A 60,982-nucleotide genomic window follows, 5' to 3' on the forward strand; every position below is an offset into this window, starting at 1 on the left:
TTGTCTGACGTTACTGTTTCAAAATGGCTGGCAGTTTTGGAAACGAGTGCCTGGGATCATGTATAGTGATAAAATGTATACCATGAATGGATTGTAAATTGTTTTTGATAAAGCCATCGGCCAAATGTTACAACACTGCCACTAAAATAAACTAGCAATCCAGTCCAGAAGGGTCTTGTTCCAGCCACTTATAATCATTGGAAAGGAAACCCTTGTCTGGGAAATTTCATACTCATTAATTTTTAAATGCTTGGGTGGAGAAGAGACCCAAGGGATGACTGAAAGGGATGGCCTTGCCATATAGCATGTAGCTAACTCAGCTGGCACCTTCTCTTGGCGTGTTGGGACAGTGAGTCCGTTAGATCCTGATAGACCATGATGGGCATCTCCTTCTGGTCTCTACCCCACAGCTGTCCAACACTGTGACAGTCACATGTCAACAACTCTTTAACAGACTCCAGGCCTGAGATCAGCATCTCAGTGTCACTACAAAAACATAGCACACTGCTTTCAGAAGGTTTGCAGCAATGGCGTCAACCATTCCTACCCATATTGATAATTACTGCATGGTTAATTACTCAGTTGCAGTAACGGCCACCTTCTTTCCTGCCAATGGACACGAGTGTAAATAGAGCATGCAGATTGGGAAAAGCCAGTTGCTACAAGTTTGGTAAATACATAATTGATGTTGAATTTAGGCACTTACCACACAGCCTAGTTCACAAACACAGTGCATTGGAATAGCAAAAAAAGTTGTTGGGATTGTGAAGGCATTGATGGGTGTGTCTTTGAAGACACTGGTAGGTTTAGTGATGGAATGCCACACATGCAGCAGTGTACACACATGCTGTGATGACTAAGGCTCAGACACTCTCAAACCATTGCACATGGCCCCGCAGGTCAATCGCCCACAGGCCCCAGACAGAAAAGGCCTCTATCCTTTGTTCAAAGCAACCCCTTGTTTTGATATGCACTGGAATAATGAGAAATTCCAGATAGTTCAGGTCAAAGATAAAAGTGTGGATTTGAGCTTCTTGGTCAAACCTCCAATTTTGGCTTTCACCTATTCCCAGAAGACAGATTTCTAAAGCATCTTGTTTTTCCCAGTCTAACTTATGGATGCTTTTCACTAGCACTTTTTGGTGCGCGCCCGGCTTCGATTGATGTTAAAGTTTGGTTTGCATGTGCTGATGCTTTGAAAACAAAATCAAAGATTCAAAAACCAAAATATAAGAGTGTGGTGAGCAACACTTTGCATTTTGCTGCCTTCTCTTGCATTGTCGTTTCCATGCAACAGGAGTAAACAGCTGCTCCTTTGATGATGCAAACCACACTGCGGTTCAGACCAAAATTATACAAACTGTGAACACAATTCAGCAGGGGGAAGGGAAACAATCAAACTTGATCTGAGTTCAGACCATGCAATCTAAATGTGAAAGTGCCCTAAAACTGGTGGGTCACAAGGCCGTTTTGAGTGAGTCACAGAGTATGTAGTATGTAGAAACAACAACAGCAAACAACGTAATTGTAAATGTTTTTCTGATACAACTTTTTTTTTTGACGTGTCAGACACAGTTTAAGTAAATAGTGCCTAAGAAAAACACGTAGTCCAAACTTTCCTATCCTGTCAGATGCAAATGTGGAGGTCCACACTGTAAATCATTATATATAAAGAGCGAATGAAATCATGCGCATGCAACGTCATAGTTAGTTATGAAATTACCAAGCAGTATAAATTATGTAAATGTTACGCAGTGCTAGGAAATAGATTACTTACAAATTGTAGTCAGTTTATTCGACAGTGTTGGTGATATTCTTACAATTTATGTGTATGTTAAGAGGCAGTACTTGTGTACCTTCTGTCCATTTTTGAGAAATAAATTTGCATGATTCAAATTCCTACAAATTTGGGTCACGACGTCATGAACATGGGAAAATGTGGGTTCCATGGCCAAACCCGTTGAGAACCACTTTCCTAAAACGTATGCTGTAGTAGAGGGTTTTGTGTGTGTGTGTGTGTGTGTGTGTGCCCTAGATCAGTATACACCACAATAGAGATGCCACATCATTTTAAGTCAATATTTCAAACATATTTCACTCAACCAAGCTTCAGTTAATCAAATAAGACATAATATGGTATTTGATGCTGCTCTTAAGTAAATTCTACAGATACAGACACCACACCAATTCAGTTATTTTATTTGTAATATTTTTTATTTTTAGTATATATTTTAATTCTTAAAATATTATTTATATGATTATGTTCCCCTTTCACTATGCTTTTTTACAATGACGATACATAGCAAAAGAAATGTTTTTAGTAATATATAATTCTACACATTTAAATAATACTTATGTTGCACACAGGTAGTATGTTACAGTTTATTTTGGCATTCTTTCCCTATTCCTTATATATTTAAAAAATATGTTTTTAAAATACTTATTTGGGATAAATATGGCATTAGCCTGCTCAAATTGTTTGTCACCTTTGCACCTTTGTGTTTGTGTAAGATTTCTTTTCAACTTTCACCTGTGCAATCATCCTTGTCTTTTCATCTAACCAACATGGCAAGCGTAAGCACTATGCACGGTCAGGCGCCGGCAATGGAAAAAGGAATCATGTGACAAGCATGCACGTGTTTGCTCGGGAAAGCATGTCTCTAATGCAGCCTGCTTTACTCTACTCACTCCTTCTCCTACTATGCACAGAGACAGGAAAAGCTCCAGCCAATCAAAGCACGTTCTGCCTTGCATGCTTTGCATATCTGTAGTGTCCCGGGCATTTCCTCCAATCATGGCTCGGCTTTTTTTGAACTATGCCTTGTAGTTCAAATTGCTTGTAACTGCTGCATACACAGTGGCATGTCGTGATTCAGTCGTTCTGCGAGTTAGACTTCAACCTTCAGGATATAATGAAGTCACATATTTCTGGAGTTAAATGCTTCAGTAGGTCTGAAACAGGATCAGCTTGCTCTTCTGAGGGGCTGATAGCATAATTCTCTGCTCAAGGTTAGAGTGAACATTCACCATCAACCATCAAAAGAAAAGAGAACATGCATAATTAATATACAAAATATCAACTATTTAATGTAATTTTGGGACATTTTATATATATATATATATAATATGTGTGTGTGTGTGTGTGTGTGTGTGTGTGTGTGTGTGTGTGTGTGTGTGTGTGTGTGTGTGTGTGTGTGTGTGTGTGTGTGTGTGTGTGTAAAAAAAATATATATATATATATGATTAAGTCATTTCAGTTCTTACTTCACTGGAAAATATGTAAGGTATAATCCAAGGTTAGCTGTGCATTACATTATTTTAATGCACAACATGGAGGCAAAGAACCACTCGTTCTTCAAAGCTTTAATAAATACAGCGCATTAATATAGAACGATATTTAAACTGACTGGAACTACTTGTGCATTAAATGGTTTTAATGCACACCTTCCAGCCAATCTGAATCAAGTATTCAGATTGACCATGATATAATTTGAATATATGTAATACAAATAAATGGATCTTCTGTAGCTGATAGTATTACTGATTAATGGATTCTATTGACAAGACTGAATAAACACTGCATTTTTTGTCTCTAACACTCTTGTTTGAAGTACAACATCATTTCAGCAGGATGTTTGTTGTGACATGTCTGTCCAGCTGATGACCGTTCTCCACATATAAGGTGCGAGTGGTCCATTTGTTTATGTGGACACAACTGTTAAGATACTAAAATAGCTCAGTCTGAACTGAATTGAGAGTGTTTGATGTTGTCTTCAGAAATGACATGCTGTCAGGAAACACGCTGACTCTAGTTGCCAGCATTTTCTTTTATTTGGATGAAAAAAAAAAAAAAAAGATTTCTTCTTTTGTAGTTAGATTTGTATTCAAGTAAACATTAATGAGATTGGGCATAAGAAGGCCACTAAACACTGATGCAAGATGCAGTTAAAATTGAGTGTACAAAATATACTACACAATGAACATCTAGTGCCTGTATGAATTTCCCAACAGGGCATTTCACAATTTCAGGACTCTGAAAGTGTCATTCTGAAATTGAACCCAAAGTTCCAACGTAACAATCTTTATAAATTTGATGCAACAGCCCTTGGTGAATAAGCAAGTGTGCTCTTTGATTTGTCTCCTCTCAGTGCCCTGTCCATTCACACGGAAGCCCCCATTAAATCACCTTCCAGTCATAAAACACTGAGAGAGATGTCTGCAGTATGCATAAACTGTAACACCAGCACCTGCAACATGCTGTCTCATTGATCACGGCAAACAAAAACATGAAAAAACGTCATGCATGCCTCAGTGTCGGAAAACAATGTGTGAATTCTATTGATTGCTGTCCTTGGACAACTGCAGCTGAAGGCACAATGTTGTTGACCTCCATACATCAGGGCATAATCAATGAAATGATATGACTAATGAAACTGACTCTTCTCTTGACTGATAACTCCAAGTGAGAACAAACTCCTCCAGTCTGACAGCTGTCAGAGACACCTACCAGACGCTCAGGGCTGTCAAATCCCTCCAGTGACCTTTCACACTCTTATGGAAGTTGGATTAAGTCTTGAAGTCCCCCTCTAAGCCAAGAATGTCACTGAATGTTTGCTTTTCATTGCATCTGTTGTCTCATTTGTTTTTGCTCTAAGAATTAGCACAACCTACGGTTTATCGATCAAGCGTCTAAGAGCATAGGGTTTTTTTATATACAGTGTGTTTTCAAAGAGGCATGGTTGGAATCAAACTTTTGCTTTGACCTCAAAAATTTGAAGAGCATGTGTTTGGTCGATAGCTGGCTATATAGTCAGCACACAGTTCAATAGACGGATGGGGCCTTGGGGTCATTTCTGATTTGATTGAGAATTATAATAGTCCTTCGAGGGCTTGTCAATTCAGATTTATTGGTTTACATGCCTTGTAAACAGTTTATCTTAATATCTACAAGATTTATGAGTTAGATGTGAACACTGTCTGGACACTGGACCAGTTATATAATGATAATGTGTATATAATGATTAATTCAATTTAATGATGGCTAATGTGATGTACACCATTGTTAGTCAAACAAGCACTCTAAATTCACCCAAAAATAAAAACCCTCTAAAAAATGGTGGGTTAAAAACAACCTCAGTTGGGTTGAAAATGGACAAACCCAGCGATTGGCTCGTTTTATCCCAGCCATTTGGCTTGTTTTAACCCAGCAATTGGCTTGTTTTAACCCAGCGATTGGCTTGTTTTAACCCAGCGATTGGCTTGTTTTAATCCAGCGATTGGCTTGTTTTAACCCAGCGATTGGCTTGTTTTATCCAAGCCATTTGGCTTGTTTTAACCCAGCAATTGGCTTGTTTTAACTCAGCGATTGGCTTGTTTTAACCCAGCGATTGGCTTGTTTTAACCCAGCAATTGGCTTGTTTTAACCCAGCGATTGGCTTGTTTTAACCCAGCGATTGGCTTGTTTTAACCCAGCAATTGGCTTGTTTTAACCCAGCGATTGGCTTGTTTTAACCCAGCGATTGGCTTGTTTTAACCCAGCGTTTGGCTTGTTTTAACCCAGCGATTGGCTTGTTTTAACCCAGCCGTTTGGCTTGTTTTAACCCAGCCGTTTGGCTTGTTTTAACCCAGCCGTTTGGCTTGTTTTAACCCAGCCGTTTGGCTTGTTTTAACCCAGCCGTTTGGCTTGTTTTAACCCAGCCGTTTGGCTTGTTTTAACCAAGCAATTGGCTTGTTTTAACCCAGCGACTGGCTTGTTTTAACCCAGCCGTTTGGCTTGTTTTAACCCAGTGACTGGCTTGTTTTAACCCAGCCGTTTGGCTTGTTTTAACCCAGCCATTTGGCTTGTTTTAACCCAGCAACTGGCTTGTTTTAACCCAGCGATTGGCTTGTTTTAACCCAGCCGATTGGCTTGTTTTAACCCAGCGATTGGCTTGTTTTAACCCAGCCATTTGGCTTGTTTTAACCCAGCCATTTGGCTTGTTTTAACCCAGCCATTTGGCTTGTTTTAACCCAGCCATTTGGCTTGTTTTAACCCAGCCATTTGGCTTGTTTTAACCCAGCCATTTGGCTTGTTTTAACCCAGCGTTTGGCTTGTTTTAACCAAGCAATTGGCTTGTTTTAACCCAGCCGTTTGGCTTGTTTTAACCCAGCGACTGGCTTGTTTTAACCCAGCCGTTTGGCTTGTTTTAACCTGATTACTGGGTAATTACCCTAATTGTTTATATAGATTTTAATGCATTACTCATATATCAAACTTTATCACTAGTTCACAGTAGGGAGATCATCATCATGTTACTTCATTATTTTATTTATTGTAGTACTAGGGTCAAAGATAAGCCTAACCCTAACCCTAGCCTCAACATTAAAAGTCCAAAGACTCACTAGTACAGTTAGATAATAATAAATAATATTTAATAAATAATACTTTTGCCAGTATTTACAGTGTGGACACTGTCTGGACACTGGACCAGTTATATAATGATAATGTGTATATAATGATTAATTCAATTTAATGATGGCTAATGTGATGTACACCATTGTTAGTCAAACAAGCACTCTAAATTCACCCAAAAATAAAAACCCTCTAAAAAATGGTGGGTTAAAAACAACCTCAGTTGGGTTGAAAATGGACAAACCCAGCGATTGGCTCGTTTTATCCCAGCCATTTGGCTTGTTTTAACCCAGCCGTTTGGCTTGTTTTAACCCAACAACTGGCTTGTTTTAACCCAGCGATTGGCTTGTTTTAACCCAGCCGATTGGCTTGTTTTAACCCAGCGTTTGGCTTGTTTTAACCAAGCAATTGGCTTGTTTTAACCCAGCGATTGGCTTGTTTTAACCCAGCGTTTGGCTTGTTTTAACCCAGCGACTGGCTTGTTTTAACCCAGCGTTTGGCTTGTTTTAACCCAGCGTTTGGCTTGTTTTAACCCAGCGACTGGCTTGTTTTAACCCAGCGTTTGGCTTGTTTTAACCCAGCGACTGGCTTGTTTTAACCCAGCCGTTTGGCTTGTTTTAACCCAGCCATTTGGCTTGTTTTAACCCAGCAACTGGCTTGTTTTAACCCAGCGATTGGCTTGTTTTAACCCAGCCGATTGGCTTGTTTTAACCCAGCGATTGGCTTGTTTTAACCCAGCCATTTGGCTTGTTTTAACCCAGCGTTTGGCTTGTTTTAACCAAGCAATTGGCTTGTTTTAACCCAGCGATTGGCTTGTTTTAACCCAGCGTTTGGCTTGTTTTAACCAAGCAATTGGCTTGTTTTAACCCAGCCGTTTGGCTTGTTTTAACCCAGCGACTGGCTTGTTTTAACCCAGCCGTTTGGCTTGTTTTAACCCAGCCGTTTGGCTTGTTTTAACCCAGCGACTGGCTTGTTTTAACCCAGCCGTTTGGCTTGTTTTAACCCAGCGATTGGCTTGTTTTAACCCAGCGATTGGCTTGTTTTAACCCAGCGACTGGCTTGTTTTAACCCAGCCGTTTGGCTTGTTTTAACCCAGCGACTGGCTTGTTTTAACCCAGCCGTTTGGCTTGTTTTAACCCAGCCGTTTGGCTTGTTTTAACCCAACAACTGGCTTGTTTTAACCCAGCGATTGGCTTGTTTTAACCCAGCCGATTGGCTTGTTTTAACCCAGCGATTGGCTTGTTTTAACCCAGCCATTTGGCTTGTTTTAACCCAGCGTTTGGCTTGTTTTAACCAAGCAATTGGCTTGTTTTAACCAAGCAATTGGCTTGTTTTAACCCAGCGATTGGCTTGTTTTAACCCAGCGTTTGGCTTGTTTTAACCCAGCGACTGGCTTGTTTTAACCCAGCGTTTGGCTTGTTTTAACCCAGCGACTGGCTTGTTTTAACCCAGCGTTTGGCTTGTTTTAACCCAGCGACTGGCTTGTTTTAACCCAGCCGTTTGGCTTGTTTTAACCCAGCCATTTGGCTTGTTTTAACCCAGCAACTGGCTTGTTTTAACCCAGCGATTGGCTTGTTTTAACCCAGCCGATTGGCTTGTTTTAACCCAGCGATTGGCTTGTTTTAACCCAGCCATTTGGCTTGTTTTAACCCAGCGTTTGGCTTGTTTTAACCAAGCAATTGGCTTGTTTTAACCCAGCGATTGGCTTGTTTTAACCCAGCGTTTGGCTTGTTTTAACCAAGCAATTGGCTTGTTTTAACCCAGCCGTTTGGCTTGTTTTAACCCAGCGACTGGCTTGTTTTAACCCAGCCGTTTGGCTTGTTTTAACCCAGCGACTGGCTTGTTTTAACCCAGCCGTTTGGCTTGTTTTAACCCAGCGATTGGCTTGTTTTAACCCAGCGACTGGCTTGTTTTAACCCAGCCGTTTGGCTTGTTTTAACCCAGCAACTGGCTTGTTTTAACCCAGCGATTGGCTTGTTTTAACCCAGCGACTGGCTTGTTTTAACCCAGCCGTTTGGCTTGTTTTAACCCAGCCGATTGGCTTGTTTTAACACAGCGTTTGGCTTGTTTTAACCCAGCGATTGGCTTGTTTTAACCTAGCGATTGGCTTGTTTTAACCCAGCCGTTTGGCTTGTTTTAACCCAGCGATTGGCTTGTTTTAACCCAGCGATTGGCTTGTTTTAACCCAGCCGATTGGCTTGTTTTAACCCAGCGACTGGCTTGTTTTAACCCAGCCGTTTGGCTTGTTTTAACCCAGCCGTTTGGCTTGTTTTAACCCAGCAACTGGCTTGTTTTAACCCAGCAACTGGCTTGTTTTAACCCAGCGATTGGCTTGTTTTAACCCAGCCGATTGGCTTGTTTTAACCCAGCGATTGGCTTGTTTTAACCCAGCCATTTGGCTTGTTTTAACCCAGCCATTTGGCTTGTTTTAACCCAGCGATTGGCTTGTTTTAACCCAGCCGATTGGCTTGTTTTAACCCAGCGATTGGCTTGTTTTAACCCAGCGATTGGCTTGTTTTAACCCAGCGATTGGCTTGTTTTAACCCAGCCGTTTGGCTTGTTTTAACCCAGCGACTGGCTTGTTTTAACCCAGCCGTTTGGCTTGTTTTAACCCAGCGATTGGCTTGTTTTAACCCAGCCGATTGGCTTGTTTTAACCCAGCCGATTGGCTTGTTTTAACCCAGCGATTGGCTTGTTTTAACCCAGCGTTTGGCTTGTTTTAACCCAGAGATTGGCTTGTTTTAACCCAGAGACTGGCTTGTTTTAACCCAGCCGATTGGCTTGTTTTAACACAGCGTTTGGCTTGTTTTAACCCAGAGATTGGCTTGTTTTAACCCAGAGACTGGCTTGTTTTAACCCAGAGATTGGCTTGTTTTAACCCAGAGACTGGCTTGTTTTAACCCAGCGATTGGCTTGTTTTAACCCAGCCGATTGGCTTGTTTTAACCCAGCGTTTGGCTTGTTTTAACCCAGAGACTGGCTTGTTTAACCCAGTGATTGGCTTGTTTTAACCCAGAGATTGGCTTGTTTTAACCCAGAGACTGGCTTGTTTTAACCCAGCCGATTGGCTTGTTTTAACCCAGCGTTTGGCTTGTTTTAACCCAGCGACTGGCTTGTTTTAACCCAGCAACTGGCTTGTTTTAACCCAGCCATTTGGCTTGTTTTAACCCAGCGATTGGCTTGTTTTAACCCAGCGATTGGCTTGTTTTAACCCAGAGATTGGCTTGTTTTAACCCAGAGACTGGCTTGTTTTAACCCAGCCGATTGGCTTGTTTTAACCCAGCGTTTGGCTTGTTTTAACCCAGAGATTGGCTTGTTTTAACCCAGCCGATTGGCTTGTTTCAACCCAGCGATTGGCTTGTTTTAACCCAGCGATTGGCTTGTTTTAACTTAGAGACTGGCTTGTTTTAACCCAGCAATTGGCTTGTTTTAACCCGGCCTTTGGCTTGTTTTAACCCAGCTGTTTTGGCTTGTTTTAACCCAGCATTTGGGTTACATGTTTGTCCAACCAGCTGGGTAGTTTTAAGTTTATTTAAACTTTGTTTAAAACACATAACATAATTACATAATTAATTTGCTTAGAATGGACCCAAAATATGTTGGAAATTAATATTTATTAATATGTTTAATAATTGAACTTTAATGTTTAATTAATAATAATTAAACAACATTTATTAAATTGCTTATTACTAAATGTTCACCTTTTGATTATTATTGTTTACTAGTAATTATGTGTCTGATTTTTAATTTTCAACCTATTTTGAGTTCATTTTAAACCAGCCATATTGTAAATTTTAAACAATAGTTAGGATAAATAAAACTGCCCAGCATATGGGGCAAACATTTAACCCAATCGCTGGGTTAGTACATTTTCAACCCAGCTTGGGTTGTTTTTAACCCAACATTTTTTAGAGTGTGATTAACAAAGCTGTCTTAAGAATTTGGAGCTGATACAAATAGTTTTTCTGTTAACAGACCATCCAAGCACAGTAATTGGCTGAGGTTTTTAAGCATGCTTAAGCCCAAAAATGGTATGTTGTGTATACTGCATTGCATGCATACAGTAAAGAATGCATACAACCACATACATCCTTTGGTGGGTTGTGGTTGCTATATATTATGTGCACAGAGCTGACATGGACTTCAAACATAACAAACTAGCATCATAAATGAGTCATATAGACACTCTAATGTAGGCAGCAAAAGCAGCTTCCGTTGCAGTTATCAACATGCATCCTGCTCCTAGTCCTGCCATTCTTCAACCACCAACCTGTGTTTATCCCACATGCACCTTGAAATAATTCAACTTTCTGCTGTTTTATTTAATCCAGCACTGATTGGGAAGCACTAAGGGACCTCAGCACACTGCCCTCGGTCGGTTAGAGATCCTCACTGCATGCGGGAAGACCCAGTATAGCTGCGCTCTCTGGCTCCTCTCATCTCATTCTCTAGAAGATGGCGGACTGCGCTTCACTGTTAGATGAGGAGCTCTCTTCATTCGTCTTCAATTACTTGACTGAAAACTCCGGAAGCCAGGTAAACCATGCACATTTTCTAATAGAACAGAATCGCAGCTGTTATTCCCCAGGTGTATTTTTGCATGTTACTGTCTGTGGCACGATATACTTCCATCATTTCATCGATGCTGTCAGAGCGTCTCAGCCGGCGTCTGGAGTCCCTGACGTCTGCGCTTCACGTGGAGTTCACAGGAAATAATGCATATTTGCGAAAAGTGACTTAGAAACGAATAACGTTCAAATAATCGTTCTTTTCGGTTCTGCTTTCGAGGATTAGCGATCAGGGAGCGATTCATGACTGTTTTAGAACAAGTTCAAAATGTGTTCGTCGGTTTGCACAAAATCATACCAATTTCCCGGTTTGTGTGTGAGAGTGTGTGTGTGACACGTGGGACTTTGGTGAACTTGACTTAAGTTTCCTGATGTGATCGTGTAGTTTTAAAATCGAAGAGCACTGATTCCATACCGGTTCACTGTGATGAGAGATGAAAAGTAAGCACAGATCAGAAAAACTGTTTATATATAGGCTATATATTTCAGTCTATTTTTTTTTTTTGTCTAATGCATCACGTGTAATTTTAATCTAATAATATTGATGCAGTTATTACAGAATAATTGTATAATATATATTCATAAATGACCTGTTTTGCTTGCGCAAAACTATATAAAAGCGAATATAGGCTACAAAGTTAATAAACTAATACGCAGCACTGCAGGCCCTATACAAAACGTTTACCAATAGCTATCATATGTATGTAGAACATAGTGTAGTAGAGATCAGAAATCTGCTCATGTGAAAAATGTACTGTTTTCGTAAGCGTTTGCGTAACTGTTACAAAACAAGAGCGTGATGCCATTTAGAAATAGTCAAACGATCTTTGCATCATGTGCCAGTAGCCTATGTGCTGTCGATATTAATAAATAAACGCTGTGCATCTTATGTCAAATATGCTGTGGTCGCACTGCAAAGTGTTTATTTTTAGATACAATATACGTAGTTACAATACAAGGCTTATGAAACATACGGATACTTTTACGTTACATCACTCACATTATAGCCTACGCAGAGATGTTTAGACACGGATGAGGCGCAGAACGCGGGCATTCATTTATCTAAAATTCTAAAAGTGGCACGTGCTCTTACGGAAGGGTATGCTTTTCCTGTAGAATCGAATTGTGCATGGTTACAAATCGGATACTTTGTGTCAGGTGTCACTGAAAGACGACAGTCTACTTTAAACATTTGAACAAGGTGAGGAAGCGCTCGGTGGCGTTTGTCCTTGTGTCAGCGGGGATAGTGTACGCGCTGTAAATGTGCTCATTTCGGGTTATAGGGCTGAGCGCGCAGTCTGGTCAGTGTAATAGTACTCCATCCTCGTGACTGGAGTTACAGAACACACAGTTACTGCAGTCATGTGCTCGCCGCCGTTAGACGTAGTAGAATGAGAGAGAGAGAGAGGCGGGACCACTGACGCGCGTCCACGACAGCCACACACTCCCTCCTCCGGGCGTGCATGTGACTGACTGACTGACTGCTGCTGCCGCTGCGCAAAGTGGAGCAGTTCAGATCACGACTAATAATTCACCATCCACTCTAGGAGGATGTGAAGAGCGGTAGCTTTTTGATTTATAAACAGTATTTGTATTCATGCGAGGAATTGGATTTAGATTTTATCTTCAAAATTCTCTGTTTTAAAATATGTGGAGAAATGTAAAAGACCTGCTCCCACTGCTTCTTATTAGAAAATAACAGTATATATGACCACAAAAGCAGTCATATGGGTCAATTTTTTTTTTTAATTGAGATGTATGCATCATCTGAAAGCTGAATAAATAAGCTGTTAATATATTATGGCCGAGATACAACTATTTGAAAATTTTGAGTTTTTTAAATTTCGAAAAATTAAAATATTGAGAAAAGTTGTCCAAATGAAGTCCTTAGCAATGCATACCTACTCACAAAAATATTTTTTTTATATATTTACTATAGGAAATTTGCAATATATCTTCATGTAACATGATCTTTACTTAATATCAAAATGATTTTTGGCATAAAAGAAAAATCTATAATTTTGACCCATGCAACGTATTGTTTGCTTTTAGTCTAATAATGTTGATGCAGTTATTACAGGATAATTGCATAATACGTATTCATAAATTACCTGTTTTACTTGAGCAAACTATATAAAAGTGAATGTAGGCTATAAAGTTGAGAAACTAATACGCAGCACTGCATGCCCTATACAAAATGTTCAAAACAATCAAAATATTGAGAAAAGATGTCCAAATGAAGTCCTTAGCAATGCATATCTACTCACAAAAATAATTTTTTGATTTATTTACAGTGGGAAATTTACAAAATATCTTAATGGAACATGATCTTTACTTAATATCATAATGATTTTTGGCATAAAAGAAAAATCGATAATTTTGACCCATACAATGTATTGTTGGCTATTGCTACAAATATACCAGTGTGACTGGTTTTGTGGTCCAGGGTCACATACGGAGTAATAATTGCATTGACGTAGAATATTGAAATGATTGCATGCAATTATCTAGTATTAGAGAGCCACATTAATTCACGATAAAGATTACAAGGCTGCTTAATATATATTGATTTAAAATGATTTAGCATTCAAAGATGCACACACACACACATATATATATATAATAGCACGCAATTTGTTTTTAACTGTATTTACTTCAAATTCACCCAAATATATTTAAAAAAAATGAAATATAATGATGATGCTGATAATCTCAAAATGGCCCAATATCAGCCGATTTATCATTAATGTAATGAGAAAAAAGACTTTCAGTGCATGTTTGTTTCCTCGCCTCACTGCATCCTTATATGATGCTGTTGACATTTACACATTCACTGCATAAGATCTGAACATTTTAATGATTTCATATACATTATATACTGCAGCACTTCTAAGGCAAGCTCGCAGTTGTCGTGATGTGCGGCATGCACTGCAGTGCTATGTGTTCAGCTTGCGTGATATGGGCTGAGTCACCTAACTTGACAGAGTCAGGCAAATGTATTTACACCATGAAATGACTCCCCCCCCCACCCACCCACCAGCTTGTGTCAGTCAGCTGTGCCTCCCCTCATTTCCACTCATAATTTTATGCTCATTCGAAATCATAAATATGCAGGGTTGACATGGTCTTTATAGTGAGTTCAGACCGTTGGCTCTGTGTCTGCTTGTTTACTGAAGCATTTTCTGTATCATTTGCCTTATCGCTGTGAAGTTGAACCGTAAAATCAAATCAGCAGCAATGAAATGATGTTTTAGATGTTCTAGTTTGGAGTTTGCTGGTTCGAATTCACTTGACATCAGATTTGAAGAAACTGCGCATTCATTTGAAATCCACTGAGAGCAAGAATAAAATGAGATACCATAAAACATCACAGGAATATAATTTGATTTGGTTTTCACAGAAAGGCCTGAGCTCTGAATGTGGCTCAATAAATTGGCTGCAGCCTCTAGATCGTCACTTTATGTTTTGCTCTTTTCACTCCAATTACTTTACAGCGCTGTCTGTTGCCTTGCTCTGGGCACACTTGTATTTATTAGCAGGGCTGTTTCCTCTCCTGAAGCCCCAGAGGTCCTTCATCTGGCTCCTCCATCTCTCTTTGGGGACTTGAGGAAGTCTGGGAATGCTCTGTAACAGATCAATGTCAATTTTGGACTGAAAGGTATAGACTGTGGAAAGACGGGGACTTGATATCAATAACGTACCCATACTGATCCATCATAGGCTAAGAGCTCAACTGGCATCAAAGGTTAAAAACCCAAGGATCGGATGTATAGAGAATGCTATGTTCTGTAACTATAGTCCTCAGTCTGCTGTAACATAAACTCTCTTTTATAGATTATCTGGAGGACGATCTATAGATGTACATTCACTTTAGTGTGTTCTGTAAATGACGCCCGTGTTCATTACGTCAGCATTTATTTACACTGTTCTGCAGTATTGATTGTTTAAAGGAGTAGTTATCTCAAAAATGGCTTGGTTTCTTCTGTGTAACGGGTCAATGACGTGACGGGTCATTGCTTTGTCCAAAGGCCTTAATAATAATGAAAAACAAAGATATGACATCCAAAGTATGTAAGGTAGTACAACTTGATCTCTTTTATTGAATCCAAAAGGTTTCAATATATTTTGCACATATAAAAGTGTCAAAAGGTCATTCGGTTTAACTGTCCAAAGGCCATACAGCCATTTCATTTGTGATTAAAACATCTTAAAATGAAATAAATGTATATATTTTTATTCTGGCATGATTTTATAACATCATATATCAACATAGTGCAAAATGGTATTAAAATTATGTGTAGAAGTCGTTGCTTTGTTATGAGAAAGAATGTCTGGAAAAATTAATTTCATTGATGTCATTCGGAGTAACCGATATAAAGGGACCATTTTGGATAAAGTCATGCGGTCAATATCATGTGACAGGATGTGACGTCATTCAGACACCTGTAAAGGACCACATGGCCATGAAGTAAAGTAACTAACTCTCTCTTAACTATTTGAAAAATTCATGTTTTCACTTGTTCATACGCATGTCCCGAAACATCAGGTCATTCGGTACAACCGCTATAAAACATGGAAAATATTGTAATATTTTAAAAACTTGTACTAAATATAAAATGTTTGATTGTCCTTTTGCTAGATATCAGCCTGTTAGCATTGTTTGAAAATATCATTTTGTAAAAGTGTCATTTGGTAAAACCGAAATTTTGGTTAAACCGAATGACTTTTGTGGTCCATCTTGTACAAAATGACAAAAATAGCATTAATTGCTTATAAAAACCACATAATCTTATTGTTAACACTTAATAAAACTTCAAAATTAATTATATCTCCATTATGTATTTTTTTTTTTTTTTTTTTTTTTTTTTTACACTTTTAAAAACCTTATTCGTCAATGACCTGAAACACAAAAGGAGAAATTTTGAACAATGTGCTGGTCACTCATTTCCATTAACAGGTCCTGTAGTTTTCGTTACACGTCATTGACCCAGTTCCTGGTCTTTTAGGTGTGATGATTGAGATGTTTTTGTCGTTCCATAATGTTGGAATGTTAAAATGTTAGATCTAGAAGAGAATGCTGCACAACAGGAATTTAAGTCAAAGTCATTGGGATTTGCAATGTTGGATGAATAAGCATTAGACAACAGCGTTTGATGAGTCACAGCAATTAAAAGGTAGCCATGTTCGTTACTACAAAAAACGTTTCTTCAGTCACAAGAGAGTAAAGATAACTATAGCGATAACTGTTTTAGCATTCACACCAAGGGGCAATATTATTCTGTTTATTATAAGTATGCTGCAGTTAAACCTATTTGCTTAAAGTCTGATTAAGTTTTTACATTCGTCAGATGGAAAAATGATCCTGAAATTGATTCCAACAATATTGTTCCTCTGTGTTGTTATCGTTATAACTGTGGTGTGGACTTCTCAATTCTCACAGAATCCCTCTAAATGATCAGATTTTTCATTTTTGAATGAACTATCCTTAGCGGCCATTTAGTTTTATGCGGCAGTTTCTCAGTCCACTGTAATCACCTTGGATATGTCTTGGTTAATAGCTCTCATTTTTTAGAGACAGATTAAAGCGTTCACTGCATTTTTATAAGGTATCCTGAAGAAATGCTTCATGCCAGCATTATCATTTTGCTGTTGTGTTATATTAAGGCATTAAGTCGCAGCAGTTGCACACACTTATTAAAGTTCAGGTGTCCTAATTCGACCTCAGCTGAAAAAAGAAGCTGATGCAACCTTTGTATTCTGGGAGATAAGGTTATATCTTAATCTCTGAAGCACTCACATGGCACAATATAGCGTGATATGTTTGTTTGGTCTCAATTTAAGTGGTATAAATCAATGTAGTATGCATTAGTTTAGTAGGGCAACTGCAGGAACCATTTGCATACTTGCAGCTTGACCTGTATATTTGCAAGCTAAACAAAGTTGCAGGTGTTTTATTCTAATATCAAATCATCCCCCACCTGTACACTCTGTGAAAATAAAAGTGTGTTAGATTCAGCTTCTCCTCTGGCCAGTACATTTGAGGATTATATAACGCACACAGTGTTCTTTAGATCAAATGTACCTGACTATAAAATTCTGGATGTTCTTTATTATCAGGTCCTGGTCTTTAGATCTTGTAGATGACACACACATCCTAATTGTGAGTGATCTGCCTAAAAACAAATAGGGATGCATGATATATCGGTATTTTTAATGTTATTGTTATCAGCCAGATGAGAAAATTAAAGCCGAAATATAATGGATTATTTCCTTCATCTGTGACACTTCAGATGCACACTGTTCGCCATGATGGTTTCGAATTGCTTGAAATATGATTGAAATCATTTCAAAAAGGAAAATACAGTTAAATGCAACATGTGCAGCACAAATCTGTCATATAAGCTACATAATATTATAATGAGAACATTATTGTGTGCTTGGGACATGAAACTTTTGTTTTTGTAATCAGGCTCTCAAAAATGTATATTTAGATTTATCAGCCTATATATCGGTTATCGGTTTTCAAATATAAAAAAAAATATCGGTGTCTGCCAAAATGTTCATATCTGTGCATCCCTAACCACAAGTCTAATGACAGGGTCTTATCAGGAAACTTAACAGCCAAATAAAAAGGTCATTAAAATCACTGTGATATTCACATGTTTTATAATGCCAGGAAAATCATTTCAAAAGATATATGAGCCCTATTCCAAATATATTTGGATTCTATATTTATAATCAGTAATTACATTTCTGAACTCATTTCTGAAATCTCAGATTATGCAATAAGTGAGTTTCTTGTCCTATTATTCAGCCACATTGTTGTTCTAAAACTGACTGTTAAGTCCTTTATCCTTTATCGTCTTATATCAGATACAGCAGTGAAAGCAGGTTATGTTAAGGAAATTTCCACATGTTTTTAATGAGAAGGGTGCGTACCAGGCTTACCATAGCAACATGACATCAGGGGAGGGCAAGCACAGACTGGCAGGGACTCACAGTGGGCAAATGGGAACACGTAAAGCATCATAAAATGCAAGTCTGTGGCGCAACAGCAGGTACATAGACCATACAAAATAGGTGTCTCCTTATACATTTTAAATATGGCGTACTATTTATGTTCTTTGTCTTTTTAGTCAGTTTTGACTTATTATTGTTTGACTTATTTGGTGGACTCTAATTGGTGTTTCTGTTAATTAAAATATGATAATAATTAAATAAGACCTGTTACTAAGCAGCACCTAATGACAAGTATACAAAAGAATAAGCTGGATTATAAGAACCCAGGAGAAAACTAGTGCTCTATCTTTAGATCCAGTCCTGTGCAAAAGTCTTAGTCGCACATTAGTGTTATCACCAAAAATTCAAACATTCATTTTGCCATTAATTGTAATAATCAAGTAGGATTTTTGTATGCACAAGGAGTCTGACAACAGCCGGCATGATCTGATCTCACCATCATCGAGTCCATCTGGGATTACATGAAGAAACAGAAAAAAAAAGAGACACACTAAATCTAGAAGAACTACGACAACATCTCCAAGACACTTGAAGAAACTTACCTTTTAATTACAAGTGTCTGGGTTAACAGTTATCTGTGATTGCTATAGGGCTGGTGGATTAATCAAAAAGTAACTAACATAATTTTCCCATGTCGGTTATTTAATTTTTTTAATCCTCTTAATACTTTCCCCTTAAAAACATCACGTGACTCCGCCCCATCCAGTCAGCGGCATGGAAGCAACATGGAGGCGAACTCAAATGCCGAGTCAACACACACAGACAGTGCGATCACTTTCGCTTGTGTCCTCACAAAAGTTTGTATATTGTATGTGTTTTAAAGGGTTTAAAATTCTGCCATTAATCACTCACCCTCATATTATACATATTTTTGAAAAAAGTGAGGCCTCCATTGACAGCAAGATAATTTACAATGCCCAGAAAGCTACTAAAGACATATTTAAAGCAGTTCATGTGACTACAGTGGTTCAACCTTAATGGTATGAAGCGACGAGAATACTTTTTGTGTGCCAAAAAAACAAAATAATGACTTTATTCAACAATATCTAGTGATGGGTGATTTCAAAACACTGCTTCATGAAGCTTTATGAATCTTTTGTTTCCAATCAGTGAAATTGAAATTTAGAAATGTTGCGAAACGCTTATGACGTAACAAAGCCTCGTTTACTGAAAACTGATACATGCTCCGAATCACTGATTTGAAACAAAAGATTCATAAAGCTTCAAAGCTTCATGAAGCAGTGTTTTGAAATCGCCCATCACTAGATATTAATGAATAAAGTCGATATTTAGTTTTTTGGTGCACAAAAAGTATTCTTGTCACTTCATAACAATAAGGTTGAACCACTACATAAACTGTTTTAAATATGTCTTTAGTAGCTTTCTGGGCATTGAAAGTGTTAATTATATTGCTGTCAATGGAGGCCTTACCATCAAATTCTATCAAAAAATATGTTAATTTCTGTTCCAAAGTTGAATGAAGGTCTTACAGGTGTGGAACTACATGAGAGTGAGTAATTAATGACAGAATTTTCATTTTTGGGTGAACTAACCCTTTAAGGCTTGCCAGTTTGGACATTCAAGTAATTTTTGACCATTGTATGTGTATCATTATGTTGAGCTTCTGTGCTGATGCATTGTGGAACACGAACACTCATACAGACAGTAACTCGTACATCACGTGAATGAAACAAAATAATCGTTCATTAATCGTAATCGAGGTAAAATGTTCAATTAATCAAGATTTTGATTTTAGGTCATATCGTCCAGCCCTAGTGATTATACATCAGGAATGGACCCCAGGAATTTATTGACCAAATTGACCCCTTTCCTGGTCTTTTAAGTGTTAATGCGTTGATTGAGTAACTGCCTGAGATTTTGCTGTGTCATAGTTACATGTATGGAATGTTTCTGCAGTTTTTTTCTTCTAGACAAGAATCTTGCGTAGACAAACTCATCATGAATTGCAGTGTTGCTGTGGTGTTGCGTGAATAAGCATTTGATATAACAGCCGTTGAATTAATCTCCTAGCAATTAAAAAATAACTCTGTTTGTTACTACAAAAATCTTTCATTCAGCTGTTAGAGATCTGTCCAAGGAGACTATTGGCTCCTGTGACAACAAAGACGATACACAGTGTTCCTCTACAGAATGTTCTGGCTCGGGACAGTAACCACACCAAAAGAGGCTGTTCATAGACTCTCTGTCTCTCTTGTAATTCAGCGAGCACCTGACTCTCTTGAAAACCCCATAGGAAAAAAGGAATTTCACTAGCATCTCCAAAAGTGCACTCTGTGACTATGACCAAATTCAACAATGAATTTGATTTGGCAAGCTTTGCCAAAGTTTGACTGCTGTTCTGGAGATTGTCAGTCTTGGGCAATTTCAGCTGGCTGTGTTAGTAGTTTGCTCTTGGACTGAATGACCTTTATACACTGTCCATTTCATTCACCTTTCCATTCTTGCTCTATGAACTGAATTGAATCTTGAACTGGTTCTAAATCTTGTTCTGATGCCACATTAATTATTAGCACACCTTCCTGTTGTTTTAGTCTAGTAACAGAACATGTACCCACCCTCCGCCACATTCCGGTTCGATTAGAACGTGCAAAACAAAAAAGACTGTTTTGAAACACTAGCATTCCTTTCACTAGTGAGGACTTGTAAATTTTTGGGTTGTAGACACTCCCAAATAGATGTCAGAAATGTCTAAATAAGGAAGGAGTGTTATGATGTAATCTGGGCAATATAGGTGAACGCAGGGGCAGAGCAAAAAAATATCTATAAATATTATATAAATATCGAAAAATTCTTAAAACAAGACAGATTTACTAGAGAAACAACTCTGCATAAGGTATTAACTTTTTAGAGAACAGATCTTTAATACGAGTGTATTACTGCACTATAAAAAATAATTTTTGGTTTAACTTAAAGTAAGTTACCTGGTTGCCTTAATTTTGAGTTCATTGAAATAAAAAAAAATAGTTAATACAATGAAGACGATTGGTTTAATCAACAGAAACTCAAAATATTATGTTATCTGAACCACATTAATTATCTAAGTTGATTTGACAAAAGATTTGAAAAAATATTTTTATTTTTTGTGAAAAAAATCTGCCAGTGCAGATATGTGAAGATGTCCTAATATTTGATGCATTGTTGCTTCTCAAGTAATGTTAAGTTTTTACACTAATTTTTAGACATTTTTATTGACAAAATCATTTACTATGAAATTATTCCCACGTTAACATATGGTACCCCAAAGTACTTGGTACTACTATGCTACTATTTCTAAAATATTGCACTACTGTGGTACTTAGATTAGTGAAAGCATGGCTGATTTTTAGAGGCCTACAAGATGATTTTCCTTAAATGTTGACTTGCAGCATGGATCTCTGATATGAATTATAAATTCACTCACTATATCCCCATTTACATGCACAGTAATACTGTGATTGTCTGTGCAACAGTGCAGTGTCCATCTGTGGCTTAGGCAGCGCTTCTCAAATAGAGTGAGCTAAACTGTCTAAGACAAACTCTGGATACAGTAGTTGTTTATTGCCACAGGGCAAATTTCAGCAATCACTAGAGAAAATCCCAGAGTCAGTTTTATTCTATGTCAAACACTTGAATTCTACCCACTATACAGAATGTGTTTTCTCCCTCTTCCATTAGCCCTTTCATGTACTTTTGCAGAACTCTATGTTCTTTTCAGAGTCTCCCCTGATGCGGCGCAGCTGTATGTGACCCTATTTCTAGACTCTATGCCTGGACGAATGCAGAAGTAATCTCAATGGGTTACATTAGCATTTTCATTACAGTCATTTGAATATTTGCCTTGACTTTATGATACCTCTGCACCAGATTCATCTGTAGGATTTGGTTAGAAGACATCTAACAGGATCTAGCCTCTACAGGAGATCAAACCCATGTCATTTTAGGCCCTAGGTGTGAAATATCAGGTGTATACCAGACCTGAATCCAGAAATATGAAGTTTACATGTCATCATGGATGAAGCAGAAGGGTCAGTTGTTCTCAGAAAGAGACCCTCATGAGGAAGACAAACATTGCTGGAGGTTCATTGAGGAAGTTAACCTGCCCGTGATGGGTTATTGATTTCTTTGAATGTATTTCCCTCAGGTTATTTCACCCAAAGAAAACAGTTCACCCTCAGTCTTTTTATGACAAGTCTCTAGAAATCTGTTTTCTTCCTCTCTTGTGTACTTTCAGTCTTCAGGCTAAGCTGTGTTAAAAAATATATATATATATGCATGTTGTAAACTTTGAGTTGCAGATACACACTTTTCTCATAATCAAGCTACATTACATCTCAGATTTTAATGGAAGACTCTGCTTTCCAGTCAAATTCCCGGCTTAAAAGCGGAAATCCGAGTTTTTAAATGCCCACAGACTCTGGCAGCCAGCATGATGGCGTACAAAAGGCCAATCACATGACATGGAACAGTTGCCAACTGGTGGTAGCTCATGTAATACTGCCTACTTAGAAGTCGGGTCATGGAGGGGTTGTAGTGATGGTCTTTCATGTGAAGTGTATGGCTTTGTTTTGCTAGCGTCACAACAGAATCGTCTTTTGCTCTTGGGGTGACCGGAATGTTTTTGTGGGCGTCTCGTCATTACGACGGGTGAGGCACACTAGAGTGTTTGTTTCTTCAATTTGGTCAAAACTCCAATAAAGCTGGGATTGTTGGGGACCTGAAGTTGTTTTCGTTCTTGCCTTCACAGAGCAGTCAAACGTCAGACAGTTGCCCACACATCAACACCGGTTGTCCTTACAGACTTAAATACAAAACTAAAATAATTCTAATGAGTTTCTGTTTAAAAATATACAAGTATAAAAGTGTAGGTCTAATTGCATAGGCAGGAAGTGTCTGTGTGCAAATGAATGCTAAAAACGCCACCCTGTTTTCCACTTGCAGAGCTCTTGACATGTATAAGTGCATCCTACAATCCCTGACGCCCACTAATTCACAGTGACAGAAAGCCTAAAGATGTAAACTCCCACTCGCTTCCACAAATACATCATTGCTCTTAAGGTGACACAGAGCTTTCCCGATTTAAGCGGCACCTTTCGGTGGAGCATCCGTGGTGCTGGAGGGGCTGTTTTGCTTTCATTACAGTGTATAACACGCATTAATATGTAAAGCCTTATGCAGGGGTTTGGTATCAGACACTGCTTTTCTTGCATTAAAAGCACATAGGGAGCAGAGAATTGACATACAGAGTTCACTGCTATCAGCGGAAGGTGCCTGAGGGAGCCATTAGTAGAATGGCTTGGCTGTTAATGCCAGAGAAGATGCACCCTAGAGGTCCACCTCAGTTGGGCCCAACCGGAACGCGGGTTGTACACAGAGGAAGACTAGTCTGTGCGGTGACGATGGGACCTACGGCTGGGTGTGGTTATCTGCTGATGAGTGGAGTGATCTAGTAAAGAGGCCTTGGAGATAAATTACGCATAGGTCATTTCTACTCACATGGCACAAAGTCCCAAAGGACTTTCACAACACGGCACTGCTTTGCAACCACTCTTATCTCTTATATGGACACAGGAATGAGTTCATAATGTTACTACGTGTTCAAACACAAGCTGTGAGTTGTAAACACAGTAGAATAGATGCTATGCGAGACCTTTATATGAAGAAACATGGTCTTGGGATTTGGAAAATTCCATTTTCTTGGGTCGTTCAGACGTTGACGCTTACTGGTGCTCTAATTACTCCAGTATGAGCAGACGGCAGCAGGTTTAAGTGTGTGTGGAAAAAAACATCCACAGGATGTCCAATCAGGAGAACATGAGGACAGTCAGTCATTAGATGAAAGGGATGCACCTCACAGCCATCTTGTATTATTTACTGCGTGCTTCAGGGGCATCTGCAGCTTTCGTTGCAAAGCCTGATCCAGTTTTAACCTGCCTGTCAGAGATTTACTGCAGAGCACTCTCTCATTTCACACAGTTTCATGGTTATAAGAAGTGGGAGATGGACATTTCCCTTTCTCTCCAGGGTCAGGTTTTTCAAGGCCAAATAATCATCATTTTTTAGATGCAAGCTTGGGATAAAAAGGGACGTCACTGAATGAGGGTGGCAGATCCATCAAAAAGAACAGGTGTTTCATAGCCCTTAGACTTTTGTCTGGCAGATTATATTTACATGTGTTACGGCTCCCTATAGCAGGATGTAATCTGGCGTGATTGAATTTGAAGGCGCGGATTGGGACAACAGAGCAGGGAATTGGTTGTTTGTGGAAACTCAAAAGACGGTCCCCTTTGATCAGACAGCTGTGAAGTTCAAAGTACCCCTGCTCGTACGGAAGAGCACATGTGCTTTTGCACATGATTAGATAGCAGATGCATTGATAGAACATAAAGCTTATCATCCGCATCTGTTTTTCAAGCTCCATTGACGCAATGTTTCTTAGATTTCACCTTGTCCCGTGAGGCTCTGGAGTTGTTGCTTTGAGAAACAAATGTACTTTGTCTCTATTTGACTCAATCCAGCATTATTCCTAATATGGTACTGTGAACTCCAATGTCACATGCTCAGAGACCACACAGATCAGTGACACTGCAGTTTCAACAGGACTGTTTGACTGTATAAACAAGTTTTCGGTACTTGTCTCTTTCCCTCAGGCATTTTCCCCTAATTTTAACACTAACTTAATAGATAGTTTGCTTTTGCAGACAGAAGTGTGTTTTTTACTAGATTAATGATTATATTTAACCTTTTGCTTCTTGTAGTAATGGTCTAAAAGGAATTTTAAAAACGATTTAAGAGTCATTTTTCACCCGCTCAGAGAGGATAACAACACTGAAGAGGCCAAGTTAGGCAAAGACTAGCCTAATACCTAGTGCTCCTAACCCTGTGAACTGCCAGAGCTTAACCACTAAGCACTGGTTATCTCCTCATATTTGGTTAATCTTCCTTCACAACTTCTATTTTGATTGATTCTTCTTGACCCTTAACCCACTTTGCAAAGTAAGCCAAATAAGCATGCTTAAATCCATCCACTTTGTTTTTATACATTCATTGCATTGAATTGCATTGCATTACATTCTATGCTGCGTTGACTTTCTCTTCGGTGGAAGTGTTGTCTGAAGTAAAGATGGGTTAGGTAGCCCTCCTCTCCTTCTCTTCCCCCGGGCGTCTGTGATGCCGCAAGCCTTTGGGAGCGCATCTCTCGGTAATGAAAAGCACCCAAATGTCAGTCGCAGCCACTGAAAATAAACGAATGCAGGTCGATCGCCATCGAGAATGGCACAACGGCCTCCTGAAACAGACAGATTGTCAACCGCCGTGTTTCATTTATTCCGTTATCACTTAGATACAGACACTGCAAGCTGTGGCCAGGAATCATTGTTGTTGGGCTGGGAATCTTAGGGTTGTAACTCAAGTCGCGAGTGTGTAAATTATGTGTGAATTTGTTTACATGTTGACCACATACCCTGACCATTGAGGGTCTTAGGGCGAGCAGGCGGAGGGCTGTAAATGTGGGCTGTATTGTGGGCAGGTGGTGATTTACCAGGTTGAGATGATGAGTGCAGTACTAGCAGAGGTGAGTAATGACCTGGCGGCTCGGTGATGATGTGTCACAGAGGCATTCCTCAAGTTGTGTTTGGCTTCCAAGAACATCTCTGCTGATTGTGCTGGCAGAAGTCCAGCTAGACGTTGGCAAGTAGACGGGGGGCTTGTGTTTGAGGGCTTGTCATTTGAGTACACCTTCAATTGAAACTGTGCGCAGTTTCAAGCTCAAATGACACAACAGCACATTGTGATACATGTTTGCACCCAGCTAGCATTTAATTAAAGTAAAATAGTGTAAAGATTCCACATTGTTGTTTAAAGAAAACTATGAGAAGCTCCAGATACCGGTTTAAAACATGCTAGGATCTCTCAAAATGGCAGTTACAATTTGCCATTGTGTGTGAGTGACAGGATTCATTGTGGACAGGGAGTGCGAGTGTGAGCAGAGCCATAGCTTCTCTTGCGTGTCAACGGACTAGACCTCGACAGGCATAAATAGCATGCGCTCAGGAGGGAGGAACAGCATCTGTTATGACCTCGTGGCATTCATTAAACATGGCAGCCGCTGGATTTATTGCACAAAAAGTATTTAACGCTTTTGCTTTTTGTGTGCTTATATGTGCAGTTATTTTTATGCAGAAGTTTTACACATTTCTGTTTGTATAGTATTGATGTAATAAATAGTTTAGGACAGTCACTGCACTGGATTTAAACAAACTTTTAAATGATCTCATGACAAGGAAATTTCACATTGCCAAATATTTATTCCTTACAAGTACTAAAAGAAGAGTTAATGGAACCGTGAAGGAACTGAAATTATTAAGAGGAATCTGAACCTATCTGGTTTGTGGTTCCCATCCTTACTTTTGTGTCTTGTGTTACAGTCTGTGTTATCTGCATCATGAGCCTCGAAGCCAGACTTGTATTGTTAGAAAAAAGTGCTGACTTGTTTCAGAATTATTGCTTCCGACTTTGAAGATATGGATTCGATAGTGGCCAAAGGTCTCTGAGATAACATGAACAAGGGGTAGAAAGTGAAAGCAAATGAATACTTTGTGCTGATTTTTGCATTTTTAAAGGATGTGAACCTCCTTAGATGACTGTTGACAGGGCCATCGCTTAACTGAGTGAATTACAGCTTGGGAGCTGATGAAGTAATGAAGATCACCAGTGGCTTTTTAAGGGAAGGGGTCGTATGGCTGCAAGGGGATAGCAGCAGGCCTCAGATGTCTGGAAGCGCACTTTGTTTAATTAGATGCATCTATAATGAAATGACCATTCAGCATTACAACTGTGATGGGTGTTCAAACCAACACAGAGGATATACTGAGTAATTTGATCATAGCTTAATGTTTCATGCAGTTCATATTTCTACATTTCAGTCATTTATGGTTACGGTAATTACAGAGTCATTTGGTGCATTACCAGCTGCTCTAATGCATATAAGTTCTGTTTTCTTCTATTAAGGGCTCTCCAGGCACCCTCCATCCATTTCACTGTCCAATTAACATCATTTTTCAGGTGTAACAATGTGTTAATATTCATTAAGTAACTTCCAATGGAGTAATTGATAATCATGATGGAGGGTGAGTTTAAGGAATGGCATCAATAATGGATTTGTTTTGGCTTATATCCAGAGAAACTACAAGTGGAATAGGAGATGACGTGTTTGTGAGATCCTCATAAAGGGAATCTGGGCCGTACAAGTGTAATAGGTCTTCTGAGAAGAGGAACACTTTCTCAAGGCCTGTTACCAGACGGCAGAAGGACAGGTAATGCAGATCTGGCTGCCGCACAACAGAGCACATAGCGTCCTTGCACCGAGATTGCCCTCGTTGCTTTGCGAGCATCAGCAGAATTTCGGTATGTGATGTCCCACTTTGGGCTAGGAGCCCAAAAGGGAATCTAAAATCACCTCAGGCGACAGCTGTCTGTTAGCAGCTCATGGGCTGCTGCTGTCATGCAAAAGAGTGAAAAGGATTGGAGATGTGGTGGGGGAAAAAAGGAAAAGCCAGAGAAGGAGAGCAGTGAGCTGTGAAAGAACAAACGTGATGCACCTTGTAATGGTGCCGAGATATAGTGAGAGGCTAAGAAGTGGAGGAAAAAATTGTCCATAGAAAGCATCCAGCTTTTGCTTTGGCCTACTTGCTTCGCTGTTTGCTGATGCTCTGATTTCTGTTTCCTTTTAGCATTTGCTCTTTCACCAATTCCCTCTGCCCCTCACTCCCTTGTACTCCTGCCTCATGCAGCTCTCACTTCAGTCACGTGTACGTGGGTCGGCTAAGGACACGAGCGCCTCTAACCTTTCATTCTCTTACATTCTCTTGAGACCAAAGCATCTTAATCGAGGGGCCCGGTAAGATGCGAAGACAGGAACTGACCACTAAAGGAATTAATCAGTTATTCTACAAATCAGCTGGTCAGATGGCATTGGAAGGACTTGTAAACCTGTAGTCACTTCCTCCATCTGTGACAGAAAAGCTGCAAAGAAATGGTCCCAACCTTGCCGAATAGTTTTTCACTTATTCAGCGTGTACTCGACAGCACTCAAATGAGGTGTGATCACTGCACTGTGACAGCATAGTTTTTTTAGTGTGTTTTATAACCTGTGTGACAGAACCTTTATTTTTCATGTAATAGGCTTTGCACCTTTGGAATAGAAAGACTTTTTTTTCATACAGTATGTAAAAGCAGTTCCGTTGTCTGCTGTGAATTGAATGCTGAAGGACTGAATGGGTTGAGATTAATCACCTCCAAGAACCATTGTGGATTTGTTTGTAAATCTGTTACCAGGCTTGGCCTTGTCCCACTTTAGTTTCTCAGCAACGACTTTAGGCATCAGTAGTTAAACACACCAAACCTCATTGAATTACTATGAGACAATGAATGGGTCAGAGCATTTTGGCACGATGAGCAAATCTCATAGCGAGTCCCTCATCATACCACAACAAGCCAAAGCCATTCAAACTGAAAAGCAAAGACCACAATCAAAGCCAATTAAAAGTTTTTCCTTTTTCATTTGGTGGCCTTTGAGTGCATGCTCCCTGACTTCACTGATGTTAGATCCTCAAAGATGAACAAGTTCCCTGTGTGTTTTCATGTTCCTTATCACAGCAGCACAACAAAAGCTATAGAGGATTCTGGGGGAGAAACTGAAGCCATGGATTATACAGTACAAACTAGCCTGTGCTGAATTAAAGCTCTTTGTTTTCCATTTGAGAACCCAGTCTGAGATCAGCTGAGCATTAGGAGCTATTAAAGGCTTTTATTATGTGGCTCGAGTGGTGTACAATACATTGAAGATTGTGCTGTTTGAAATGAAACTTGCATTCAGTGCCTGCTCTTCTAGTCTTTATTATTAATGGGTACTGCCAGAGGAGGAAATCACATTAATCTGACACTGCCAAGGGTGGACTTAAAGATGTGGTTGGTGGGGTTTTGTGCTTGAAGTCAGGTATTGTTACCCTAATACTGGAATTTTTCTCCTTTCCGTGCCAACAGATTTGGAGAGATCTGTTACTCATGTAGTCCCAAGCCAGAGATCCTGATATTTGCACCAATAAGACATGACCTTATCCAGGAGGAATGCTGAGACTAACACTGCGGGTTGTCAAGGGATATGGAGTACAAATCCGATGTACTCGCACTCACACTGAGGAAAGAGTGCAGGTAGCAGACCAGCAGTCTGGTTTCAGAATGATACCTGGCAGCTTTTGATAGACTAACAAACACCTAAAGCATTTAGCACATGGATCAGAGACTTGGGAACTCTAAATTTATACTAATTAACATATTGTTTTTTTTTTTATATATATATATATATATATATATATATATATATATATATATATATATATATATATATATATATATATATATATATATATATATATATATATATATGTCTACCCAAATGATTTGGGTTTCCTGATTTGAAATAAATCTGGTCACTAAAGGGTTGGATTAGAAACAAGGAAGATAACATGAACTGCACAATGCTACATAAATGTCCCTAGAAATGTGGTGGAAGGGTTTATCTTGGTGGGCTGCCAAAAGGAGAATTATTAACAATTTGTCAAAGGGAGCAATATATTCACTTGGAATTAGTGTAGCTTTGAACAGTCATGGTTGAGTGCACATAGTGTAAATGCAATGAGGGGGCCTCAGACCTTGCACTACTCTTCCAAATAATGAGTTTCAAGGAATGAAAGGAAAACATATTGATACACTTCATATACAGGACACACAATCGAAAGATGTTGGATACATCATAGTATATTTTCAGGCTTTCCTGCAGTTATAGAGGAAGGAAAATTGTGGAATTTTAGCCGTCACAAACATTCCATACCTGTTTAGAAATGCTTCCGTAATTCTTGTCTTCAGGAAAGAAAACAATGAAGGAGATGTAATTGCTCCCCTGAGTCTCTCCAGGTCAGAGTTGTCAGATAAAGAGTATCCTTTGTATCCTGTGTAGTACAGTACAGGATTTGGAAAGCCTTTGGGAAACCGATTAACCTTGCAACTCCAAAGGGGTGTGGATAGTGAAATTGCCAATTCACCTTGTAAGAATGCAGCTGAAACAGGAAGGAGCCAGTGGTATTTCTATGGTCTGCAGCCAATCTGTCACAACCTTGAGTCTCCCCTCTGTTTGAGGGTTGAGCCTAGCACATGTGTTATGCTGGTGTAATGTCCTTGACATGACAGCTCCCTCACATTATCACAGGGGGAAACTGAAGTGGAAGAATCACCACACCATAATTACCCTTAATAACCTTAATACATAAATGTCCGAATGCAGCATGTTGTGACCGCTAAACCTTTTCACCCGTTAAGCACCTGCAATGCTGTGAGCATCACTATCGGTTAGTTGGGTGGTGGTAATCTCTGTTAAATTTCTTCATCACTACTTAATTTTGACAAGCAGCACATAAAGGCCAGGAGACAACACACTTAACTTACAATTCATGTCAGAACATCACACAGTAACAAACTCTGCTTGGTGCTAAAGCAATGGCTTAAAGATGAGGGCTGGCAGATGGCTTTGCCTTCTGTTTGAGCATTAGGAATTCAGGGTGAGTCATCTTCCCGCTTCAGAGCTCACCCAAAAAGCCAGTGCAGAGATGTCCTGTGGACCACTCAAGATTTGCCTGAAGACCACATGCAGCAGTGCTGACTCAGAAAGCCAGCGGCGAGTATTTGGGGAGAGGGTTAAGCTAGTAAACTGCTTCATTGGATAGAAAAGTAAGCGCATGCATGCAATTGCCAGACAGGTTTTACGTGGATGAACTTTTCTCAAAGGTCACTTGTGGGTGGCACAGCAGTTATATCTTACCTGTCTACGGCAGGGGTAGCCAACCCTGCTGCTGGTGGGATACCATCCTGAAGAGTTTAGCTAATCAAGTTGTTCAGGATTACTTGAAAATAAAAGGCAGGTGTGTTGGAGCAGAGTTTGAAGGAAGGTAGCCCTCCAGGAGCAAAGTTGGCTACCCCTTGTGTCTACATCTTGTTTTGCAAATCCCCATCTCTTTCGTATTTGAAGTCTAGGTTTACTTTAAAATACGAATTACAACATGGTACCTTGTTTAGGTCGATGTTTGTGCATTTACATTCTCTTCAAAATATGACCATCTTTTTGACTTGATGAGTTTTTTTCCATCATACATATCTTCAGAGGTCATAAGGTTTACTTGAAGCTAGATCTGTTTGTATTTTGCATGACCACTCACATCAGGGCACTGCCACATAGTTGTGTGTGTGACTTGAACAGTTGTCTGAGCACTGTCCTTTCAACCATTGGATGCAAGAAGCAAAGGTCATCTCTGCATTTCGGTCTATTCTTGGATTTCAAAACAAACCCTTTGCTTGCTGAGTGACCCCCTAAAATAGAGATGGGAATATTCTTTATCTTGATTTCTTGGCCAGCGGCGAAAGGAACTGGAGATCAAGATTAATAGCGGTAGCCATGACATTCTGCACGACAGTGTTTTAGCACCAATACTCTTAGCCTTGTTCTTTTGTCCCCTTTGAATAACCACCATGCTGTGCTTAGCCTGGTGGAATTCAGGAACTAATGTTTAACTCTCTCGCCTTTTTTCACTTCGCTGCATTGGAACATTCTCCTAAGGGGACAGTTGGAGAGCAACCACTGGATCACTGCAGTGGACATTTTTTTCCCATATTTAGTCTTATTGGTGCAGCAATTGGTGGTTCTTTATCTGAGGCAAAGACCTATGGCAAAGTGCCACTTACTATGAGCCATGGTTCTCTCCTTGACACTGCATGCAGGTTTATGTGCATGCTCTGAAATAGATACCAGCCATCTATATATAACATCTACAAAGTGTTCTCCATCATGTCAAGGCACATGTTGTCTACATGGTTATGTGGAGGGGCTGTTTACAGAGGGCTTAGGGGTTTCGCCTGGCCCCTAGTGGTGGTCCTGAGCTGTTATTGTTTGACCCAGACTCATGACCTTCACGACAGATGGAAACAAGGGACTTGTAATCCTATTATCCCAATCTCACCCCAAACATCTATCAATGCAGCATGCATTATCTGTATTCTGTACGGTCACTGCAGAACTGCATTAAATGCTGCAAAAAGGCTTTCCCACTGTGATTCCCAAATGGGGGTTGGTGTTTTCTGGAGTAAACATGTCTAGGAACACAGTGGAATAAAAATCATGCGTCATGGAGAGCAATGGCAAGGACATCACAGCATCAGGTTAACCTTATTCCCAGCTTGCAGGGAATGGTCACTCTAGACGGCCCGAACAATGTCTTCTGCCCTCATGCTCAAGCAGAGTGAGCAAGAATAGCATTTTGATTTAATTACAGCCATGCACGTCTACTAAGAGCTCAGACACTGACTGCTCCCAGTGAATTAGAAACAAGTTGGGTTGATGCCATCTTCCTCAGGCATCATGATCTGTCTGTGGCCACCCAAGTCTGAAAAGACTCATTTTGCATCTTCGTCTCCCTGCGTCTTCCTTCTTTTAACTTTCTCTCTCAGGTGTAATTGAACATCATTCCCTTCATCCCTTCTGTGTCAGCTGGACAGATTGAACGCATTAGACACAATGAGAACAGCTCTACCCGTAATCCAATGAGAGCATTTTGCCTTGTTTTACTTTCACATCTTTATCAAACTCAGCTGGTAATTTGTAATCAAGGTGAGTTTGATATTTCTCTCTGGCTGTTTAAATTACCTAAGATACTGCTGCCTGGTTTCTGCCTGGAAACAGTGCTTGTATTGTCCTGCAGCCCCCCTCACCCACAGTCGTGACTGCAGGTAAAATTACCTCAGTCTGAGGAGTGGCGGACCCCCGTTGGAGATAATTAGGGGTTGCTCACCTACAGTCTTGTGACAAAGTCTCTGCATTGCGTTACACAGTCATGCAGGAACATGTGACACCAGTCAACAACCTTATACAAGGCTCTGAAACCCGAGACTAGTGCTCTCATTGTGTCAGTGAAATAGATCCAGGTTAGCAGCAGATGAGAGAATTGCTGACTACCATTTGGATCTCCTGATGATTTCTCAGTTTTGTTTTTTGTACTGCAGGCATGCATTAACTTCTAATGTATGCGCTGGTGCCTATATTTACATCAGTGCCGGGTGTGCTTTCGTGTTTGCTGTGGTATGCATATTGAACTCTGCGTGACCTTGAGAGCTTTGGTTTCACAGTGACCGAACGTCAGATATTTAAGCTGGAGATTATGTCCCTATTAGCAGCCATAGTTAAGACAAGAATATTATGTGCATGTATGCAGTTTAATGTACAATTATATGTATAATTTTGTTACATGAATTGAGGTGGATGTGTTCAAACATGTGTTGCAGTAGATTAGCAGTCTTTTTGATGGCACATTATAAATAGCTTTCATGTATGATAAAACAAAGGCTATTAAAACTTACTTTTGCATTCCAAGTTTTCTCACAGTGTTTACCACAGCTACAAACAAGCATGTATTTCGGATATTTGGATGTGGGAATTTTTTAAACTTTTATTTTTTTTTCTGCATCTTGGCCTGAGGTATCCTCTCGTCTTTTAAGTTAACATATGTAACAGAGACGGATGTCAAGCAGTTTTTTTGTTTTTTTTTTCAGATAAATTCTGTGATTTGTCTAGCTGTTTTTAAACTCATCTGATCAGGGTCAGAAGAACTCAAAACCAGCCAAATGATTCAGTGCTTATTTAAGACCGTTTAGTCAACCTGACATTTACTCAAGTTATTCCTTTTATAAATGTTGCTTTGCAAATCCCTAATCTATGTTTTGATTGCAGGACTAGAGAACAGATTTATTCCTTGGACACTGAATCTGAGACACAATGATGATCTGACATGATAAGAATAGCAAATTTCCTGAGCATGAGAGTAGCTGCAAATTAATAACAGTTGCTGTGATTTTCTATTAAGTGCATCCCTGTACTCCTCCCCATGGTCGCTCACTCTCTGAGATAACTTTATGGAAAAATGAATGCTGGCAACAGCCTGTCCTATTAGGATCGTCTTCTAACCAAAAGACTTATTTTTAGATCAGTGGGCTTGAATGAATTAGACATCAGTGCTGATATTAAGGCAGAAAATGCCAATAAGTTATGCACACATGGCCTCTTTACCAACAAGCAAACACACTCTTTCTCACCATTCCCTCCCACACACACATACATTATGCAATTCATGTATTCTTTATAAATGAAGTGCCATTTTCCAGCCGTATGATTGGTCTGGTGCAGCATATTTAATGTCGTTAAAATAGACATCTTTTAACTCTTCTCAGAGGATCATATTAAGACTGTTATGAACATTATGTTATCAATTTATGTTAATATATCAACAGAAGTACATAACACCTGGGTCCCTCACAGACTGAACTCTAGAGATCACTGCTGCGGTCTGAACTGAGTCAGTATGAGGATATACGCAGCATTATAATGAGCCATACCTGAAAAACTGGAAATATCCCTTAGAAAGATTACATTTTACAACTTTTTTTCTTGACTTAGGTTGTACTGATCTTGACCAGCTTTATAAACTGAAGCAGATTGACCTTAAGAAATATTTCTAAAGATTTTTTTTGTACTACTTTTTTTAAATTAACTCTTGTGATGTTTGGTCTATCCTAACTTCTAACTAGGTTCCTTATTACACCTCTTAATCTTGTTAAGGACTTACAAACATGCCTTTTGTTTCTATGGATTATCAAGTGATGTCAGTTAAAAATAATCAGGTTGAAATAATGGCCGTCATGCCTTAGACATCACATGTGACAGGAAGAACATATAGAGCTGTGATTAGTTCAGATGAAGAAAGAAGGATATAAACTTACATGTTGACTACCATGAATCATTGCTTTAATAATTTGTTTAAAAGAGAGTTATTTTAAATGAAACATAGATGCATGTGTATATATAGTAATGCTTTTAATGGATGTTCTGTCCATTTGGTACTTGGACATGGAGCTTTTTATACATTTAAGCCTATTTTCCATTTCCTATGTGAATCTGAAGTCACAACTCAACTGGCAGTCTATCAAAGACTGTAAGCACAGAATCCGCTTTCTAATCAGATCTCATTACTGTCCTACCTGGCTGAAGTGGGGTTGCGTTCGAGGGCACTAGCTCTCAGACATTCTGCATAATAGCGTCTCGCTCGGACCAGTGCAGTGTCCTTGGTTTGCACTTGATACCTGTCTCAGCTTAGAAGATGTAGACTGAGTTTGACGGCTAATCAGAAAACAATTACGTAGGATTAAAATTGGGCTCAATAGCTGTTAGGTTGCCTCTCAGAAAACTTCCAGTACACAGCCTCAAACTTGTCAAAATTAATGTTGAAATGTTTTTTAGAGAATAACAGCTCAAGATGAAATCTATCCAGTGAGAGTTGATGCAGATTTGCTGCGGATGTCTCCAATGAAAGCAGGCGGCTAATAAAATCAGTTTCGAGAAGTGGAATATCTGATTAGTCAGATGGGAAATTTAGAAGAAGTAGGATCGGAACGGCCATGAATTGTCTAAATCCAAATCTAATACTGTCAGTCCCATTGACTCAATAAGGTTAAGGGTGATAACATGGTGAAATTGTAGTAAAAATGAGGCGTAAATTGAATTTTTGTCATTTTTGGTCACATTGAGCAATGCCTCAACAGTTGATTGCGAAACTCTGATTATAGGAAGTCTTGAGAGAGAGTGTGAGAAAATTTACTACATGGGAATTGTTAGCAAAGGTCTGAAGGATGAATGGGTTCAATAAGCACTAAATTTAAAGGCCTAGGCTGGTTTCAGAAAAGGCAAGATAAAGGTGGCCTGCTGGGATAGCAAGGTTGTGTGCGCTGCAGACAGTTAATTCCTAGAGGGATAGAAAAGAAAGGTTCCTGCCAGACCTGAGACGTGGCCAATGAGGTGTCATGAATCTGCCTTATATCAGTCTCATTCAACTGTACACGAGTGGCCCAGATCTCCCTTTAACTGCCCTACTTCTATCGGTCCGCTGTTAATTTGGGTTTGCAGTAAGGGCCTTGGCGGAAATCTCCTTTAAAGACTATGCGAAGAGCTAATTTAATCGCTCCCGTTTCAGTTTAGCCACCAATTTGGGGTTTCATGTTTTCTAACATCTTTATTTAATTTACCGTCATGTGGGCAAAGGTCAAACAGTCAGTGAGGATGTACAGGTCAACAAGATGTATTGTGCACCTCGTGAACCCTTTGCTTCTGAAGAAATGGTGCTACAAAATCCTTCCTGTTTGAGGCCGGCTAGCTACTACACCTACGTTTTTTATGGATTGAGTCGTGAGGGAATCCATTTAACAGCCCAGGCAGGATGTGTCTCAAAGGGCCGCATGTGTGCATGCCTGTGTCTTTGTTTCTGGGGAGGGAGGCTTAGGAGAGAGCCACTAGTTCCATCTGCGTTTGGCATGGGCAGCATTTAAAGCCTGGCCCGTCACAAGCAGCTTGTGTAAGAGCCAGTCATGAGACTGAGGATAACAGCTATATATAACACATCTTAGATAGCAGTAGGCTCAGAGGGGACAGGGCACCTAGATAAGAGCCTATTAGCTCGTAAATGTAAGGAATGAATGAGTAACCTGCAGCTTTACTAGAATAGCGGTGTAACTGAATGTGCTCAGATCAGTCAGTCTATCTGTCCGTCCATAACAGAAATCCCAGATAACCTGTGCTGCCTTTGATCGGCCTGCAGTAGGAAATGACAAACAAACTAAAGGTCACACTTGTCTTTTCTTTTTTCTTTCATACATACTTTGCCTCTAATTATCCTTAAATGTATTCATGAAATTCCCCAGATACCTTGAAAAGATGCCCAAGGACTGACAGTACACAGGGTCAACCTTGTATGGTTGTGTTTTGGAGATCAAATACTCCTGCACCACATGGCTTGAGTTGCTTTTCGTAACATGTAGGGGATGCAGTAAACCTATATGCTGTGCTTGTTTTTGAGTTATCTTGGTGTGCCCTTGGACTCGGCTTGCTATGGATACTCCTAAACGTCAGATATGTAAGCAGATCTACCCTCACTGCCTGATTTTGTGTAATGACCTTTCTTGTTATGAGATTCGTGGAACAGTTTTTTTGTAACGGAGAGTGAATGGAAAGGTCATTCTTAACTACACAGATCACTGATTAGTCCTTACCGCTTTTGCCTTGAGTAGGTCAGCTACGCTCATTAACTTTTGCTCATTTAATAGCATCAGTCCAGCACTAACTGGTGGGACATATCTTTTTTTTTGTGCATTGAAAATGTGACTGCATTTTGTCACCTCATAATAGTATGATCATGCAGAGAGGTCTGGGTGCAGCCGACTCTGTTAATGGGGTGAACCAGTGGTTTTATCTGCGTTATGCAGACGATTCCAGCACGTGTGAACAACACCTCTGCTGCTCTTTTTCATGGAACGTGTGCATGCGATAAGAGGTCACATATGCTGCTTTTTCGGCTGCTTCTGTTTGCATTTGCATAGGGTTGGGCGGTATGACCCAGATTTTTATGGTATAAATATAACAATATGTGTAATTTTATATCACTGTAACACTGCCTACAATATGTTGTTTGCATACTTGAAATTGATTTATATTGATATGCATATGTACAGTATATATTGATGCTCATATTGATATACTGACAATATAACCAGAATAGCAAAGTCACTTCAACTGTTTCATGGTATATACCATCGTACCGCCCAGCCCTAACGTTGCCAACACTCGCGCTTGTGACCTTAAACCTTCAGAGCCCAAGGAGCTTTTTATTGATTGATATTGAGACTCTCCATAACACAGAAAAAAGAGAGCAAGAGAGAATAAAAAGGTTGGGGGAAAAGAGATTGATTAGACGGAGCTCTAGTGCTCCTGAGGAGGGGGTCTCAAAGGACGGAGATGAGTCAGTGGCATGTGAGGGGGATGCGAAGAGAGTGCTGAGTGTGTGTGTGTGTGTGTTTGCATGTTCTGTATGTGTGTTGGATGATGGGCGAACACCTTCATTACACTTGCATTTATACACACATGCGTGTACATGCACAACACCTTCAGGGCATCTCAAGTAGTCCCTTTAAATCGCTGCAGGTAGGAATGGATTTTTTATTTTTATTTTTTTTGCATTTGCAGAAGCCGTACTGCTTCTTTTGACATTGATTTAAACATGTATTACTTTCATAACCACATCTTACTGTATTATTAGAGACAGACTAATAATAGGCTTAACGATATTCAAAGTTTTCTGCTAATCTAATCAGTTTTGTAATTGCAAAAATGAAAATAAATTTGTGACCATTCAGATTGCAAAACAATTTATAATAACATATTATCATTATTATTATACACTATGAAGAGACATATATATTTTTTTTTAATGAAGTAATTCTTTTGTTCAGCAAGGACGCAATAAATTTATCAAAAGTGACAGTAAAGACATTTATAATGTTACAAAAGATTCTATTCTTTCTAAAATGTCACAGTTGTCAGAAAATTATCAAGTAGCACAACTGTATTGCTTGCTTAAAATGAACCCAAAATATGTTGGAAAGTATCATTTATTAATAAGTTTAATGAATAATTTAACAATCAACATTTATTAAACTGCTTATTAATAAATTTTCATCTGTAATTATGTCAGATTTTTTAATTATCAAAATATTTTGGGTTAATTTTTTTAATCTTTAAAAAATATTTTAAGTAATAGCTGGGTTAAAACAACCCAATCACTGGGTTTGTCCGTTTTCAACCCAACTTGGGTTGTTTTAAACCCAGCTTTTTTCTTTTTTTTTTTTTTTAGAGTGTAGTGTAAAATATATTGACTAATCAATTTAACAAAATATGCTATTCAAATAAAAAAGATTCAAATCAGTTCTGCATATAATTTCTTAATCACTTAAACTCATAAATTATAGGTGTGTGTATGTATCAGTATCATCGTCTAGCCTCTCTTGTTTTCAACACCAGATTTCATATGAAGAATTTTTCAACAATAGCTTAGTGAAGCAGATTAAAATGCTGTAGATATAATAAGATTGGGATAAAACGGTGCAGAGGTATGAGCTACAGTATGTGACCTCATTTCATCAGAGCTCAGCAGCTGGTAATAGGTGTTCTAGAGACTCTCTTTGTAAAATCTTTGCTGTTTGATTCCATGTGGCTTGCTGAATTTTAAACCAGCATTTTGGTGAACAGACATAAAGGGCACCCTATAAGTTGCCTGCTCGTTTTTGCACCCGCTTGACCAGTCCTAGTGTAAGAAAATAAAGGGAACTGAATAAGTGCAATCATCAGCTTTGTGAAACAGAGAGGGGAGAATTTGTGCAAGCAATCATCAAAAATGCATCGCAGCCGTCCTGTAGAATATTCATGCTACGGCCTCCTGTAAACCGAGGCAGCATCACACCAGGTGTCCTCCAGGTATCCTCTCTACAAACAGACAGGCACTAGCCAAATGATCCGAGTGCAAAATGCAAAGCTCCATTCGCTCACATGGAGATATTAAGGCATGTGTGGTTTCTGCTGTACCCCTGGGGTTTAGACCACTTCCCTTCTCACAGTACTTACTGACACAGACACACACATACACACGCACAGGGTTTTTTGTAACTTTCTCACTCACTCACACACATTCTTTTTCTCTTCACACATCTTGAGGATGTGTGAAACTCTATATATATATTTAAAATCAACTGGCCTGTGGGCTAGTTGCCTGAACAACTAGTCGACTAAATCTATTTTAAACTGGTTTGAGTTCACCTGACCCCATTCAGACACATGTTCAAAAGCGGTTCGATGGAGTGTAGCATCATGGAACAGAAAGCAGGGGTCTTGAGAAAAGTGATTTTGAAACTATTTTTAGCATGAAACGCTCACAAACCGGCGCTGTTTTAAAGGCACAACTCCTGCAAAGAGGGTTTGACAGTGAAAACCGCTAAAGTCAGCTGGTTAAATAAAGCGCAGCTACTCTAAATATCAAAACTAAAACTAGTCTGTTGTTGGATGACTAGTCTACCATCGTGACTTATTCCTAAAGTATGCACATTTGAAACGTATATCTTAGCAGTTCCCTCTCACTGTAAACCCAAAAACCCAAATCTGTGGATTTTTTCATTCAAGAATGTGCAACTGTGGCTAAACCCAGGGTCAGCTTTTCATCTTCTTTCAACTCTCAGTTCATTAGCCGTAATGAAGTTGTGCTGAGGGTTAGTACTAATTCAGATGACTGTTACGAGCTCAGGATCTCCACAGTCACGGCATGTCTATTGATTTCCCAGCGTTTACAGCGGAGTGCATTCTTTTTAGATGTTAGCCTTTTGACTTATCTTTTTTTTTCTTTTTTTTATTCTCAGTATGGGGAAGAGGAGGTCTGCTCAGACCGCCTGGATGCTGACTTCCCTGACTTTGACCTCTCGCAGCTGGACGCCAGTGATTTTGACTCAGTGAACTGCCTCAGTGAGCTGCATTGGTGCAACGAGCACTCAGATCAATCCCCTACATCCATACAGTACAGTGCCGGAGACCCAGAGCTATTTGAGGTGGGAACCATCATCTCTACTTCCTTTATTGTGCACATATAGATTGATATGTAAATTTAGTGGTTATTCAAAATCTAGTATTTTTGTCCTCTGGTTGTTTTTAGATGGACAACAATCACAGCAGTCCTCAGTAGGTCCCTGTCCCAAATGGTGTGCTTTATGTTGCAGTCTCATTGCCTTTGTGTGTTCACTACCCGACAAAACATTACGAATTTCAAGTTGAAGAGTGGAGGGCACAATTTGGGAAAGATTATAGGGAAAACATTAGTTTTAAAGGTTGAATTTCCCCCAAAATTAAAATTCTGTCATCATTTTCTCACCCTTATGCTGTTTCAAATTCTTCAAAACACAAATTGAATATATTTTTTATATTTTTTATATTTTTGTCAATCAAACCAAAACTTTCATGCTTCAAAAACTACAGAAAGACATTATTCAAGTAATCCGTATGAATTGTGCGATTTAATCCAGGGCTTCGGAAGAGACACATTTACTTTATTTGGAGAGAACAGATTTAATTATTCACTTCTAAACATTGATGTACGTACATACTTAGATCACATCAAATATGGTATATGGAAGCTCATCCCAACTTGCTTGACAAGAGAACAAACTTCATTGGTTCTCACGCATCAAGCAATCAGGTTTGAGCTTCTGTTTACCATATTTGATGTGCTCTATGTACTGTATGTTGATCAGTGATTATATGTGAATAAAAGCCTTTTACATTTACAATGTCTTTTTGTACTTTTTGATACGTGAGTTTTGTTTGCTTAGAACTTCAATGAATGGGAAAAAAATGAGAGAGTATTTAAAACATCTTCAGTTGTGTTTCGATGATGAAGGATGAGTAAATAATGACAGAATTTTCATTTTGGGGTCAATCAATCATTTGAAGCCTAGTTTAGTACAAACCCGATTCCAAAAAAGTTGGGACACTGTACAAAAAGACACTGTACAAAATAGTCAAGCAATATCAGAAAGGAGTTTCTCAGAGAAAAATTGCAAAGAGTTTGAAGTTATCATCATCTACAGTGCGTAATATCATCCAAAGATTCAGAGAATCTGGAACAATCTCTGTGCGTAAGGGTCAAGGCCGGAAAACCATACTGAATGCCCGTGATCTTCAAGCCCTTAGACGGCACTGCATCACATACAGGAATGCTACTGTAATGGAAATCACAACATGGGCTCAGGAATACTCCCAGAAAACATTGTCGTGAACACAATCCACCGTGCCATTCGCCGTTGCCGGCTAAAACTCTATAGGTCAAAAAAGAAGCCATATCTAAACATGATCCAGAAGCGCAGGCGTTTTCTCTGGGCCAAGGCTCATTTAAAATGGACTGTGGCAAAGAGGAAAACTGTTTTGTGGTCAGACGAATCAAAATTTGAAATTCTTTTTGGAAAACTGGGACGCCATGTCATCCGGACTAAAGAGGACAAGGACAACCCAAGTTGTTATCAGCGCTCAGTTCAGTAGCCTGCATCTCTGATGGTATGGGGTTGCATGAGTGCGTGTGGCATGGGCAGCTTACACATCTGGAAAGGCACCATCAATTCTGAAAGGTATATCCAAGTTCTAAAACAACATATGCTCCCATCCAGACGTCGTCTCTTTCAGGGAAGACCTTGCATTTTCCAACATGACAATGCCAAACCACATACTGCATCAATTACAACATCATGTCTGCGTAGAAGAAGGATCCGGGTGCTGAAATGTCCAGCCTGCAGTCCAGAACTTTCACCCATAGAAAACATTTGGCGAATCATAAAGAGGAAGATGCGACAAAGAAGACCTAAGACAGTTGAGCAACTAGAAGCCTGTATTAGACAAGAATGGGACAACATCCCTATTCCTAAACTTGAGCAACTTGTCTCCTCAGTCCCCAGACGTTTGCAGACTGTTATAAGAAGAAGAGAGGATGCCACACAGTGGTAAACATGGCTTTGTCCCAACTTTTTTGAGATGTGTTGATGCCATGGAATTTAAAATCAATTTATTTTTCCCTTAAAATGATAAATTTTCTCAGTTTAAACATTTGATATGTCATCTATGTTGTATTCTGAATAAAATATTGAAATTTGAAACTTCCACATCATTGCATTCTGTTTTTATTCACAATTTGTACAGTGTCCCAACTGTTTTGGAATCGGGTTTGTAAACCTTTCATTGAATGACACTGTTGTAGGATTAAAACTCACTGCTAGTCAAAGCCACAGCATAGTGGTGAGTACAAATATACATTGTGATGATATATTGTGCAATAGTGATCATGTGGGTTTTGCAGGTTCGAGTCTAGCCTGCAACGTGTCCCAAATCTAATTTCCCCCCTCTTTTACTCACTGCTAGTCGAAGCCACAGCATAGTGGTGAGTGCAAATATACATTGTGATGATATATTGAGCAATGGTGCTCATGTGGGTTGTGCAGGTTCAAGTCTAGCCTGCAACGTGTCCCAATCCTGATTTTCCCCTCTTTTATGAATAGCCTTTGTCATTCTCCACTGGTTCTGTCTTTTAAAGAGGTAAAAAAGGACTTTGTACATGTAGGTTCTCCTGATCTTTGCTTTGCAGAGCATTTGCCTTCATTTCTTTCTTGTTGTTTCAGGAAGAAAATGCGGCACTGCTCGCTGCCCTCACAGACAGCCTGGATGGCATTGTTGAGGACGGAGTCGAGGGTCTGTCTGTGTTCCCTTCCCTAGGGGACGACCCTGAGGAGGGCGAGGAGGAGGAAGATGACCTCCCTTTGGACAGTGAGCCTTTCCCTGGCTCACTGAGCCCAGAGACAGAAGAACCATCTCTAGTAAGAACCCTTCCTTCCTGTTTAAGGTGGATTTGGATGGGCCTCTGACTACCCCACAGCATGGGTATGATAGGCAACACAGGTCTGAATTTTTCTCATTTTGGGCTTTTTGTTTCTTTTTAAGCAACCAATCTAACAAGAATCCTCTTCACAGGCAGGGATGTGGATCGTGGACACAGTTTATATGGACTTTTTGGCTTTGACTTTTTTCTGGCCTTTCATTTTCCCACTCTCAACCTTATAAGAAAGTACTCTGGTGGACATTAACATGCATACTTTGATATATTTCATGACAATATATGTATATATACTTTTATTCAGCAAGGATGCATTAGATTGATCAAAAGTGACAGTAAAGACATATATAATGTTACAACAGATTTCTATTTCAAATAAATGCTGTTCCTTTGAACTTTATATTCAGCAGAGTCCTAAAATAGATGTAAAACGTATCACAGTTTTCATAAAAATACTAAGCAACAGAACTCTTTTCAACATTGATAATACTAAATGTTTCTTGAGCAGCAAATCAGCATATTAGAATGATTTCTGATGGATCATGTGACACTAAAGTCTGGAGTAATGAGTAATGATGATTCTTCTTTCACAATGTCACTGTTTTGCTGTATTTTTGATCAAATAATTGCAGCCTTGGTGAGATTATCTTTTGAACAGTAGTGTACTTCAATGAATCCTGTGGCATTTCCATCATGATAGTGTCCAAAAAACATAGCAAAACCATGGTACTTTTTTAAGAAAATGCTTATGTCTACTTCCCAGGTCTCTAAATCCTTCAGGTGACAAAATGGACTTCTACAAAATGGACTTCTCTTTCCTCCTTTTTCTCTTTTGTGAGAGGACACTACTCTCTCTTGCTCATCTCTTTCTTTAGTCGCCACTTCCTGGAATAAGATGCTGTGTTGTTATCTGTCTCTCTCAGCTCACAAACCCCAGCAGTTTAATCTGTGTACGTTGTAAAACCAGTTATAACAGTTACTAGCCGTTGAACAGCTTTTCTTTTCTGCTCTCTTTTTTCCTAATTTTTTCTCTGCTTTTTCCTGTAATGCTGAACAATTGGTTGGCATGGCCTGTATTGTTGTAATGTGGCTGTTTTTCCAGTTTGTCATGTCTGTTTTGTGATTTTTTTTTTTTTTTTTTTTTTACTTTTTACCGTAGAGACTGGTACTTACAATAATGTCTGTCTTACATTTCACTCAATACCTTTCACAATTCACATTGTTCTAGGATCACATTGTTTGGTGCCCATGAAAGGGCACCATCTGATTACTGAGATAATGTTGCCTCTTTTTCTGACTTGTTACAGAGTTACCAAAAAAGGCTAACTTACAGGGTGTAGGACTAAATTATATAAGAGATGTCTGAAGGAGGGACAAATTATTCCTAAATTTATCTGGGAATAAGACTAGTACTTTTGTGGTGCCAGTAGGACAAAAAATACCAGTTGCCTGTTCACAGTTTTTAATTTGCTCATGAAAACTGTAATTCACATTCAGGCAATGGGAAAAAATGTTCTGAACAAAACATTTTACAGAATTTGTTAATTATTGTAAGTAATACATAGCAATAATAATGCATTTGTTATCATGAACTAACAACAAACAACAGTTTTTATTGGGTTATTTTATACTATCGTTCATTATTAATTCATGTATACATGAACTAATGTTAACTTGTAATGCATTATTTATACACTACTGCTTAAAAGTTTGGGGTCAATAAGATTTTTTTTTGTTGCTTTTATTCAGCAAGAGTGCATTAAATTGATCAATACATTATTGCAAAAAGTTATTTCAAATATATGCTGTTCTTTTGAACTTCCTATTCTGAAAAATAAAAAGTATTCCACAAAAAATTATTAAGGGTTTCAAAATTGTTCATAATAAGAATTGTTTCTTGAACATCAAATAATCATATTAGGATGATTTCTGAAGGATCATGTGACACTGAAGACTGGAGTAATGATGCTGAAAATTCAGCTTTGCATCACAGGAATAAATTACATTTTAAAATATATTCAAATGAAAAACAGTGATTTTAAATTGTAATAATATTTCACACTATTACTGTTGTTAAAGTGTTTTTGATCACATAAATGCATCCTTGGTGAGCATAAGAGACTTCTTTCAAAAACTTTATAAAAATCTTGCAGACCCCAAACTTTTTAACAGTAGTGTGTATATACTGTAAAAAAAAAAAAAAAAAAAAATCATTAAACCAAGATTAATAAATTCTATAAAGTATTATTATAGTTTTTTTATGTTATATATTGTATTATAACAAGGTTCAATTTGTTAACATTAGTTAAAATTACAAAATTTTGTAAAGTTCCCGTCAATTATTTAGTCTTTTTATAACCATTCCAGACACTTTTGATTCTTGCATTCTCGTTGAAACAGTGCCTGAAAATCACAAGTCTAGACTGATGCATTTCCATGTTAGATGATTGAGTAACAATGGAATTGTTCCAGTGTAGTTTAGCTTCCTCCTGGAGTCTCATTGTAAGGGTTTAGTCTGGGTATTAGTGTCTTACCCAAGAGCTGCGAGCCCCCTCTGCTGGCAATGGCCACAGTTACACCTAAACCCCTAAATGAGGCCAGTCTGTGTGCGAAACAAGGGATGCATTGAAGCACCAGGAACTGGGATAGTGGAGCACATGTTTTCATGGCATAGATGGCCGTTGCATGCCAAAACGGTTTGGTACACAGAAGCTGAAACCCTCAGCACCCCTTCAGTTTCCTCAATGGACACTGAGAGGCATGGACAGACCTGCCAAGTTGGCACATTAACAATCGCTTAAGGGATTCAACAACACTGTGCTGCCACTTCTTACTTTGCTTTCTCTGGTTGCGCTGGTCATTTAGGACTGGCAGACTTCCATTTAAGATTTTCTTAAATCTCCAGTATCTAACTGTTCTTTCAGTGGCTAGAGCACAGAACTGCTTTAAACGTTACACACTAGCTGTTGGTGTTGTGTTTGAGTACTGAAAGACAAAATGCAAACCTTTCTTGATAAGTAAGACATCAGAGATTGATTGTGTTTGAACTTTCTGTTTTAAATGCATCATGCACTATCAAATTTTAATGCCTCGCCTCTTATTCCCTCCACAGCTCAAAAAGCTCCTGTTGTCGCCCCCTAATGTGCCTGCGGGCCTTGAGTCGCACAAAGACGGCAGCGTGCATCGCCATAGCAGCAGGAACCAGCACGTCAAGCCCGTGAGGCCTGTGCTGAAGGTGAGAGGAAGTTCCAGCCACAGTGACTGCGGCATAAACTCAGAACATGTGGAAAAAAAGAAGATGACGCATAATAGGAAATGAATTTAACAACCTCAGTGTGAGCGCGTATGCCATTCACTACCTGTTTACGCTGCAGTGTATTCCCACCGCAATGCTAATGCCTAATTAGCTTATGCCAGCCTTTAGAAACCACACTGAGGATTTGCGCTTCAAAGTTTTAAAGCCTGTGAAGCCTGTGGTTCCTCATTCACTCCCTCCGTTTTGGCACATTGCACCATGGCTAAGGCCGCTGTCGTATTAGAGTTGAGTGCAGCCATCTGTCATACCGAAGCCACAGCCTCTACCCAGCCTAAAGGGCAATGTTCACTGAATTTGAGATTACTTAAAAAGAACAGGCAGTAGTTCCTCAGATACCAAGAGAATATCTTGCAACTAACCTTGGCACATTTGTCACAGTAACCTTAGAGCAAAATGCACTCTGAAATAGACTCTGGGGGTTTCAGCTGCCCCGCGTGGTTCGCATGTTTGGTCATTTCATAAGGGTGTTACAAAAGATAGCTCGCTACATTCCACATAGATGAATGCCATGAGCATGCTTAGCACTATAATGGTTTTAGTTTATTACTTCTGCCATTACAGTGCTAAAACTGTTTTGGCACACGTGCTTTATTTTATTTATTGTAACAGCAAAACTGTGTAAACTAAATATGTAAAACAAATTAAATTCTGATTGGATTTCTGTAAAATCTGATTGAAGTTGATTTGTTGTTGCTTTAATAATTGAGTATGCAGCCGTGGTCCAACGTATTGGCAGTGACATAAATTTTGTGTTTTGCAAAGTTTGCTGCTTCAGTATTTGTAGAATGTTTCTATGGTATACTGGAAGACAATGATAAGCATTTCCTACGTTTTAAAGGCTTTTGTTAGCAAAAACATTCAATTTATGCAAAGAGTCAGTATTTACAGTGTTGCCCCTTCTTCTTCATAACCTCTGCAATTCGCTCTGGCTTGATGGATAACAGCTTCTAGGGCAAAACCTGACTTATAGTGACCCATTATTGCTTTATTATTGCTTTATTATTGAGTTTATCACAATTTTGTGGCCTTCTTCTTGTCCACTCGCTTTTTGAGGATTGTGGTTCTCTATGGGATTAAGATCCAGGGAGTTGTCTGGCCATAGATATAAAATTTCAATGTAATGATCTCTGAGCCACTTCATTATCACTCCTGCTTTGTGACATGGTGCTCCATCATGCTGGAAAATGCATGGATCATCACCAGATTGCTCTTGGATAGTTTGGAGAAGTTGCTCTTGCAGAACGTTTTCATACCATTCTTTATTCCTGGAAGTTTTTTGGGCAGAATTGTGCAAACGTGTCTTTAGCCTCCTTGTTAGAGTACCCGACTCTAATGCGGACGGATCCGGGTTCAAGTCCCACTTAGAGTGGACGATTCGAACGGGATGGGTTACATTGGTGCCGTGACCCGGATGGGAGTGAGGTTTGGTGGTGTGAGTATAATGGACATAGGTCGGTAAGAGCTGTGCGTGCAAACCTCACTCCCCTGATCTTAAGAGGCGCTCTAGTGACTGATGCTAGAGACTGTGGTCTTGAGCCTCCTTGTTAGAGTGCCCGAATCCCATGCGGATGGACCCGGGTTCGAGTTAAGCTTAGAATGGGCGGCTCGAACAGTAGGGGTTACATTGGTGCCATGACCCGGACGAGAGTGAGGTTTAGGGGGGTGAGTGTAACGGACTTAGGCCGGTAAGAGCTGTGCGAGTAAACCTCACTCCCCTGATCCCAAGAGGCGCTCTGGTGACTGATGCTAGAGACTGCGGTCGTTAGCCTCCTTGTTAGAACGCCCAACTCCCATGTGGACGGACCCGGGTTCAAGTTCCATTTAGAGTGGACAGTTCGAACGGGATGGGTTACATTGGTGCCGTGACCCGGATGGGAGCGAGGTTTGGTGGGGTGAGTGTAACGGACATAGGCCGGTAAGAGCTGTGCGTGTAAGCCTCACTCCCCTGATCTTAAGAGATGATCTAGCGACAGACGTTGGAGACTGTGGACTTGAGCGTCTTTGTTAGAGCGACCGAATCCCATGCGGATGGACCCGGGTTCGAGTCGAGCTTAGAACGGGCGGCTCAAACAGTAGGGGTTACATTGGTGCCGTGACCCGGATGGGAGTGAGGTTTAGGGGGGGTGAGTGTAACGGACTTAGGCCGGTAAGAGCTGTGCGTGTAAACCTTACTCCCCTGATCCCAAGAGGCGCTCTAGTGACTGATGCTAGAGACTGCGGTCTTTAGCCTCCTTGTTAGAGCACCCGAATCCCATGCAGATGGACCCGGGTTCGAGTTAAGTTTAAAACGGGCGGCTCGAACAGTAGGGGTTACATTGGTGCCGTGACCCAGATGGGAGTGAGGTTTAGAGGGGTGAGTGTAACGGACTTAGGCCGGTAAGAGCTGTGCGTATAAACCACACTCCCCTGATCCCAAGAGGCGCTCTAGAGACTGCGGTCTTTATCCTCCTTGTTAGAACGCCCGACTCCCATGCCGGCGGACCTGGGTTCGAGTCTCACTTAGAGTGTGCGGTTCGAACAGGAGAGGTTACACATGGATGCTCTCAGGATGCATCACTGTTGGCACGATACAGAACTCATGGTAGCTTTCACCTATTCTTCTCCAGACAGTCTATTTTCCAGTCAGAAGGGGGCTTCACCAGAAAATAACTTTGCACCAGTTGTCTGCTGTCCAATCTTTGTACCTCCTTCAGAATTTAAATCTGTCCTTGATGTTTTTCCTGGAAAGAGATAGCTTCTTTGCTGCCCTTCTGTACACTAGGCCACTGCCCAAAAGTCTTCTCACTGTGCGTGCAGATGCGCTCACACCCCTCTGCTGCCAATATTGAGCAAGCTCTGCACTGGTTGTGACACGATTCCATAGCCGACTCCTTGGGAGGAGACAGTCCTGCTGCTTTCTGGACACTTCTTCACTGCAGTTGAACCTTTGTCATTGAAATTCTTGATGATCTGGTAAAAGGTTCTTTCAGGTGCAATATTCTTTGCAGCAGTTTCTTTGTATGTGAGGCCATTTTGATGCAAAGCAATGATGGTTGCACTTCTTACATTGGAGGGAACCATTGCTAACACAAGAACACAATGATTGGAAACACTTCTTTATAGCAACCTGCTCTTATAATACAATCATAATTATAGAGTGATTTCACCTGACTAGTACTGGTTGACACTTTCCCATGTGCTGATATGATTAGTGAAAAGACGTTAGCTGATCATTTTGTGTGAGAGCTAAAAAACTGGGTTTTTGTGATAGTTCACACAACAGCAAACTTTGCGAAACACATTTATGTGCCAATGCTTAATTTCTTATTTTGTATCTCCAATACAAAATTTCTTCCTTGAAGAATATTGTCTTTTATACGATATCACCGTTGACAGCCTTTCATAAAGGTTGTGTGTCCAGCCAGCTTAAAATGCTAGGCGCTCTGCTGAAAACACCTAGATATGATAAAAAAGTATTTGCTCTGGCTCTTCTTTTAAATGATTTTGTTCTGTTATTATGCTTTTTGTTGTCATCTGTTGACGTTGTACAAGCAGAATGTGGCGGTTAGTCGGTGTTGTAATTGTCCCGCTCCTCCTCCACTCTGATTGGATGGCTGGGTAAAAAGTGACAGTGATAAGCACTGCATTTTACCCAAAGTTGAACATTCCTCAACTCTTGGCGACTGGTAAAAAAAAACGCTCAGCATCTCGTCACGCAGCTGCCATTTTATAAACCCAGCACTCCCATTGAAAACAATTGGAAAAATACGCTAGCCTCTGCAATACACTCAAATACCCTCTGCATTACGCAATGAAAAACAGAATCTCTCAAGCATAATAAAATCATGTTATGGACAGGCTTTTGAGGCTTATTGCTTTATTATATTTCTACTGTATTTAATATCAAAAGATTAAATTAAATGTCTCCTTCTCCCTCCACAGAAGGACAAATCAAGCACACAAGAGCGTAAGCCACGACCAGTGAGGCCCACCGGTCGTCTTTGCACTGAACTCCACCGCCACCTCACCACCGCACGGGAGGCTGAGGACACGCCTTCTGCTGACACAGAGGAAGAGGAAGAGGAGGATGAAGAGGACAGTGACTCAGAGGAAGAGGAGGAGGAGGAGGAGGAGTCTTCCAGCAGTGAGAGTGAGAGCATGGTGTGCGTTGAGCCAGCAAAGCCTCAGTTCTCCTCAGAGAAGGAACTGCACTCGGTTGTGGAACTCATCAAATACATGCACACGTACTGCCTGCCGATACGCAAACAGGCCAGCTGGGATCGCAAAGAGCGTGAGGCTTTGGCGCGAAAGACCAAGCCTGAGAACCCGCAGGTCCCCCGTGGCCTTCCTCAGAACTCTCAGAAACCGCCCCCCCAGACCAGCAGTGGGACCAGGCCAAGGGTGCCCTTCACTCGCCGCAGGGAAATCAAAGCCCACTCCCTGCTCAAGGAGCTGTTAGAGGCAGTCAGTTCATTTGACGTAAGCAAGCCTTACAGAATGCACAGCCCCCCTTATATCCACTGCAGAGGGGCAGTGACTCGGCCTGGCGCTGACGTTTCTTCCTCCCCTGCACGTCAGCCCAAAGCTGAAGCTAAAGACTCAGACTGTGAGAGCTCGCAAAAGGCCGCAAAGCGCCCCAAAAGCCCCGAGCCAGAGGAAGGCTCCTTTTCAGTCAGGCGTTCCCGCCGTCTAGCCTCCTTCCCCAGCCGATTCGCTAAGAAGGTCCGTGAGAACTGTGGGCGGTTGGAGCCCATTGCTGGGCAATCTAGGGAAGAGGAGAATGTGGTCAAACATCCTCCCACTGAGCCTCCTTCTGATAGCAGCCAGAAGACCAACTCCCACAAGGCTTCTGAAGCCCATAACCCATGCTGCAGGGACGGTAAGAAATTAGTCACCTTAAAACACACATGGGAAAAATACTGTACATTCACTCCTTAAACTATAGGTTCACATGGAAAGACACTTTTTTGTCTCTGAATGTGTATATATATATATATATATATATATATATATATATATACACTCTAAATATTATGGTAACACTTTAGTATAGGGAACATGTATTCACTATTAACTATGACTTTTCCTCAATAAACTCCTAATTTACTGCTTAATTATTAATAGTTAGTAAGGTAGTTGTTAAGTTTAGGTATTGGGTAGGATTAAGAATGTAGAATAAGGTCATGCAGAATAAGGCATTAATATGTGCTTAATAATTACTTAATAAACAGCCAATGTTCTAGTAGTATGCATGCTAATAAGTAACTAGTTAAAAGACCATAAAATAAAGTGTTACCAACATTATAATTCGTAATGAACATGCTGAATTCAAGATTTAATAAAATATCAATTTAAATTTGATATTTATCTGAATGGCTAATTAAATAAAATAAATATGCATAAATATTAAAATAATATTTAGAAAATGTTTGTCCACACTGTTAGTGTGGTGTAACGTTTAGGATTTTTTGTTAATGTATGCAAGAGAAAGAATAAAATAAGATAAAATAAAATCTAAAAATATTTTAAAATAAATTATACACACACACACACACACACACACACACACACACACACACACATATATATATATATATTAGTGCTGTCCAATCAATTAATGTCAAATCTATTAATCACGATTAATCGTATATATATATATATTTACAAACTTTTGTTACATGCAATTAATCATGATTTGACATCAATCGATTTGACAGCACTAATATATATATTTATATATAACAATAAAAAGTTAATTAGGTAAGTATAGCACTCTAAACCTTGATATGTTTAAAACATTTGAAAAAGAAAATACAGTATGGTTTTTCCTTTATCTTTTTAAATTTCTCAAAGAATGTTTTTGTTTTGTAGTTCTTTAGAAACCCATCTATTTACTGGGGCTTTAAAGAGCCCAGAAGCCAAACACTTATCTGAAAAACCTATAATGTACCATCAAGCACATTTTTAATCTTCAGAGAGCCAGTTCAGGAACTGTGTGTGCTGATCTCTAACAATGACACTGTCTGTTGTTCTGATTGTAGAGAAACGCTCCTGCCTCTGTCTGCCGCTGGCGTCCAAATCCAATGGGTATGTGTTCCATTCATATCTAATCTATCCTAGAGCCCTGGATCACTTCCAGGCCTAAAGTTTAAGACCACCATTGGACTCCGTCCATCTTTAAAATTGCCTAGAGGAGGCTTGTAAAGTCGCAGTTTTTACATAACAAAACGCTCAGTCTCTCACAGTAAAATTTGTATATAAATAGCCCTGAGGTTCTTCTACCAATTACAGTTATTTGTTGTTCTGTGCATACACATAGCTCAGATGTGATGTGAAGTAAAACAACTCAGATCAATCAAACCCTACTACAAATATAAACCTCTAAAGCAGTAAATCTGATGCATTGTGTTTTTGAGCCTCTATCCTTTTTCTTGTCCATGTAAGAGTTTAATGGATTCTGTATTCTCTTTCCGTGTTTTTCTGATCAGAGACACGCAGTATGCCAACAAGCCCTTTGAGCAGACTCTCTGTGTGGAATTGTGTGGCACAGCAGGTAATATTACGCACTTAGTCAGGGGTATTTTTATAAGTGTGCCATTTTTGGCATCATGTGAGCTGTTAGCACTTGATTCACCTCATATGTTCTCACGCATGCTAGTAGCTTGCCAGTTTTTCTACAATTTACATAGCAAATAATGAGTGTTCTCATAATGAAAATTATATTTACGCTACCTTTCAAAACTTTGGGGTCGGTAAGATTTGTAAAATGTTTTTGAAATGCACCAAGGCTTCATTTATTTAATCAAAAATACAGTAGAACTGAGAATATTATTACAATTTAAAATTTAATTTTAATAAAATTTCAAATGTAATTTATTCTTGTGATGAAAAGTTTTTTTTGTGATTCAAGTTCATTTGTCATTATTATATATTACACATGCTTAATATTATATGACTCATGATGTAAGCTTCATTAATTATGTTCATTGCCTGTTGTGCACTTTGCCTAATAACAGAATGTTTGGTGATATTCTAGGGCATGTGGCTGTGGAGCTCATGTGTGTGTCGTAGTGATTAATGAGTGTGTGTTTTCCAGGCCTGACTCCCCCCACCACACCCCCTCATAAACCAGTGGAGGATGAGCTCTTCAAACCAGACGGAAAAGCTGAGCTCACCACCAAGAGCTCGTGCCTGGCACGGGCACACATACGCAAGCTCCCAGAGCAGACAGAACTGTACGCCCAGCTGCGCAGGATGGGCCAAACGGGCGACACGGACTGTAAGGGTGAGACGCAACGTGCATACGGGGACCATGATTACTGCCTATTGGGACTGGGAGAGAGTCGCAAGAGAACGGCAGCGGCGCTCGGCTCTCAGTGCCATGTGGAAGTGGCGGAGGAGGATGAGATGGATGTGAGGAACGGGGAGATTGAGGGACAGGAGGAGAGGCTCCTAACGAAGGTCCCTGATTACCAGCAAACGACTGAGGCCGACTCGGCCACTGCGTTGACCACGCCCAGTCCAGAGCAGACCAGTGAACCCATACCTGTCCGTTCTCCCAGCCCAGAGCTGGACGCCCAGTCCCCAGTTTCCTGTTCACCTCCCTCACCCAGCTGCAAACTCTCCTTCAGGTACTGAATACTGGTTTTTCCATCGCTGCGTTTTGTTGAACTCGGAAATTCTGAGATTTCTGATTTCGAAAAGTGCAATAGATCGTGAAAGTGCGTTCATGCCATGTCAGAAATATCATAATTATGAGATTCCAGTTTCTATAAAGCATTCACGTCCATGTAGAACTCATTATTTTTTGAGAGTTTCAACTTCTAACGTCATAAGACACTCAAAATGTAGTTAAGATGTCATGTAGTAATAATTTCTATAATTGACTATTGTTAGTGTCTTAATAATGCAAGATTAATCTGAAAATAAACAAAAGCCATACAATGCATTTTAATGTAGCTAGCACAGAGTTGGATAACTAATGTTCTGCTCAATAAACTTTTATTAATAAGCATTTATTTATTTATTAATAAGGCTTTTGCGTTACTTGTTTCAAGGCCCGTTCACAGCAATGACTATAAATTCATTCTAATTTCTAAATTGAGAATAGAGAAGTCCACAACACAGCTATAACGATAACAACTCAGCACTACATGTTTTCTAGTGATAAAAATGTAAAAAATAATAATAATAATAAAGTTAACCTCCAGAACATTTATTCTTTGCCAAGACTATTTGTTGACAGTCAAACAACTGCTAAGCTAATGTTAGCATTTCCATTTTGTTTCTTTATATGTCATCATTTGAGTGTCAGGGAACAAAACACCTTTCTGTTCGGAAGTCACGAGGGAGGTCTTAACATGAAATGCACCACAAATCCCAGAGCTGCTCTGCTATTAGCAAGATGATAACACTACTTTCTTTTTCCATTTATTAGCCATTTTGAATAACTCAGCCCTGTTATCCTTCTTTCAGCGATGAGAGCTCTGAGACATGCCACGAAGCAACTGAAAAAAGGAGCAAAACAAAGTGTGGACAAGAGAATGATGTGGTAGGTTGTGTTTTTAACTCTGATTTTAGTAGTTGCAGCACTAACCTTATTATCAAAGGCGTAGATGCATTTAATGTCTTGATCGTTTCCTTTAAGTGCTGTGGAGCGTATTTGTTCTAATTACCTGTGCATTTCCAGAACAAGTGCCAAGTGATCTACATTCACAACCTTCCGAACAGCTTCACTCAGTCCATGCTGCGTAAGCGCTTCGAGGCCTTCGGCCGTCCAGAGGACTGTAAAGTGGTCATCAAAAACGAGTGGGTTCCATTTCTGTCTAGTTGCCTGATCTTATCATGCCCTCAGCAGTGAGTGGGAGAACAGAGCGCTGATGTTTCTCTGTGTTTGCGTGCTTGTGTAGGGAGCGTTGTGGAGTGATCACACTGAGGCCCACTCAGAACGGCCAGACCTCACGGCACAGGTGGGACTCGCTTGGTCCGAGCGGAGGGAACGGCAGCCGGCGGTTCGGCAGGAAGCGTTACATAGATCTGGGTAAGAGAACAGAGGGCTTTCTGTCTCTTTGATGTTCTCTGTGCATCAGACGTCTGGTGCTCTGTTCTGAGTCAGATGAAGTCAGGGGAAGGTGTCTTCTCATTTCTAAGCTAATAAACGGCCTAATTCAACTTCATTTGCATTTAAATTGGAAAAAAAGACTTTTTGATTCTTGGTTGACCCACTTGAAAAAGCAGGGTGCAGTTTTAATTATAGTCAGGCCAGTACACTGCAGTGCTTTGCTATTACATCAAGTCGAAGGACTAAACAATGTGTGAAGTCAGTTCCAGACAATGATAATGAAAAAGCAGCTTGCTTGATTTGTTAATTTTTTTTTTTTTTTTATTTAACTCATTGTCCAATCCAATGTGCTGAGTCATATTATAACTAGCCTATATCAAATTTTGGTTGGGAAGGGGGTATAAATATTACAAAAATGCTGTCAACAGTAGTGGTCAATATATGTGATGGATGGATGGATGGATGGATGGATGGATGGATGGATGGATGGATGGATGGATGGATGGATGGATGGATGGGTGGATGGGTGGATGAATGGATGGATGGTTGGTTGGTTGGGTGGGTGGGTGGATGAATGGATGGATGGATGGTTGGGTGGATGTATGGATGTTAGGGTTAGGGTTAGTTGGTTGGTTGGTTGGTTGGATGGATGGATGGATGGATGGATGGATGGATGGATGGATGGATGGATGGATGGATGGATGGATGGATGGATGGATGGATGGTTGGTTGGGTGGAAGGATGGATGGTTAGGGTTGGTTGGTTGGTTGGTTGGTTGGTTGGTTGGTTGGATGGATGGATGGATGGTTGGGTGGAAGGATGGATGGTTAGGGTTAGGGTTAGTTGGTTGGATGGATGGATGGATGGATGGATGGATGGATGGATGGTTGGTTGGTTGGTTGGTTGGGTGGGTGGGTGGATGGATGGATGGTTGGTTGGGTGGGTGGATGGATGGATGGATGGATGAATGGATGGATGGATGGATGGATGGATGGATGGATGGATGGATGGATGGATGGATGGATGGATGGATGGATGGATGGATGGATGGGTGAGTGGGTGAGTGGGTGAGTGGGTGGGTGGTTGGATGGGTGGGTGGATGGATGGATGGATGGATGGATGGATGGATGGATGGATGGATGGATGGATGGTTGGTTGGTTGGTTGGTTGGTTGGTTGGGTGGATTGATGGGTGGGTGGAAGGATGGATGGTTAGGGTTGGTTGGTTGGTTGGTTGGTTGGTTGGTTGGTTGGTTGGTTGGTTGGGTGGATGGATGGTTGGGTGGATCGATGGGTGGATTGATTGATGGATGGGTGGTTAGGTGGATGGATGGATGAATGGATGGTTGGGTGGATGGATGGGTGGGTGGATGAGTGGTTAGGTGGGTGGGTGGATGGATGGATGGATGGTTGGGTGGATTGATGGATTGGATGCATGGATGGTGGATGGATGGATGTATGAGTGGTTAGGTGGGCGGGTTAATGCATAAACAACAACACAAGTGTGATTTACCATTTTAAACCATTAACCAAATAATCATTTTAAAATTGATATTAGCAGATTTCTTTAGTGTTACAAACTAACTGCGAGTGTTTTGCTGTTCAGATGAGGCGGGTCCAGGTCCGGTGAAGAGCAAGTACGATGCACTGGACTTTGACGCCCTGCTGAAAGAGGCCCAGAGAAGCCTGCATCGCTGACACGCCTTACCACACCTCCAGCGTCACGCCCTGTCAGACTCTCCTCAGCACCTCAACCAAGGCACTTCTTCATGTTTACATTTTGAACATTGGAATAAAAAAATAGACCTTGTCACTTCTAACTGAGGATCGGAGGACATTTGGGGCGGGAGGATTACAAACAAACAGAAACAGCTCTGACACACTGGACACAAGTGCTGCTTCTCGTGTGTGTGTGTTTGATGCCATTCATGACGTTGCGAGCGGCTCGGGCTTCGTAGCAAACCGCACTCTTTTCCATTGGTTGTTGTGACGTGCGTGTGCTTTTTTTTGTTTTTTTATTTGTATCCCTTTTGTCTTCTTTTCATAGACCTGCAAGGTGCTTTCACCATTTTGTCGTACAAATATATAAACAATAACTGCTTTGTATTAGCGAAACTTTGTGGATGTTCAACTCTGTGTGTGTGTGCGTGTGTGTGTGTTACGATGAAAAGTGGATTTAAAAAAATGACAAACAAAAAAATCCTACAAGGTAGAGTTTACAAATCAAAAAGTCAAGAAAAAAGTAGTCTTTTTGTAATTTTAGTGCTTCCTTGATTTCATCTATGCACTCAACCGAGGTAGTGCTTCTTTGGTCCGGCCTCTACCCTCCTCTGCCGTGGAAGGGGCTTTTGCTGCTGAAGTCCAAACCCCACTGTACTAACATTTTTTTTTACATTAAAAAAACTTTCTCCTATCCCAGCTTAAAATTGAAGAGATTCAAGTAAACACAAATCCTGAAAAGTGTATCAAAATACTGCTCTGTTTGTTTGAGCAGCCTGACACAGCCAATGGTGTGAGTTTGGGGGCGGGGCAATCTATTTGGCTGACCAATTGGAAACCGGTTCGCATTTTTTGAATGCAGAAATTACTCTTCACCTTTAAAGGGTTAGTTCACCCAAAAATGAAAATTCTGTCGTTAATTACTCACCCTCATGTCGTTCCACAACCGTAAGACCTTCATCTTCAGAACACAAATTAAGATATTTTTGATGAAATCCGATGGCTCAGTGAGGCCTGCAAGTTAATTTAGACTTTCAATGCCCAGAAAGCTACTAAAGACATATTTAAAACAGTTCATGTGACTACAGTGGTTCAACCTTAATGTTGTGAAGCGACGAGAATACTTTTTGTGCGCCAAAAAACCCCAAAATAACATCTTTATTTTACAATATCTAATGATTGATTTCAAAACACTGCTTCATGAAGCTTTACGAATCTTTTGTTTCGAATCAGTGATTCGGAGCGTGTATCAAACCGCAAAAGTCACGTGATTTCAGTAAACAAGGATTCGTTACGTCATAAGCGTTTCGAAACGTTTTGAAATTTCAATAGTTCACGTGACTTTGGCAGTTTGATACGCGCTCCAAACCACTGATTAGAAACAAAAAAATCGTAAAGCCTCGAAGCTTGTTTTGAAATCACTAGATATTGTTGAATAAAATCGTTATTTTTGCCATCGGATTTCATCAAAAATGTTTTAATTTTTTGTTCTGAAGATGAACGAAGGTCTTACGGGTGTGGAACGACATGAGGGTGAGTAATTAATGACGGAATTTTCATTTTTGGGTGAACTAACCCTTACCGTTTCAGTTGCCAGAATGCGACCCAATCCAGTTTAGAATTCACAAAATTCCAAATCTGACAGAAATAGAATGTACGCATCACAAATGCGATCGTAACGCCCATCCGATCGGTCTCGATTTGAAAGCACAGTGGAGCGGTCGGACTCCCGCAGCAGCACAGCCCTCACCGCAGGTGGTTGACTCATCGGAGCGCTCCTGTCATCGGTTGAGAGAAGGGTGTCGGTAAACTATGAGGACGATCTTTCCAGAGCTCAATCTCATTAGAGATACGGTCGTATCTCTGCTTTGTTTACATGCCACTCTCTCATACTCTTTCTCTCTCTAAGCTCAAACACTCTTTTTTTACTCTCTCCTTTCTGACAGGGGAAGATCTGCGGGTTTTTTCTAGCTCTTACCTTGTGGCTACTTCTCTATTTGTCCTTTGTGTGTGTGTTTTTTGAAGTCTAAACGTGTACCAGTGTATAACTGCGTGTCGTCCGTGTCTTTTATGGGGTCTAGGGATGGGCCCGTCCCTTATTATACGCTGGGACCCGTTGCTTTTATTCTGCAGGGGTCTCCTCGAACCTTCGGCCTGTGGATCTAGTGCAGTCGTGAGCGTGCGCGCTAGTTCTCTTTGCTCCCTGCCTCTCCCCTTTATCCTGAAACACACACCCCAAACCTGAATGTTTACATGACTGAATTCTCTTTCGACTTTTACTAGAGCGCACACTAAGTACAGAACGCCTTATTCAGTGTTAAAGTACCCTATCAGGACGTGCCTTTCGGCTTTCCCTTTTACGGTACTGAGCTGTTACTTGGACACGGCCTCTGAATACTACAGACCAATTTGCCCAGTAAGATCGTGAGAAAACAAACTGAATGAGTGTTTGTGCTTAGTATGTATACTACTAAATAAGTGAGAGATGTGCTGGTTTACATGATTATATATATAAATAGAGAGAAGTATATAATGTGTATATAGCACTGTGTCTTGTGTAAACATGAGATGTATGGTTCTGTGCTGTACAGCGATGTGGTAACGTGTGGTTTTCAATGGTGGGTCCGATTGGTCGTTGGTGAACCCGTTAAGCAATACAGAGAGATCCAGAAGGGAATTTTAATTGATATGGCTTCATAAGTCAAACACTGTTGTATAAAGTGTCCCTTTAGAAACGATTCTCTTTAATTACTTTAATATGTTTTTCTTTCTTTTTTTATGCAATTGAGATGCAATAGAGATCCTTTCTCATTGAAGAGATTGGTTGTTTTACGGTTATAGGGGAAATCGGATCTTGTACTGTATGTTGTAGGCGGCTCAGATTGTTCAAAAAGAAGGTTGATGTTTAGGGACTTTTTTTTTTTTTTAAGGAAAATACACAGACAGCCCAATCTCACAAGGAGAGCCTTAAACCTTAGGTGGAAACAAAGCTATCAGTCCTATCTGATCTCCTTTACAATCCAATGTGTTTTCTTTACTGAAGTGAGTAAACTTTTTCAATACAGCCATATTATAAAAGGTATATACATATATATAATTATATATACACATATATATATATATTTGTGTGTTTGTGTAGATAAATATATAGATGATATAATTTGTTATAGACCATTTTATTCAGTGTTTCAGAACACTTCAATACATTTCAACACTGTCAATCTAGAATGTACAGATCCAAATAAAAAATAACAATAAAAAAAGATTAAAAAAAAAAAAAAAAAAAAAACTTCCAAAGGGAACCTTCTTCAATGCAATACATTTTTTCCAGCCCTCATTTTAGCAATCGCTAGACAAGTTGACCAAAAAGTACATTTGATGTTTGGATACAGGAGAAGTGCGGTATCGCATCAAATCCATTTCATGAATGTCATGATCGTTTGGCTTGGCCCTGTGAGTGTGTGTGTGCGCATGTGATTTCTTCCCCTCTCTCTCTCTCTCTCTCTCTCTCTCTTTTTTTAGTGCATACAAAATGTCACTTT

General features: G+C 39.9%; 1 protein-coding gene across 1 annotated transcript; it reads left to right on the forward strand.

Annotated features, from left to right (window-relative positions):
* The first annotated feature begins 10,307 nt into the window (after positions 1-10,307).
* Positions 10,308-60,729, forward strand: ppargc1b (peroxisome proliferator-activated receptor gamma, coactivator 1 beta). The gene is made up of 12 exons (XM_067385176.1): positions 10,308-10,926; positions 40,359-40,544; positions 43,155-43,349; positions 46,479-46,601; positions 50,604-51,540; positions 52,703-52,748; positions 53,150-53,214; positions 53,758-54,292; positions 55,137-55,212; positions 55,351-55,469; positions 55,571-55,701; positions 57,328-60,729. Exons 1-12 carry the CDS (start codon positions 10,846-10,848, stop codon positions 57,417-57,419), a joined length of 2,586 nt encoding a protein of 861 aa, XP_067241277.1. The 5' UTR covers positions 10,308-10,845; the 3' UTR covers positions 57,420-60,729.
* Positions 60,730-60,982: the final 253 nt, after the last annotated feature.

This window comes from Chanodichthys erythropterus, chromosome 1 (assembly GCF_024489055.1).
Source record: "Chanodichthys erythropterus isolate Z2021 chromosome 1, ASM2448905v1, whole genome shotgun sequence".
Lineage (NCBI taxonomy): Eukaryota > Metazoa > Chordata > Actinopteri > Cypriniformes > Xenocyprididae > Chanodichthys > Chanodichthys erythropterus.

Excerpts from the sequence above, each read along its gene's own strand:
- ppargc1b (XM_067385176.1), top strand. The coding sequence starts at position 10,846 with ATGGCGGACTGCGCTTCACTGTTAGATGAGGAGCTCTCTTCATTCGTC. Across the intron at positions 52,749-53,149 it reads CTGGCGTCCAAATCCAATGG|AGACACGCAGTATGCCAACA; the intron begins GTATGTGTTCCA and ends TTTTCTGATCAG. Across the intron at positions 53,215-53,757 it reads GGAATTGTGTGGCACAGCAG|GCCTGACTCCCCCCACCACA; the intron begins GTAATATTACGC and ends TGTGTTTTCCAG.